The sequence below is a fragment of the Theobroma cacao genome, chromosome 6 (assembly GCF_053813885.1).
Source record: "Theobroma cacao isolate CCN51 chromosome 6, ASM5381388v1, whole genome shotgun sequence".
NCBI lineage: Eukaryota > Viridiplantae > Streptophyta > Magnoliopsida > Malvales > Malvaceae > Theobroma > Theobroma cacao.
The window spans coordinates 9,228,423-9,300,511 of record NC_142644.1 but is presented as its reverse complement, the minus strand read 5'-3'; positions in this window follow the sequence as shown (position 1 = coordinate 9,300,511).

The window sequence follows — 72,089 nt, the reverse complement described above, 5'->3', positions numbered from 1 at the left end:
CTAGAAGTATGCTTTCAAACATTATTAAGGCTTAAGTAAGTCTAAGAAATAAATGAATGGTGAAAATAAGGATAAAATGACGAAGGAAATAGAAATAATTATGATTTCCAAGGTAGGGGCAAAATGGTCATTTTTTATCTCAAGTCAAAATTTTTAAGTTTTCGTGAACTTGAGTATTTCTAGACTATTATGGACTTTGTCTCAATGTTAAAAGAGTAAAAAGATTACACAAAGGATTGGAGGAAGACAAAGCCTACTTGTTAAGGGCATTTTCGTAATTTAAGTGAAGTTTGGGTAAACTTTAGCTATAAATATCATTTTTAAGCAACTTCTTCTCATTTTCCAGCAGCTTCTTATTCTTCTTCCTCCCATCTCACGTTTTTTTCATACTCCATGGAAGCTTCTTTTGAAACCTCCATAACTTCTCTCAAGTTAACTCTAATTTTCATGCTTTTGTGCACTTTTTCATGGAACCTTTTGTGCTCTTTCACTCTCTTACTTTAAAACCCTTAAAAAGTCTTACTTCCATACTTCCTCTCACTAGCTAGGTGTTTTATAGAGAGAAAGAGGGAGCTTTTATAATAGCTTGAAAATTTTTGGAAAGGACTTCAATTCCAAAGCTACCAAGGTGAGTAGTGAATTAGAGTTTACTTTTAAGTTGTTGAAAATGGCTAGTGGATAAATTTGTGAATGTTTTGTAGTTGAGGATTATTTATTCATCTTTAGTGTGAGTAGAATAGTGAAAGTAAATAGCTACTTAATGGCAATTGGAAGCTAATTAGGAATGACTAGTAGAACATGATTTAGGAGATAGCTTTTGGAATTATGCTTATGTGAATGGAGTTGATTTGTGATGCTATTGTGTGTGATAGGTCCAACGAGACCCCACATCTCCATTTGGAGCATTAGTGGAAATTGGAATCGATCTAAGATTTAACAACTACTGGTGAGTGAACTTGCATTTCAAAATGCTTTGGGAAGTGCCTATATGCTTAAATAAATCATTTGAAAGTTTCATTTGTTTTTGCTTTAAAAAAAATATACTTGGGGAATAAGCCTTTGATGAAATGTTTCTATCTTGTGAAATGTGCAATATGAACAATTCATGCGTTATCACATTATATTGATATGTATATTATGGTTTGGATGCTCCTTTTGTGTGGGAGTGCACATGAGTTGATGATGACCTAGCTATGAGCGGTGTGAGAGTGCACATGATCTGATGATGACCTGGCTATGTGCGAGTAGGGAGTGCACATGAGCTGAGTGTGGAGGGATGGTATGCATGATGATGTATGTATATACATATATATATGTATATATGTGATAGAAAGTTTATGAAAATAATTGTGATTGAGTTGTATGTTGGCATTGTTAATTGCTCCCAAATTGCTTTTCATTTCCCCAAGAAAATGGCTTTTTGATGTAACAATACCCCTTTTAACTAAATTGCTCTGTTTCTCACTGCAGCAAGATTCATTCTCGCTACAGCGAGAAACTCAAGGGTTAAGGGCGGTTACACTGGCCTGGTTCTCGCTGCAACGAGAAATTTCCTGAAGCTTCTCGCTATGGCGAGAAACTCTCGAGTGGTTCCAAAATTCTGGTGCAGTGCTTTAACTTTGACATAGATTTTGACCACCTTTCAATCAGAACTAGGCAAAATGGTAAACATCAAAGTTGTAGCCCAGCCTCTTAGCTTTCTAATGACCAAAAATCATGTCAATTGGACTTTTTTCGTGGGAGATATACTTGAAAAACCAAAGCATATGTAAACTAGGAATGCCTTTTCGCTATAGCGAGAAAACCCTCTGTTTGTTTGTCATGCTTAGTCATTGCTGAAATTTTCATTCTATTCAACTTTATGGTTCATCATGGATCTTGTAACATTAAGGGATTAAACATTCAAAGTTTGAAATGAGGGGTTTTAACCAAAAAATTAGACTAAATTGCATTGTTTATCGTAAGTGCATCATGTTTTCTAAAACATTCATTGTCGTTGCTTGTTGACTTCTTATGTCCACTCACTGAGTTTATACTCACTCTTTTAGATTGCATGTTTTCAGATCCGTAGATAGTTGAGACTGAGACAAGGCATCCACTTGCATTCACTCTTGGTAGGTATCATGGCACTTGATAGCCGTACCCTCGCCAAAGTCACTCCACTAGTCATCAGAAGTCTTTTATATGAGTACATGTACATTAAATGTAAATTGCTAGGAATCACTTTGCTAATGATGCATGTATAGTTTGGAATGATGGTGCCATTATGAGATGGCTCTGAATAAACTTATTTTGATATGATACATATGTAAATTTTTGGTATCTGTGTTGTATTATGAAAATATGTCTAGTTGCAAATTACAAATAGTGGTCTAGTAATGGTGATGAAAAATTGATGGGATAGTGAACGGGATTACGTAAAGAGGCTTGCTTGGGCTTAGTGGGCTACATTCACTGGGCCCATGCACACATCATGGCTTAGAATTTGGGTCATGACAGAAGACCTCCTAATGTATTGTGAAAATTGGAATTCGAAAATGCATAAGGCATGCATGATTCAAATGAGCCTAAGTCTTAAGTGATTAATTAATATTGAAATGCAATAAGGATATAATATATATGTTGAAGGTATGAAAGATAATTGAGAAATGAAGATGACTTTTAGGAATTGTGGTATTGCATGAGATGCAATGATCAAGTGAAGATGAATTTTGAAGGATTAATGAGATAATAAAGCATACACAGATACCGGATTTTAATTTGATGAAAATGATAATTGGCAATTAGAAAGTGATTATGACATTGTGATGCAAGGATACATGGTATAATGAAAATTATTCATATGATTAGAGATGATAAAATGGAGTATGAGCAATAAATGAAGCGAAGATATGCATAGGCATAATGTGAATCCGTATGGATTACATAAGAGATAATTTTGAGACCTTGACCTTTATAGACTCGTAAAGGAAAGTATACGCGATATCCCTGATCAGGGATAATTTCATCATTTCTTTAGTAAGCCCATAAAAGTAAGATTTTTAAACAATATTATGGTCTAAGTAGGCCTAAGGCATAAATGGATGGTGAAATTAGGGGTAAAATGGAAAGGAAACCAAAATTTTGATGATTTTCACTGTAGGGGCAAAATAGTCATTTTTCACCTCGGATTAAAATTTTAAGTTTTTATGAACCCGAGTATGTCTAGACCATTATGGATCTTGTCCCAATGTCAAAGGAGTAAAAAGATTTCATAAAAGGTTGGAGGAGAGTAAGTTAATTGGTGGAGGGGCAATTTGGTAATTTTAAGGGAATGGATAAGATTGGCTATAAATACCTTTCTTCTAGAAGATTCTTCTCCCATTTTTCAGCAGCTTGTCTTTTTCTTCTTCTTCTCTTTCATGTTGCTTCCAACCTCCATGGAAGCTTGATATGGAGCTTGCATGATTTTCTCTCTCTAGTTCTAGTTTTCATACCTTTGAGCCCTTTTGACTAGAACCCTTATATTCTTCCACTCTCACTCCTTAAAACCCTTGAAAAAATCTTATTTCTATACTTTCTCTCACCAGTTGGGCATTCTAGAGAGAGAAATAGAGAATTACCCCATTTGTGTGGAAGCTATTGGAAGAGAATTCAACTACAAAGGAACCTTAGGGTGAGTAATGAACCAAGCTTGATTTTTAGCTGTCAATAATGGCTAGTAATTTAGATTAAGAGCTGTTTTATTGTTGAGTATGTTCATTACTTTTTTTGTGATTAAGATAGTGAACATAGATAGCCATTTAATGTGGCAATTGAAAGCTAGCTAAGAGATAGCTTTTAGGGTTCATAGTGTGTGAATTGACCTATTGCTTATGCTAATGTGATCCTAGGTTCTAATGAAGTCCCATCCTTCTAATTGGATCATTAGGGGAATTAGAGTCAGCTAAAGGCTCTACAATCAACCGGTGAGTGGACTGCCTATCAAAACTATTTTGGAAATATGACTGTTTTGTACAAAGTGTTTGAATGATTTTATACAACTTTTCTTAAAAATGAGTGCCTTGGGAACAAGCTCTTGAGAAAAGGTTTATGTTGTGACATGTGACTATTATTGATACATGCACTACCACATTGTGTTGATATATATATATATATATGAATATATTGTTGTGTAATGACATTGACTCGGCTATGTGCAAGTAAGGAGTGTGCATAAGCCGAGGATGACATGGTTATGTGCGAGTAGGGAGTGCGCATAACCCGGTGATGACCCAGCCATGTGCGAGTAGGGAGTGCACATGAGCTGGTGATGATGATGATGGGATGGTGTGCATGATGATGATGGGTATACGTATACATATATATACATATGTAAATATGTGTGATATAGGAAATAAATGAGTAATGGTATCTAGTTGTAATGCATGTGAAACTTGACATGTTAAACTATGAAAAATTGTTATGCGTTCCATGTTGGTTTAGACATTTCAGCAGGGTGGTATTTCTTTGGGAAGAAGGGCAAATTTTTCATTGGTGCCCTGTTTCTCACTACAACGAGAATCATTTTTGCTGTTGCGAGAAACTCTCTGGTTTGGAGGGGTAGACTGGCGGGAAACTCACTGTGATGATAATTCATTTTTGCTGCAGCGAGAATGACACTATAGCTTCTCGCTGCAGTGAAATTCATTTTCGCTGCAGTGAGAAACTTTCTGTTTTTGGGTTACAATTTTGCTGTAGCGAGAAACTTTCTGTTTCTGGGTTACAATTTGCTGCAGCGAGATTGAATATCGCTGCAATGAAAAACTTTATGTTTTGTCTCCTATCTTGTCCAATTGCTGCCCTATTTTTCACTTCTTTGCTATCATATCTGAGCATGGACTTTCAACATTAAGGATTAAATGAGTTAAGTTTAAAATGAGGAGGTTTAGTGAGAAACCCTTAGCCAGTTGAGAAACCCTCGTTCGACTAATAACTAAATCACAACGTCGCTGCAACGGAAAGGCATTCTCAGTGTCGTATTTGACTTGCTTACGTATCATTGAAGCTTTCATTCTTCAAATGGTTCATTATGTATGGGTTTATGATTTTCAAATGATTAATCATTTAAGGGCTCGATGAGAGGTTTTTAATATGAATGGAACTAAATTGCATTGTTTTGAAATAAGTGCATCATGATTTTAAATTCTCCCTTGTTGTTGCTTGTTCCCTTCCTTGTTCACTCACTGGGTTTATACTCACCGTTTTCAACTTCATGTTTTCAGATCACGAGGCAGTCGGTAACTAAGACGAGGTGTCCTTGTAGACTTGTATCCATCTTTTGGTAGGTGTCTCGGCATTCAGTAGCTGTCCATTCATCCAAGTCCCTCCGCTGGAAGTCGAGTATTCTTTTGTTGTGTATAGACAAACCTAATGTAAATTATTAAGATACATGTTGTAGATAATGTATATACACTTGTTCAGTATGCCAGTATGAAGTGGCAATGTTTACCATTATTTTGATTCTAAGTTATGAAATATGACTTAGCAGTTTATGATGGAATAATGAACATGTCAAATTAATAGGCTTGCTTGGGCTTAATGGACTATGTCTATTAGGCCTTTATGCTGGTCATGGCCCAAAATTTGGGTCGTGACAATAACTTATGTTAGATGTAAGTTGATAGGTAAATTAAACATCCCAAGGGGTAATCTGAAATTGATTATACCCCAATGTTCATAGATTAAATATGTTTTATGGGAATGAAATGGACAGGTAAATTAGAAATGTCGAAATTGAGAAAGTAAAAAGGAAAACATGAACTATGAGAATATGATATTGAATCTTGGTTATGGATTAGAACGAATAAAGGGAAATTTAGTCCAAACGCATTTGACACAAGGATTCCTACACATAGTGATGAATGTTGACATTTAAATGTGTGTGTACATACGTATATGTATGTGACCAACTAAAGTGAAGAATTATTCTTAATGGTTTGAGATTTGAACTCAATATGTTTGATGAGTTGTATTGATGATACAATGACAAGAGATCCCATCAGAAATTGAGTTATGTTAATATAAGAAACTTTAGAGCAATAGTTAAAGGAAGGATATCAAGGAAATGTAATCTATAGCATGGTTAAGGCATACAAAATGGATTCATATGATTAAGAAGATTTAAATTGCATAAATACAAGATAAACATGAAGTATAAGGGAATAATTGAAAGATTGTAATACCTCGTAATTTGATAAGGTGGCTAATAAAGCTTATCAGAGGCCAATTGAGGTTAATTAGAATGTTTAAAAGTGATGAAAGGTAAGAGGAATAGTTTGGAGAAAAGTATTCTGCACGTGAAGAAATAACAATTGAATAATAATATTTTTATTGAGGATGAATTAACGAGATAAAAGGTTATTCGAAAGTGAATTGAGGCATAATAAGACATTTTGGGTGCCAAGAAGACGCAAAAAAATTTTTAGGATAAAATAATATTAAAACATTAATATTTTATTCAGTGTCTAAAATTTCTATGAAGAATGAGTGTATGGTCAATCTAAGTGGGGGAGAAGAAGAACAAGGAAATTTCGAAGAAAAATAACGTTAATGGGGCTCGTGTGTCTTTATTAAATAAAGCTAGCGCGGGTAAGTAAATATTTAGATATTATGGTGATACCGCGTTGAACTATAAACTTGATATTTTGTTGGCACAAGTGTTAAGGAAGCAAAATAGGAAGACATTGGAATCAAAAGATTGTGGGAGGATTTAATTAAAAATGGTGAAAACCTTAAAGGGTAAAACAATAATTTTTCATAAAGCTTGGTCAAAGCTTCCAAAGGAAGCTTTGACTCTCCATCCTTATCCCATGGTTGGCCATTGTGTCCAAGGCTTCACCTTCCTCCTTCATCTCCTCCCAACGCCATTTTTGTTCCTTCACCATAAAAATCAAGATTTTTCATTTTCTTTTCCTTGTTTTCTTTTCTTTTCTTTTCTTACTTCCTCCTTCTCCAAACTTCTTGTGCACGAAACTTGAAACTTCTAACTTCATTTTTCAGCACATCTAAACCCTAAGAGAGAGAAAACAAATCTCTCTTTCTTTCCTTTATTTTTTATTTTTACTCCACTTTAAATAACACTTGAATTTATGGCTTCAAATCTTCATTTTTGAAGCTAATAGGTAAATATTTTCAACTCTTGAAATTTATGAATTTATGGGTTATATTTTCAGGTTTTATTTCTTAATTTCTTTAAATTTTTTTTCTTGGAAATATTAGGTTCTTTTTTTTATCTTCATGCCTCCAAGCTCTCCAAGGTAAAGAATCTTTAAATTTGGAATAGTTGATATGATGGGTTTGAGAATTAGACTAAAATTCTAAGTTAAGTGTTAGGTTAAAGTGTAGATTGTATAGTATACATTTACTAAAATTCTTAGATTCAGATTATGACTCAATTGAGGTTGTTATGGTTTATTGGTAAATATATGTTTTAATGGTATTTTGGGACTACCTAGATTAAGATCTTGTGGGCGCTAGTTTCGTTAGGTAGCATTGCTAAGGTGAGTGAACTTGGATTAAAATGTTTTGGAATAAATGATTATATGCTTGATTTCACCACTTGAAATATTTTATTGGCCTTTCTTTAAAATTTGCTTGGGAACAAGCCCTTGATGAAACATATTTATGGCCCTTGATGAAACATTTTTATGTTGTGAAATATGAATGTGATGAACTCATGTGTTTCTACATTATGTTGATTTGTATGTCATGCATTGAATGGCACTATTGAGTGACAATTGTAAACGTGTGTGTGCGGTGTGGAAGTACACATGACGATGATAATGGTGTGCTGTGTGAGTGCACACACTGATGATATATGTTGTGTGCGGTGCGGGAGTGCACATGATGGTGATAATGGTGTGCTGTGTGAGTGCACACACTGATGATATATGCCATGTGCGGTATGAGAGTGTACATGACAATGATAGTGGTGTGCTATGTGAGTGCACATGACAATGATAGTGGTGTGCTGTGTGAGTGCACACACTGATGATATATTGCCTTGAGCGGTGTGGGAGTGCACAAGATGATTCTAGCGATGTGCGATGTGGAAGTGCGCATGAGCTGGTGAGATGGGAGTTGTATACATGTATACACATACCATAGGGAGGTTAGGGAAAATATTATGTGTTTGCATTGAATATTGAATGCTAAAATTTGACAAATGCTTTCCAATTGATTTTCACTTTTATAAAAATGGATTTTCATTGTGACAAGAATTCTCTTAATTTCATTGCCTTGTTTCTTGCTGTAGCGAAATTCATTCTAGCTGCGGCGAGAAACTCTCAAGTGTTGGAGGCTTGACTAGCCCAGATTTTTGCTGCAGCGAAAATGTATTCTCGCTACAGCGAGAAACTCCCATGTGGTTGGTTAAAAATTTTACCCTGAATTCATTCTCACTGTAGTGAGATTCACTCTGCCATGCTTGCCCTGCTTGGACTCTACTATAGTTTTCACTCTTTAACTTCACTGTTGATCATGGATCTTTCAATACTAAGGCATTAAATAATCAAGGGTTGAATTGAGCGATTTTAAGAAGAAATTAAACCAAATTGCATTATTTTCAATATAAGTGCATCATGTTTTCTAAAACTTTCCTTATCGTTTGCTTATTCCCTTCATATATTCACTCACTAGGTTTATACTCATTCTTTTCAAATTCATGTTTTTGTTTTCAAGTTCGAAGATAGTTGGATCTTAGGTAGAGGCACTTCCTCCTATTAATCTTACAGTAGGTTTACCAGAACACCCCATGATAATATCCACGCTAGAGTCACTCCGCTGATAGTCAAGGTCTGTTGTATGTTTATATGGCTATTTAAATGTAATTCATGAGATTGGTTATAAACATTGCATGTTTGGCTTGAATAGTAATATCGCCACAAGTTGGCAAATGGTAATATTATTTTGTGAACAGTATATGTTCGGTTGCCCTGATTTATCCTTGAGAATAAATTATTTTGATAATTATGAATTAAGAACCTTAAAGGTAAATGAAGGACAAATGGTCTAATGAACAAGTTTTCATAGAAAGGCTTGCTTGGGCCCGATGGGCTATCCCTATTAGGTCCATGCACCGATCATGGCCCGGGATTGGGTTGTGACAAAGATTCAACTTCCCTAATGTTGGAAATATGTATAGGAATGAATAAGGCATGTTTTTAATGCCATAAGTTATGTAATAGTGTTTGGGGATAAGATGAATGGATGTCGAGAAGTTTGACAAGAATCGAAATAAAGATATGTTTAAGGTTAGTAATGGAGTTAAAGGCATACTCGGGATCTTAATGATAAGAGAGAACAATTGTGAAGGGTACCGTTGTTTTGATTCAAAGATGATAATAGATATAAGTTACGTACCCTAATCTTGTAAAGTGTTCTAGTCGAACTAAAAGTAAACAAGGTGGATAAATCAAATTCCCTATGAATAAGGAAATGAAATAAAATCATAGAGTGAGATTAATAACATGATGCTGACATGAATTCGGGGACAAATTTTATTTAAATGGGAAAGATTGTAACACCCCGTATCCTCGTATAGGAGTTAATAAGACCTTATCGACAGGACGAAGGGTTAATTGATGTAAATTTAATTGCCAAAGAGTGGTGACAGGAGAAAGGAATATTGTGGAATAAAATATTTCACATGAGAGAAAATAATAATTAAATAATAATATTTTTATCGAAAATGAATTAGCAAGTTAAAAGGTGATTTGGAAGTGAATCGGGACAAAATAAGACACTTTACGGCCCGAGAAAACAAGTGGAGAATTTTGGAATAAAATAACATTTTATTAATAAAATAATATTAAAATATTAATATTTTATCTTTGTTGAAATTAGTCTTGAAGGAGGACTACATGGCTAATATAAGTGGGGGGGAAGAAGAAAGAAAGAATTTTGAAGAAAAAAAACGTAAGTGGGGCTCACATGCCTTCATTAAATAAAGCAAAAGAATGTAAGTATATATTTAAATATTGCGGTGATACCTTGGTGAAGTGTCAATTGGATATTTTATTTGTACAACTGCAATGGAAGAAAAATAGAAAGAAATTGGAATTAAAGGAATAATGGGGGGACCTAATTGAAAAGAATAAGAAGTTAAGGGGTGGAATTGCAAATAACGAAAAGTAAAGGGGTGAAGCTATAATTATGAACAAGTTGAAGGATCAAATTGTAGTTTATGAAATGTTTGAAGGACGAAATTGTAAAGGATGAAAAGTTTTGGAGGGTCAAATGGTAAATAAGGAAAAGTTTAAGGATTTATGTGTAATTTCAACATTTGAAATTAAATGGAAATTAACTAACCAAGGAAAACTAGATTATGTGGGAGGATGGAATATGCATGTAAACAAATACTATTACATGCAAAGATATGCATGCAAGGATGTACTAGTAGTGGGGAACATGTGGCACCTCCACTGCTTTTGTGGAAAGCATGAGCTGGTAGAAACCATAGGCAATTATGGATGCAAATTGATTTGGAAGTTGTTTGCGTAGAATATATATATATATATACATATGTATATATATATACATATGTATATATATATACATATATGTAAAGTGCTTTAAAAACAGGAAAACAAGCCTTTTTGCAATGTTTTGCATCAAAACCGTGCCTTGAATCTTTGTGAAGTGTGCATAGTTGATTGCACTTGATAAATGGCTTAAATTTGATTTCTTGTGAGCCGGTTTAATCTAAGCTATATGAAAATGTTTACACCATGCATTTTAAAGTGAAAAGCAATTTTTGAAAGGTTATCAAACCTTGTTTTCAAATGATTTAAGGGAAACTCTTGGGAACCTTGATTTGGTTTTGAAAATGGCTTTGACAAACAAAGAGCATCGAGAGTAGGCCAAATGTCACATCAGGATAGTGTGACCTTTATGCACAAGTGAGCTTTAGCTACAGAACCTTTTGGGACACCGACGGGCTGTTAGACTTGGCTAGGCCACGATCTGTGATTATACATGGCAAGGCCATGAGTTGTTATAGGTGACAAGGCCACGAGTTGATATACATGGTTGCGACCACATGATTTCTCCGATGTTGGCCAACATTGTCGAGACTGCCATGGCTATGGGAATCCGGTGGAAGGGGGCCTCCCATATTGTTATTATGTGGAAAAAGATCCACGGGTTGATCATCTATGATTACCCACTCGAGAGCCTTGAGAGTTTTTAGACTCGTACTCTTTTGCATGGTGAAGAGATATTGCTTTTTCGCAACTCCCCTGTTTAATTGAAATTTATTTTACTACGCTTCGTTTTCTGCATGGTTTGCCAAGGAAAGTATTGCACTATGATTTTTACGGAATTATTTTTACAAGGCATAAACACCTTATTTGTTATTTGGTTTAATAAGGTTATCATTTTATACTCTGATTTTATACTCCAAATTATCTACTCTAAGCTTGTTTCCCATCTTCATCTTGCTCACGAAGCTGATGATCACTAAGTCTATGAGATTCACCCCCTTATCTCCCTTTTTGTAGATAAGTGATCAGCCTAGCGTGCATTCATCGGCACTTATTGTCTACTGCAGATAGGTAAAGGCATCTCATTGAACTTCATTTTGAGTCAATCTGTTACTAGAGGTCAAGTCGTCATAGTGTATTTTGTTATGAAAATAGACATTAGTGTTAATACGAATGTACATTTGGAGATTATAAACTTTGATGTATTTTTACAATTATGCGAAATAAAGTTTAAGTCGATTTATTACTACTTTTGGATTAAATCATATTACAAAGAGTTATACGGTTCAAAGTGATTATATGAATAGGTGGAATGAATATAATGTATTAACAATGGTTTCTAATACGGTATGTTTGGGACTTGGTGGGTTCTTCTGCAAGACTCGAACGTCGGTAACGATCGAGGAACGGGTTGTTACAAATTTCTTGAGAAATTGAAATGCTAAAATGCTTTGTCTAGAATCAATTTTTGGAATATACTTTATTATTGTCCTTAATTGATTGTGTCAAAATTGATTTCTTGGTTATGCATATGAAATTGATTATGATGAACACAATTAAACTTTCTGAAAAACATTTTTAGCTCATCTATAATTTTGGTGAAGTCACATGGTTACATGATATCTCATCTTGCTTGACCTTAAGATTTGATGTCTATAACTGTAACGACTGCTCTTCGATCGCTATCGGTGTCTGAGACCTCCAGAAAAAACCCGCCAAGCCCTAAGCAAGCCTTATTAGAAATTCCCATTAATTCACTATACTCGTTTACCAATCCATGATATGACTTCATATTCATGCCATCAACCTGTGAAATTACCTTGAACCATATAACTCTTGTAATAAGATTTGGACATAAATCATAATAAGCCATCATAACCTTTATTCACCATAATCGTAAGGATACGTTAAAGTCTATAATATTCAACTGCACATTTACATTGACACTATCTATAATTAACTTATGCTATGACCGACTCGACCTTTAGTAGTGGAGCGACTCCAAATAAAGTGCTATGAGATGCCTTTACCTATCCGCGGTGGACCAGAAGTGCCAATGATTACACTCTAGGTCGATCACTATTTTTAAAAGGGAAAAAAGGGGGTGAATCTCATAGACTTAGTGATCATCGGCTCCGTGAGTATGGTGTAGATGAGAAACAAGCTTAAGTAGATCTTTTGAATAGTAAAATCGAAATAAAAAATGATAATATTAGAAAAATCAAATCACAAGTAGGGTGTTTGTGCCTCGTAAAAATAATGCCTTAAATTCATAATGCAATATTTCACTTGGCAAAAGATGCCAAAAACAAACGTATCAAAATTAGATTTCAAACATTAAAAGCATCACTTTCCATCACAATACGAATAACAGTATAAAAGTATGCATGCTCCCAAAATGTGTGGTACGTAAAGTAATCTCTACTTTGGGAGGAACCTCTCAAGCTTTCTTTCCTTTCTTTTCTTCTTTAAATGGCTAGCCCTCAAGTCTCACCAAAGTCCTCTTCACTTCTCTCTTTCACTCTTGCAACTTAGTATTTATATGGCCGCCTATTGGAACCAATCGCAATATATGCACCAATCTTCCTTTATTTTCATTTGACCACTTTGCCAACCAATGGTCCTTCATGCATTCTCCCATCTTATTTCTCATTTGGCCACCTAATGCACCAATGTCCTTACATACAAATAGATTTAAGCTTACTTTTCTTTTTACTTCACATGGTGGGGTCCCACATGTTCCCCATTAACTTTCTCCTTGCATGCATATTTTTGCATGTAATAGTGAATTTACATGCATATTCCATCCTCCCACACAATCTAATTTTTCCTTGGTTAGTTAATTTCCATTTAGCTTCAAATATTGTAATTGCACATAAGTCCTCAACTTTGCTTTATTTACCATTCGACCCTCCATACTTTTCATCCTTTACAATTTGGTACTTCAATCATTTCTTTTAATTCCAATTTTCTTCTATCTTTCTTCCTTTACATGTGTAGAAATAAAATATCAAATTTTCGCTTCACCAAGGTGTCACCATAATATTTAAATATATACTTACCCGCTCTAGCTTTATTTAATAAAGACATGCAGGCTCCACCAATGTCGTTTTCTTCAAAATTCTTCCTTACTTCCACTCCCCCACTTAGACAAATTGTACAAATTGCACATTCTTCATGTAATATAACCAATTTGACATCGGTATTATTTTAATATTATTTTATTCAAAAATTATTATTTTGTTTTAAATTTTCCACTTGTCTCCTCGAGACCCAAAATGTCTCACTTTGTCCCGGTTCTCTTCCGAATCACCTTTTTAACTCGTTAATTCATTCTTTATAAAATATTACTACTTAATTACTATTTTCTCACGTGCAGAATATTTTATTTAAAAATATTCCTATCACAGCCCAATTCTCGAGCTATGACCGGCGTAAGGGCCTAATTAGCATCGCCCACTAGGCCCAAGCAAGCCTCTCTTTCTTTAAGATCTAATACTCGTAATTTCTAATGAATGTTCTTTTGAAATTAGACTGTGAGAACCAAGTGTATATATATATATAACGTTCCCAAAATAGGATTATCATTCGTCAACCCTAAACGACATGGTTAATCAATCAACATACAAAGTGAACAACAATCTCATAATTTATATTTAAGTAACTATATACTCATGCAAAAGACCTTGACTATCAGCAGAGTGACTCTGGATGTGGGTGCCTCTACAGAATGCCATGGTACCTACCAAATGGTGAATACAAATGGACACTTCAATCTAGGTCCCAACTACCTCTGAATTTGAAAACATGAAGTTAAAAAGAGTGAGATAAATCCAGTGAGTGAACATAGGAAACGAACAAGCAAACGATACGGAGAGTTTTTCGAAAACATGATGCACTCATTTAAAAGCAATGCAAATTTGTATATTATGAGCAAAACTCGATGTTGTGCTGTTCTTAAACTCATTTTAAAACATTTAGGAAGTTCAACTTTCAACATTCAATGCAATCAAATAATATTTTCGCTAACATTTCTATGGTATGTGTAAACATGTATACAACCATCGGTCATCAGCTCATGTGCACTCCCACACTGCACATACTTGGAATCATCACCCGTCGGTCATCAGCTCATGTGCACTCCCGCACCGCACATAGCTGGAATTACTCATCATCACCAGCATGTGCACTCTCACGTCGCACACGTGTGGTTACAATTCTCATTCAACATTACATTTCAATGCATGGCACATGTAACAAGTATCTTTGCATAACAATACATCACATGCCACAAATCAATTGTCAATTCAACATAATATTTCAAATATGTAATTTATCACATTATTCGTATTGCATAATTTAGGAACACATGAGTTAATTACATTGCACAATTTCACAAAATAAAGACATTTCATCAAGGGCTTGTTCCCAAGCACATTTTAAAGCAAAGGCAAATAAAGTTTTCAAATGATTCATTCAAACACATGTGTATTTATCCTAAAACAGTTTTAAATGCAAGTTCACTCACCTAACGATGCCACCTAACAAAATCTTAATCCAGGTAGTCCCGAAATACCATTAAAACCTATAATTGCCAATAAACGATAATAGCTTCAAATATATCATAAATTTAAACTTAATAATTCTAATAATCATACGCTTGATAAACTACATTTTATCCTAATTTTTAACCTAAAATTCTAGTCTAATTCTCAAACCCATCATATCAACTATTCCAATTTAAAAGTTCTTTACCTTGGTGAGCTTAGAGGCATAAAGATCAACAAAAGCCTAATATTTCCAAGAAAAGGAATTTGAAGAAATTAGGAAATAAAATATGAAAATATAACCCATAAATTCATAAATTTCAAGAGTTGAAAATATATACCTTTTAGCCTTAAAAATGGAGATTTGAAGTTGAAAATTCAAGTGTTGGCGATGATGGTGGAGTAGAAATAGAAAATAAAGGAAAGAAAGAGAGATTTTTCCTTCTCCTTCCTAAGGTTTAGTTGTGCTGAAAAATGGAGTTAGAAGCTGCACGTTTGGTGCCCAAGAAGTTAGGAGAAGAAAGAAGTAAGAAAAGAAAAGAAATGAAAAGAAAGGAAGCAAAAGAAAATGGAAAAAAAGCTTGATTTTTATGGTGGAGGATGAAAATGGCATTCGAAGGAGAACAAGAAGGAAGATAATGCCTTGGACATGATGGCCGGCCATGAGATAAGGATGACTAATGCAAAATTACCATTTTACCCTTCAAGGATTTCACCATTTTTAATTCAGTCCTCCCACAATCTTTTAATTCCAATTTCTTCCTATTTTTCTTCCTTAACACTTGTACCAATAAAATATCAAGTTTATAGCTTAACGCGGTATCACCATAATATTTAAATATTTACTTACTTGCGCTAGTTTTATTTAATAAAAACACGCGAGCCCCATTAACGTCATTTTCCTTTGAAATTTCCTCGTTCTTCTTCTTCCCCACTTAGATTGATCATCTACTCATTCTTCATGGAAAATTTTGACATTGAATAAAATAATAATATTTTAATATTATTTTATTAATAAATTATTATTTTATTCTAAAATTTTTCATGTGTCTTCTTGGCACCCAAAATGTCTTATCATGCCCCGATTCACTTCTAAATCACTTTTTATCTCACTAATTCATCCTCAATAAAAATATTATTATTCAATTATTATTTGTTCGCGTGCGAAATATTTTTCTCCAAATTATTTCTTTCACCTTTCATCACTTTTAAATATTATAATTAACCTTAATTGGCATCCGATAAGCTTTATTAGCCACCATATCAAAGTACAAGGTATTAAATTCCTTTATCCTTTAACTATTTTTCGACACTTAGATTTAAGTCAATCGACCCTTCATCTTGTCGATAAGGTCATATTGGCTTCCATACAAGGGTACGGGATGTTACAGTCTCCCCCACTTAAAAAGAATTCATCCCTGAATTCACATCAGAGTTGGGTCATTAATCTCACTCTCTGATCTTATTCCATTTCCTTCTTCATAGGGAATTTGATTTAGTCACTTCGTTTACTTTCAATTCAACTAGAACACTTTACAAGATTAGGTACGTAAGTTACACCTTTTATCACCTTGAGACAAAACAACGGTACCCTTCAACATTTGTTTTCTCTTACAACTAAGATTTCAAGTATGCCTTTAACTCTATTACAAACCTTAAACACATCTCAATCAAAATCATACCGATTTTGATCACAAATCATGCTTACTTATGTATACCTAATTACCACATCTTTATTTCAATTCTTGTTAAACTTTTCAAAATTCATTCATCTTATCCCTATTCACTGCTACATAACTTTATGGCATTATAAATATGCCCTATTCCTTCCTATATAAATTTTTGACATTAAGGGAAGTTGAATCTTTCAATTGTTCTCTCATACTTCATGCTTATCTTGCATTTATGCGACTCCAATCTTCTTAATTTTTCCATTAATTGCACGTTCAAAGGTTTACTCTTCTGCATCATTCTTAATTCGATGCAATTTATATCATGTGGAAAGGTAACTCTCTTGCAAATCTTTAACTTTAATTGTAAGCCCTTTCATTCACCACCAAATTTTCTTCATAAACTCTAGTTCTTCATGTCTCAAAATATATTATCATTATTGTGACTTAGAACTTTTTGATCATCATTGACAAAATTGAATTTTATCTTCCTTAATCAATTTCTCCAAATACTCACATTATAGTACCATCACCATTTATTCTCCATCCATTGCACTATTGCCTTATGGAGAGTCCAATACAACTATGTCTTAGAATTTCATCAATTGTTACATCTCAACCATATTAACCCATCTTGAATGGCTTAACCACACTATAGATTCCATTTCTTGATATTCCTTCCTTGACTATTGCTTCAGAATTCTTCCATATCACCATAACTCAATTTCTGAAAGTGTCCTCTATCATTGTATCATCTATACATCTCATCAAACATATTGGGTTCAAATCTCAAATCACTAAGAATAATTCTTCACTTTAGTTGGTCACATAATCATCTCCACATATATGTATGTACAAACACATTTAAGTGTCGACATCTATCACTATACGTAGGAACCCTCGTCAACTGCGTTCGAACTAAATTCCCTTTATTCATTGTAATCCATAACCAAAGTTCAAAATCATATTCTCGTAGTCCATGTTTCCCTTTTTACTTTTCCATTTCATTCCTATGAGTTAAATTTAATCCATGAATATTAGGGCATAATCAATTCCAGATTACCCTTTTGGATGTTTAAGTTACCATTTAACTTACATCCTACCATAAGTTATCTCTTGTGTAATCCATACGGATTCTCATTGTGCCTATGCATAACTTCACATAATTTACATGTTTATGCTCTTTTTTGTTATCATTTCCAATCATATGTATAAGTCTCAGTGTACTATATATATCCTTTTGCATCATAATGTCATTAATCACATCTTATTTGCTAAACATCCTTTTCATTAAGTTGCAATCCAATATTTGTATATGCTTTATAATCTCATTAACCCTTCAAGATTCATCATTACTTGATCATGGCATCTTATGCAATACCACAATTCCCAAAAGTCATCCTCATTTCTTAATTATCTTTCATACCTCTAACATATACATTATATCTTTATTGCTTTTTAATATTAATTAGTCACTTAAGACTTAGACTTATTTGAGCCATGCATAACTCATACGTTTTCAAATTTCAATTTCCATAATACATTTGGAGGTTTTCATTAACCGACTTCATTAGCATGGTTACCTTCAATCATCTTTTGTACTATTCTTTTATACTAATGTAACATCATTCCTCTTTATCCATCATACGATTAGTACTCATAATTATAAAACTCGAATCAGGATTTTACTTAAATGCTTCTCAATTTTATTAAAAGTGTTCATTTTCAAACTTATAACTTTTTTTTTGTAACTACACAATTCATTGCTTGTTTTCACAAGATTCATAGTAGATTCCTCTTGAGTATTTTCTTGCGAATGCCCACTTAAAGTTTATGTCTCACAACATGTAACTACCTAACTCATGGTTTAACTATTAGGCTCCTTAGCAATTTCCAAATACCACATTACATCATTGTGCATATAACATATTCCAAAATAATACCAACAATCATTCTTGCCACATGTAGTTTGGTACATCCTTTTTAAAACTTCGATGTATTTTTGAAACACTTAATTACCTATTTGTTCATTAGCATTTCGAGCATACCACTCCAACAAGCATACACTTATTCTCCAAGATGTCTGAATGCATAATCATCTATTCATACCTCAATTTATGCTCATGGGTTTCTAGCATGACACATGATTGACAACATGTTGTTACTACTCCTTTTCTTTCCACTATGTCAAAATAAGATTTGTAAATCCTCAAAGCAATCTTTTAGTTATATTAGCTCATTTGCTACGCCAACTTTATAATCCTTCATTCACAATTCCCTCACTTGGTATTGGCATTCCTTTATCAATGTTTCATACTTTCATCTAAACTTTCACCCACTCTTTCCTTAGCCTTTGACAAGGCTTACTCTCTTGTCTTCTTTATTCTTAGGATTTGACTTTAGTCAACATAGTGTTCATTTTAATACTTCACATTATATCTTATCTCAATGTAGCCATCTCAAGAACTTTCAACTTTTCTTTTAATTACATGCCCGCTATAATGCCCTGTACCCTTGTTCGGAAGCCAATAAGGCCTTATCGATAACATGAAATGTCATTTGACGTATAATTTAAGTGCCAAAGAGCGGTGACAAGCAAAAAGAATATTTTAGAATGAAATAATATTTTATGAATAAAATAATATTAAAATATTAATATTTTATTTATTATTGAAGTTAGTTAGAAAGAAGAGTTATATGACTAATCCAAGTGAAGGAGAAGAAGTAGAAAGGATTTTGAAGGAAAAATGATGTTAGTGGGGCCCACTTGTTTTTACTAAATTGAGCTAGCGCGGGTAAGTATATATTTAAATATTATGGTGATACCGTGTTGGAATGCAAACGTTATATTTTGTTTGTACACATGTTTAGGAAGGAAAATAGAAGGAAATTGGAGTTTAAAATGTCAAGCCTGACTCTACAATATGTTTATTATGCTATTCTTATATAAGAATGCATGTTTGATTACTTGAGTACCTTAAAAATCGTTAAAGGACGATAATGTACCAAATGATACAATTAAGTTGAATCAAGCCTCAAACTAGTACAAATAGAGATTTTAAGATGAAATTGTGAATTTTAAAACCCCATAATCACTTAAAATGGTGATTCGGAGTTCGAGGACCAATATAGAGTTAAATTGGAATTTTGATGACCTAGGAGCAAAGTGGTCATTTTGCCACCTGAGGTTAAAATTGGAATGTTGGAAGAAGTTTTTGATCAAGATTGACTATTTAGAACATAATTTGAGTTTAAGAAGTGAAAAATTTTAATTTCGACATTTTTTAAAGCATAGGGGTAAAATAGTCATTTTGTCGCCCAAGGGCAAAATCGAAATTCTACACCACTCGACACTTGTCCAGCACATGGATTTTACCCAATATTATCATGGATAATTGAGGAAATTTAAGTGGTAGAGAGAGATTGCTTAATGGGTAAGTATGACACATGGACCAATGAAATGGTGACACATGGCAAATTTTTGTCCATTCAATATTTTCCTTTATAAAGCCAATTTGAACACTTCCACATTCATTCTTATGGCCGGCCAAAGCACGAACAAAGGAAGAAAAGAAAGAACAAAAACCCTAGAGTGAAAAGTCAAGAGAAAATTGGTGGATTTCAAGTATCAAGTAATCAAAGGTAAAATTTCTTGATTTTGACTTGTGATCTACCTTTCCCATACATTTTTTTGCATTTTCCATGGTTGAATCACATGATTTCATGATGGGTATTTTGCTGGCCGAACACTTAGAGAGAGATTTTGATGATTGTTTTGGTTAGATTTTAAGATATTCTAGTGTTTTTAGTTGATTGGTGATGTGTAGCATGAAAATCAAGCAAGAAAAATTCATGTTCTTCCATAACCCTCATTGGCCGAATTCTCCATGTGGAATATTGATGATGATTTTGATTTTATTTCAAGTGAATTGGTTAGGAAATGATGAATTACGGTGAGAAAATCAAGTAGGAAAAATCATAGTATTGATGCACCCACCATGGCCGAAAATCCCAAGAGAAAATGTGAAGATGATTTTTGCTAAATTTTATGCTATTTGACTTATGTTTGATGATTTGGAGTATTGGGAGAAAAATGAAATTATTTGGAGTTGAATTGGACGTATTGGCCAATTAATCGGGTGATAGATCGAATTAGGCCGATACCATTTTAGTTAGGTACACAATTGAACTTATATTGAACACCGTATTTAGATGGTTACCCGAGCGTTTCACATCCCATTTCATGCATTAGTAAAGAGCCTGAAATAGATTAATAATGGTATGACACAATATATTGAATTATGTGTCGTGTATTGTATATAGGTGGTGAGCTCTCTAACAAGGGTCAAGAAGTTGTGTCAGAGGACTGAGAATAGAAGTATTTCAAACTCCTGATACAGTGAGTAACCTTATCATCATCTTGATTATCTGAAGTGAATTTTAATTCATTTTTGTGATTTTATGGAAAATGAGTTTAAATGGTAAATCTTTATGTTTTATAAGCAAAAATGTGATTAAATGAAATGATTTTATAAAATTGTCTTGAAATTGAAAGATGGTTTTGAAAATGAAGTAATTGGAGACTAATTGTTGTGTTATAAATCATGGTTTGAATTGAATGGCTTATGATAATATTGACATGAATGGTTGAATTGGTAAATGTGCTGAAAATGTATGAACTATTGATTTTCCTTGAGAGGCTGTAAAATAAAATAATTTCTATGTCATGCTATTGCAAATTTTATTGTATGGTGGGTTTAGCTTGTTGCAGTGGGCGGGTTTTGTGGACCAACCTTTTTGAGGGGCACGTAATCCTATTATATTCTTACCTCGATTGGGGAGGTGCGTAGGGTAACTCCCGAGGTACAACCTTTAGAGTTCACTTCACTCCAAACCACCACATGAGGGTGAACTCAGCCAACGTCAAGGAATGGCTATGTTTTCAAAATAAAAACATGATTCATGCGTACATACTTTTTAACAGCCTTGGGGGACTCTGTTAGGATAGCCTTAGGCCAAGGTATCCCTGATAATTGAGTATGAGAATGATTTTGGGACCAGCCAAGCTTTTCAGGAAATCATAAGCCTTGTTGTTTATTTGGATGAAATGAATCTATTTTATCTTATTAAAATGAGTTCGAAATGCTGTGAATCATTTTTATGCTAATCTATTTTATCTGTCTCCATTAACTTGGCTTTAGATATTTTAGATGATATTTGTTTACTCACTGGGATTATATAATCTCACCACCCTCATTTCCACCCCTTTCAGACTTAGGATAGTCGGTAGATAGCTCATTTCGTTGAGGGCTACAGTTGGACTTGCATCCTCAAAAACTGTAGGTTTATCGCTTTTGATACTTTTGGTCGTTCGTCGGCCCACGTGTCACTGTAAATTAAATCTTATGCTTTGGTTATCTGTATTACAGTATGTATGAATTTATTTAGCTTTTACGCTACAAAAATTATTTACCGGTAACTCTATAAATATTGTTTTATAAGAAAATAGAATATTTTATTAAATATTTTTATTATATTCAAATAAGTATAGTTTCACTTTAAATGTATGTTTTAGACATCTAAACTTATTTTTTATTATGAAATATGTGTTTTCCACTCGCATACTACATTTTTAGCTAGTTTCGAGATTTTTGAGAAAAAATGACCAAAATGCTCGTCAGAAAAAAAAATTATTTTTCTATTGTTTTGATTTGGAAATAGTTTATAATCTCTCAAAACATGATACTTAACAGCTGTTGCTCACAGGGGAGGTGCGAAAACTGATATTAAAGCCTTGCGAGGTTTTGGTTGGCATTTTGGGCAATGAATGTATATCAGGAAGCCGCGACGGTTGTCACGAGCTCGAGGGGAGTATCGGGTCATGACATAAGAAATGTTGGAAGGGCACAATTATAAAGGATGAAAGTTGGAGGGGTCGCATGGTAAATAAGAAAAAGTTTGAGGACTCATTTGTAATTTCAATATTTAGAGTTAAAAAGGGGAATTTGCTAACCAAGGAAGGTTAGACTAAGTGGAAAATGTGATGTACATGTAAAAGTTAGTATTACATGCAACCATAGCATGCAAAAAGGAAAAGTTAGTGGGGGACATGTGGGACCCCTACCATCTAAAGTAAAAGAAAGAATAAGATTAAAAATTGGTTTGCATGAAAGGTGATTGGTTCAATGGTGGTCAAATGAGGGAAGAAGAAAGTGGGGTGAATGAGGTTTGGATGGGACAATAAATGATTAAATAAGATATAAAGTAAAAATGGTATAAGAAACAAAGAAATGAAAAATGATGAAAACTAAAGAATGAAATGTGAGTGGTGGGTGGAAGGTGGCAATGCCTTTTGCCATGTGATTTTATACCATAAAATAAGTGGGAAAGAAGTCAAAAAGCTATGGAACATTAGGCAATCTGCCCATGGTAAGAAAACAAAGAAAGAAGAAAAGAAAAATAAGGAAAAAGGCAAACATTGGGCAATCCGCCCATATGAGTGCAAAAATAAACAAGGAAAGCCAAACATTTTCAAGGCTCAACTTGAAAGAATCCGCCCATAGCCAAAGAGGAAAGAGAAAGGGGAAGAAAGAAAGAAGAAAAGAGAAAAGAAAGGAAAGAAAGAAAGAAAGAAAAAGAGAGAAATGAGGGAAGGTTTGGGTGGAAGACTTAGAGAAAAATCAAGAGCTTTTTCCTCCGACCCATATGCCATTGTTGAGAATCAAGGAGAGCTTGGAGGTTTGGCATAAAGATTTCAAGGTAAGGAAGGTAGAAATTGTTAGTTTGATAGAATATTTGCTTTTTAAACCGATTATAACATGTGAAAATGTTTGTGACAGTAAGAGGAAACCATGCATGTTTGTGAACCACAAGGAATGTGAGATTTCTTGATTTTAAGCTCGAGTTGAATTATTGAGTAAAGGTAAGGCAAGTTGTGGCCAAATCTTTGGTTGTTTATGTTATATGGTTATAGATTAGGAGGAATGCTTGTATTGGTGGTGACATTGATGTTGTAAGGATGCAATGTGGAAGAAAATAAGGATAAGAATTGTGCATGTTAAGATTTAAGAATTTATTTGTTGATTTGCTGTCATGCACAAGTACATAAGAGAATTGTGTTTGAATGGTTGCTAGGAAATGTATAAATAGAGGAAGTGAGCTGTGGTGGTGTGCTGGCCGAGGTAAGGAGTGATCGGCAAATAGGATTAGTTATATACACACATGAATCAATAACGATGTAGCATCCCGCTATTGCGAGGTAAGTAAGGGGTGTCCATTTTAAAAATTCTCGTAACTATATATATATATATATACTTATTGATTTACTTTAAACCCAAATTTGTGGATAGCATGAGCTAGTAAAATCCTAGGAACTTTGTGAATGTTTAGAAGGTTGGAAATGTTTGATATTATATATATAAGCTAGATAAGTAAAGTGCTTTTTAAATGGGAAACAAGCCTTTACACCATGATTTTCTATCAATTGTGCCTTGATGTTTGTGCGGTGTGCATTCATGAAATAAACATATGTTCACCATACGGATTTATACATTAACTTCATGCAATGATTTTATATTACAAAACTTATAAAGGTTTTGAAATGAGCTTTTGAAAACGTAACTCGATTTTTAAATGGTTTAACTAAATCGGGAGATTCGAGAGTATACCGGTTGTCACTTCGGTTAAGTGTGACCCTTGTGCACAAGTGAACTTTAGCTAAAGAAACCTTGGGTCGCCGACGGGTTGTTAGACATGGTTGGGGCCATGGTCTATGATATATATGTGGCTAGGCCATCAGTGATATTCAGGGTTGTGATCGCTTGATTTCTCTTAGGTCAACCAACATCGTTGAGACTGCCATGGCATGTAAGATCCGATAGAGTGGGGCTCCCAAATGTTAATACATGGAAATGGGTCCACGGGTTTTATTTTATTTTCTACTCGAGAGTAAAGTCACTTTGGGTTTTCGAACTCATATTCCTACACATGGTGAGAGCAATAAGATTTTCGACAGTTTCCTTGTTTATACAATGATGTGGTTTTAACTCCTCATGCATGAGGTGATTTGTGAACTTGCTTATAAGTTTTCCAAGAGTTTAGCTTGACACGAGCATGCATGTGTATACTAAATGGTTTTGATACGTATATAATGATGATTTGGATTAATTATCTTGCATTAAATTTCTTGGTTTACCTGTAAGGCACACATCCCTTTTTAAGTTAAGCTGTTTATGTATTCTTCATTTTTAACATTCAAATTCTCTACTTTTAGCTTATTTCCCATCTACACCCTACTCACGGAGTTGATGATCACTGAGTAAGTGAGACTCAGCCCCTTCACCTTCTTTTGCAGACAAGTGATCATTGTAAGCATGTTGTCTAACATATCTTGTTTTGCTATGATGTAGGTAGTGGCATCTTATAGCCCTCCACTCCCAGTCATTCCACTACCTAGGGTCGTGTCACGTAGAACCGCTAGATGTTATAAAGTATTGTTAACCTTATGGATCTGTATTTGTTAAAGACTTGTGATTGTGTAATGAATATTAAGTGTGACGTTAATTTTGTATGGAGTTTAATGACATTTGATCATGTTAATTGTTAACGATAGTATCATTATTGCTAGTCAATGTATTCTTGAAGGTATATTTGATGGAATTAATAGGAGGGTCGACTTAGGCTTGTTCAAGATTTGGCGAGTTTACTTGCAAATCTCGGATGCCGGTAACAATCAGGTTAGAGGTCGTTACGCCCGCATACAAGGCAATAAAGAAACTTTTCAATTCATTCATATGAACATTCTCCAAAACACTTATAACTCCAATTAACAAAGCTTAACATCAAGTCCGGGACCATAATTTCACTTGTAAGCTCATCATCATGCCACTCACATCTTGCTCATGCGTCCTAGACATGAGGTGTTCTTAGCGCTACGGTGCTGGACAGTCAACGTTGAGGCATTATAGCTATTGGAAATTAGGTGGCTTAAACGCTGCAGCGCTGAAGAGTCAATGTTGTGTCGCTATGGCTGTTGGAATTTACTTTATCAAAGCAATTCTTCTACCCGTAAGGCTGCTACATTAATCATTCTCAATCATATGGCTTTCTTCTAAGCCTATACCATAATTTGCAGCACTTGCTTTCTATCACAAGTACACAATCAAAACATTAATTCCAACATATCTATTCCACATTTTGCGATATGCCAAAAATCATCCTTTGGGCATATGTCACCACTAGCAATCATATACCCTTATCATAACATTTAGTGTAAACTTGGTTAAGCAATGGTCTCCAAATAACTTTTAGGTACATATATATCAAATTGTACACTCTTTAATGTTGAGATCTTGTCTTTACTCATCAATCCTTAACCAATTACATTTGTAAGGTGGACACTTCACTTAATTATTGCATCTCGCCCTTGCGGTCATAAGATCAAAATTTCCTGAACTTAGGATGCAAAAGCTCCTTCTTAGAGCTTATCCAAAAATCAGCATTTTCTAAGTCCTTTACCTTTGGAGAAATCACATTTAAGACTAATCATTTATATCATAGGTGGCATACCTAACCAAACAGATTTTTAAATTGATCTTTAAAGCAATTTATGTACCAAGCTCAAATATAGAGCTCCATATGGTGTTTAGACCAGAATTAATAATTCTATGTTATTTGACTTCAAGCTACCAAATCTACATCTAGTCTTTTAATTCATTGGCTCCATGCACATTCTAGCAAAATTTAAGCTCATCCTTAGAGCAAATCTATTTACTAGCCTTTTACTTCATGATCACACATCAATTATAACTAACACTAAGAGTGGCCTTGGGCTGCTATAAACCATAATAGGTCAAATCAAATCTTGGGAATTCATAGCCACCTAATTGAAATCAAAATCAGCTCCAATGTCATCCAATTGTTTCCCATTGACAGTCACGGGCTCAAGTTATAGCTTCACCAAATGTATAAGTTATTACGGACCTATTAGTCGTGCTTCACCTTCCTCGATCCTTAATCGGAGGGATATATCATTACATTAACCTTTCATTAGAAGCATTTTGCTTTAAGATTTTTCCAACAACGGCTCATGTCTTGGGTGGCATCTCAAACCCGGACAATAGCACAACTTATTACTTTTATCTTACGTTAGTAAAAAGGTACGTTACTAGGAACAGGAGTTTATATAGCCTCTTGTCTATGACTTCTGCTGCATCACAATCATAAACAAGACTCTACATTGACCCCGACAACTTCGCTGACTAACATAAGAATTCCTAGGGCGCGACTAAACCTAGGCTCTGATACCAAGTCTGTAACGACCACTCTTCAATCGCTACAGGGGTCTGAGACCTCTAGAAAAACCCACCAAGCCCTAAACAAGCCTTATTAGAAATTCTTGTTAATTCACTATACTCGTTCACCAATCCATGTTATGACTTCATATTCATGCCATCAATCTGTGAAATTACCTTGAACCGTATAACTTTTGTAATAAGATTTGGACATAAATCATAATAAACCATCTTAACCTTTATTCACCATAATCGTAAGGATACATTAAAGTCTACAATATTCAACTGCACATTTACATTAACACTGTCACGACCCAAATTTTTAGGGCATGACCGGTGCAAGGGCCCAATAAACGTAGTCTATTAAGCCCAAGCAAGCCTATCGATATATCTTACTCATCATTCCATCAAATATCGCTAAGTCACAAATTATAACTTTAAATCAAAATAGTAATAGACATTGCCAACTCATATTGGCATTTCTCATTTATTATATACATACATTGTCTACAACATGTATTCCAATAATGTACATTAGGTTCGCCTATACATCTCAAAAAGAAGACTTGAGATGTCACGCTAACGAGAATGCCTTTCCGCTGCAGCGACATTGGAATTTAGTTATTGACCGAACGAGGGTTTCTCACTAAACCTCCTCATTTTAAACTTAACTCTTTTAATCCTTAATGTTGGAAGTCCATGCTCCCATATGGTAGCAAAGAAGTGAAAGATAGGGCAGCAATTGGACAAGATAAGAGACCAAAACATAAAGTTTTTCGTTGCAGCGAGATTGAATCTCGCTGCAGCAAAATTTTTACCCAGAAACAGAATGTTTCTTGCTGCAGCGAAATTGCAACCCAGAAAATAGAAAGTTTCTAGCTGTAGCGAGAATGCATTTCACTGCAGCGAGAAGCTATAGTGTCATTCTCGTTGCAGCGAAAATGCATCCTCATTGCAGCGAGTTTTCGGCCAGTGTACCCCTCCAAATTCGAGAGTTTCTCGCTACAGTGAAATACAATGCATCAATGCAAAATTTACCTTTCTCCCAAAGGAAAAACCACCTTGCCAAAAGGTCCAAACCAACATGAAAACACATAACAATTTCTCAAGGTTTAACATGTCAAGTTTCACATACATTACAACCATAACCCATTATCCATCAATTTCCTATAACACACATATTTACATATATATATATATACCCATCATCATCATCACACCATCCCATCATCATCATTACCAGCTCATGCGCACTCCCTACTCGCACATGGCTGGTCATCACTGGGTTATGCGCACTCCTTACTCGCACATAGCCGAGTCAATATAATTACACAACATTATACTTAAGCATATATGTATATCAACATAATGCAGCCACATAGAAATCCATAATAATCACATTTCATAACATAGACCTTTTCTCAAAAGCTTGTTCCCAAGGCATTCATTTTCATGAAAAATTATATAAAATCATTCAAACACTTTGTCAAATCCATCATATTCCCAAAATCAGTTTTGAAGGTAGTCCACTCACCAATTGATTGTAGAACTTTTAATTGACTCAAATTCCCTTAATGATCCAATTGGAATGATGGTGCTTCCTTAAAAACCTAGGATCACATTAACATAAACAATATATTAATTTACACACTATGAACTCTAAAAGCTATCTCTAGCTAGTTTTCAATTGCCACTTTAAATGGCTATTTATGATCACTATCTTAATCACTAAAAAGTAATGAACATACTAAACAATAAAACAGCTCATAAATCACAATTACTAGCCATTTTCTGCAGCTAAAAATCAAACATGGTGCATCACTCACCCTAGGGTTCCTTTGTAGTTGGATTCTCTTCTAATAGCTTCCAAATCAATGGAGTGATTCTCTCTTTCTCTCTCTAGAATGCCCAACTAGTGAGAGAAAGCATGAAAACAAGATATTTCAAGGTTTTTGAAGTGAGAAAATGAAATAGCACAAGGGTTTATGGAAGGGTGCACCAAAAGCATGAAAATTAGAGCTAGAGAGAGAAAGTTATGGAAGTTTGAAAATCAAGCTTCCATGGAGTTTGAAGAAACGTGAGAGAGGAGAAGGGAAGAAGAAGACCAGCTGCTAGAAAATTCAAGAAGTTGCTGGAAATTCAAGGTATTTATAGGCAATCTTATCCTTTCCTTTAAAATTACGAAAATGCCCCTTCACCAATTAACTTACTCTCCTCCAATCTTTTATGCAATCTTTTTGCTCTTTTAACACTGGGACAATATCCATAATGGTCTAAACATGCTCGGGTTCATAAAAACATAAAATTTGAACTCGAGGTGAAAAATGACCATTTTACCCTTGTTATGAAAATTATTGAAACTTCTAGTTTTCTTCGTGTTTTCATTAGCACACATCATTTATGTAGTCTTATACCCATTTAAGCCTTAAAATATCATAAAACTTTCTTCTGGGAGTTTATTACAGAAAATGACGAAACTACCCCTGGCTCGTATTATTACATCTGTGCTTATCTACAAGCCTATAGAGGTTGGGGTCTCACAAACACTATCTACAATTAACTTATGCTATGACCAACTTGACCTTTAACAACAGAACGACTCGAAATAAAGTGCTATGAGATGCCTTTACCTATTTACGGTGGACCATAAGTGCTGATAATTTCATGTTAGGCCAATCACTATCTGCAAAAGGAAAAAAGAGGGGTGAGTCTCATAGACTCAGTGATCATCAGCTGTCATGACCAAATTTTCAAGCCATGACCGGCGCATGGGCCTAATGGACGTAGCTCACTAAGCCCAAGCAAGCCTATTTATATTACCTATTTATCAATCCATCAAAAGTTGCTAAAGTCACATTTCATAATTCCAATTCAAAATAATGCTAACCATTACCAATTCATAGCGGCATTACCAATCAAAATATACATGTATCGTCTAAAACATACATCTTAATAATTTACATCGGGTTTGTCTATACACAACAAAAAGGATACCCGACTTCCAACAGAGAGACTCGGGCGAAAGTACAACTATTGAATGTTGAGATACCTACCAAGGAGATAAATCTACGAGGACACCTCGATCTAGTTACCGACTGCCTCCTGATCTAAAAACATGAAGTTGAAAATAGTGAGTATAAACCCAGTGAGTGAACAAAGGAAGGGAACAAGCAAACGATAAGAAAAGTTTAAGAAATCATGATGCACTTATTTTCAAAAACAATGCAATTTATTTAATTCTTATTTAAACCCCTTATTAAACCCTTAATTGGTTAATCACTTGATGATGAAAGATCCATACATAACCAAGAATTTGAAGAGTGAAAACTTTAGTAGCATTCAAGCAAGTCAAGCGAAATGATGGGTTTTCGCTGCAGAGGAAAGGCATTCTCACTAAAACCCCTCATTACAAACTTAATCAATTAATTCCTTGATGTTGGAAGTCCATGATCAATTATGGTGCTAAAGAAGTGAAAAATAGGTTCGTAACCAAACAAGGTAGCAAGCACAACATAAGGTTTCTCTCAGCAGTGAGAATGAATTCTCGCTGCAACGAAATTTCCCGTAGGCATCTCGTTGTAGTGAGAATGTATTCTTGCTGCAGTGAGTTACAGGGCTACAGCCAGCCTCCCAACCCGAGAGTTTATCACTCAGCGAGAAACAGGACACCAAGAAAAAGCTTTCATTATATCAAGAAAAGGCCATTTTGCTGCAATGACAAAATCAACTTCAAAATACTTAGCAATTCCCAAGGTTCAACATATAAGATTTCACATACATTACAACCATATACTATATTCATGAACTTTCTATTGCATAAATATATATATACATACATAACCACCAATACCACCATCTTCTCACCCAACTCATGTGCAACCCCCACATCGTACACATAGCTGGAGTCATCGTGTGCATCCCCCACATCATGCACAACTAATACCGCCGTGTGCATCTCTCACATCGCGCACAAGCAATATCATCATCCACACTCCCACACCCAGCATGTGCTCCCCCATATTGCGCACATGCTCGGTTATAGGTACAAACAATATTGTTATCAATACATATCATATATATTTAGATATATATATATCAACATAACACATGGCACACGGTGCAACGACCTCTCCCCGGTTGTTACCAGCGTCCAAGACTTCCAAAAAAGACCGCCAAGTCTCGAACAAGCTTGTCTAAAATTTGCTCGTTAATCCACTACATTCAATAACTATATAATATTGATACTTTCATATACTAAATTGAACCATAAATATAAAAATCAATACAAACTTTTTCCTTTTATTCGTAAGTATATGCATTTAAATCTATAATCTTTAAATTAATGCTTATATAAAAATTTAGAATTCGTTTACAACTTAATAAATAAAATGCTACGACTTGACCTCTAACAGTGGAGCGACTCAGAATAAAATGCTAGGAGATGCCTTTACCTATTCACTGTGGACCGAATGCGTCACTGACTACACGCTAGGCGGATCCCTATCTGCAAAAGGGGAAATAAAGGGGTGTGAGTCTCATAAACTCAGTGACAATCATCGACTCAGCTAGTAGGGCGTAGATGGGAAACAAGCAAATGGCAGATCAGTTGAATATAATAATGTAAGAGTATAAAAGTAACTCGTTTCAAACGAGGGTTTGTGCCTTATATAAAAATCGAAAATTTCTTATAAAGTATAAATAATCGAGGTAATAAAATTTTTTGCATCAAAATATATTAATAATCATTTTCGAATCAAATCAATAAAATTTAGTGAGCTCCCGCGAAACCAAATAATATTTAAAATCATGCACAAATCATAACTCGCCCTATATGCGAGGAATTACAGATTCATTTCATAGATAAACAAATAGGGAAGCCGCGAAAAGCTGTTTAATTTCATTTTCACCATGCAGAGAAATATAATTCATAATATTAAAACTTATTTCAACTCAGATAAAACCCTTACATTTTTTTCAAAAACAAACAACATGGCTTATGACTTTCTTAGAAACCTGGCTTGTGTCAAAATCATTCTCATACTCAATTATCAGGGATACCTTGGCCTGAGGCTATCCTAACCGAGTCCGCCAAGGCTGTTAAAAAGTCATGTACGCATAAATCATATTTTTATTTTGAAAACATAGCCGTTCCTTGGCGTTGGCTGAGTTCACCTTCACGTGGTAGTTTGGCGTGAAGTGAACTCTAAAGTTGTACCTCGAGAGTTACCCTACACGCCTCTCCAACCGAGGTAAGAATATACCCGAATTCTGTGTCCCTCAAAAAAGCTGGTCCACAAAACCCGCCCACTGCAGCAAGCTAAACCCACCAATTCAATAAAAATTCAACAGCATGACATGGCAATTTTATCATTATCCAGCCTATCAAGGCAAACAACAGTTTATACATTTTCAATACAAATACCAATCCAGCCATTCATTCCCACATTATCATAAGCCATCAATTCAAAATACAATTTATAACACAACAAGTAGTAGTCTCTAATTACTCTTGAATTTCTTGGTTAAAATGAAATCACCTTTTAAAAGAATTCAAATTTGATCTTCAAGGGGATATTTTAAATCTTTCTCAAAATATCGATCCCCAGATCACGTTAAAACTCTCTTTTCGTAAAATGTTCATTGTAAATATTATCATGATATTTTGTATCAAAATAGCATGGTGAATATGTAATAAATTTCATGAATGCACACCACACAAACAATAAGGCACAATTTCCTTTGATGTAAATCTTTTCGAAAAGCTTGTTTCCCGATTTAAAACACTTTACGTCTAATACATATATATATATTTCAAATGATTTCTAAAAATAACTTACACCCACAATTCCTTAAAATTCTATCAACGTATGCTTTCCATAAATTTTGCACTTCACATAAAATATACGTACATGTATGTATATGAAATTTTTAAAATTGACACCCCTTACTCACCTCATAATAGTGGGATATTACTTCACTATTGATTCGTACGCGTATATAATTATTCCTATTTGTCGATCACATACTTCGTTCGGCACTCCTCCATGACAAACTTTCCTAGCAACAATTTAAACTCAGTATGCTTAATCACACATTTGTATGAGTAGCAACTTAATTAAAAATTCCTTAAGCAACTTGCATATTTTTCATCCAAAATATGCACAATATTAAACTACCAATAAACCTTAAAATATAACATTAACTTACCATTGGGCCTTTTTCATTTCTTTATGACCTTTGCCCCCCCCCCCCCCCCTTCATGGGCTTTTCTAATTTTTCCTATTTGGGCAAAGCCCGTTTATCTCCTATTGGGCCATCCCTATTTTTATTTTCTATTTCTTTTCTTTTCTTTTTCTTTCTTTTTCTCTTTTCCATGTTTCTTCTTCTTTTTTTTTTGCAACCCATAACTCCCTTCACCACCGTGGTTTCCTCTCTTCCTTGCCTCTCAAAATTGATCACCAAAAGCCTCATTTTCTCACCTTTTTTGCTGCCATTTTTTGCTCTAAAATCAGTAGCTTTTCAGCTCAAATTTCCAGCAACAAAACTTCTCAATTTTGGTAGCACAAAGCTGTCCAATTTTCCGGCACAAACTACCAGCAAACAGCTCTAATTTTTCTGCACAAATTGACAGCAAACAACTCAAATTTTAAGCACCCAAAGTTGTCCTTCAATGGCAGCAAAAACCTCCAAAAATTTCTAACAACATAACCTCAAAATTTAGCAGCAAAAACCTTGAATTTTCAGCTCCAAAATCCCTCTAAAAAGCATCGAATTTTCTCTCTCAAAGTGCAGCAAAAATCAGCTTCTTACCTCATAAATTTTTAGCTTTCTTCTTCCTCCAAAAATTACAACAAAAGCTCTCTTTTTCCTTCCTCAAAGTGCAGGAAAACTGTTCTCTTTTTTCTTCCTCTCCCACCGTTCTTTCTTTCCTTTATTTCTTTTCTCCCACTCTCAACCGACTTCCTCTCCTTTTTCTCTTTTATCTCTTTTCATTTCTTTCATCTCACATGGCTGGCCCCACCATCATTTCTACATTCTTCTCTTTTGTTTTCTTTGTTTATTTTATGTCTTTCTTCTTTTCTTTTGCTTTTATTTTTATCTTGCTTATTTTTACTCACATGGGATTGAAATTGAAAGTCAAAAAAACTTGTGCACCTTTTCCATCCGCCACACACTTTTCTTTCTTTTGTTTTTGTCCTCATTCCATTCTTGACTCATGTGGCCACTCATGTACATATAATAATATTGTTTGACTTTTCAACACCTTTTCTTCATTATTTTATCATCCATTTTATTTTCATTTTATTTTTATTTCTTCAAAATAATAAAATTCACATATTATGCCTTAACTTCATTTTATTTAATACACCTCCCTTAATTTTTCATATTTTAAAATTAATTCTTTCGACACGTGTAAAAATTCTAATTTCCTTCTATCTTCCTTTTCTTACACGTGTATAATCAAAATATCGAGATCGCATTTCAACGCGGTGTCACCATAATATTTAAATATTTACTTACCCACGTTAGCTCGATTTAATAAAATCACACTTATCATCGTTTTCCTTCAAAATTCTTCTTTACTTCTTCTCCCCCACTTAAATTAGTCATATTTCATTTTTCATGACTAATTCCAACAACATATAAAATATTAATATTTTAATATTATTTTATTGAATAAAATAATATTTTTTTTCAAAAAATTTCACTTGCCTTATTTGGTCTTGAAAAACATCATTACATCTTGATTTACTTCTGAATCATCCTTTAGCTTACTATTTCCTCTCCAACAAAAATATTATTATTTAATTATTGTTTCTGCACGCGCAAAGCATTTTATTCTTGAACGTTCCTTTCATCCTTTGTCACTCTTTAGCACGCCAGTTCGCATCAAACGATTATTCATTTTATCAATAAGGTCTAATTTGTGTCCAATGAGGGTGCGAGATTTAGAGAAAAACACACATGGATTCATCACAGTCGCATTCCATAATGCAAAACGTTTCATTAAAAGCTTGTTCCCATGCATATTTTTAGAGAAAAATAGATAAACTATTTCAATGGATTTAATCAAACACATATGCCCTAATCCCAAAACATTTTAATGCAAGTTCATTCACCGGTATTTGTTAAATCTTTACCTAACTCCAACTTCCTCTAAAGGTCCAAATGGGGTGGTGGGGCTTCATTGGAACTTATCATCACATTAGCATCACAATTCACATAACTATAAATTTTAAAAGCTATCTCCTAACTAGCTTCCAATTGCCATTAAGTGGCTATCTATTTTCACTATCCTAATCACTCTAAAATGAATAAACAGCCTCAACTACAAAACACTCACAAGTCTAATCACTAGCCATTCTCAACATTTAAAAATCAACTCTAATTCACTACTCACCTTGGTAGCTTTGTAATTGAATTTCTTTCCAAAAATTTTCAAGCTAATATAGAAGCTCCCTCTTTCTCTATCTAAAACACCTAGCTAGTGAGAGGAAGTATGGAAGTAAGACTTTTCAAGCGTTTTAAAGTGAGAGAGTGAAAGAGCACAAAAGGTTCTATGAAAAGGTGCACAAAAGCATGAAAATTGGAGCTAGCTTGAGATAAGTTATGGGGGTTTCAAAACAAGCTTCCATGGAGGATTAAAGAAATGTAAGATGAAAGGAAGAAGAAGAAGCAGTTGGAAAAATGATATTTATAGCTAAAGCTTATCCAAACTCTACTTAAATTATGAAAATGCCCTTAACAAGTTGGCTTTGTCTTCCTCCAATCCTTTGTGCAATCATTTTACTTTTTTGACACTGAGACAAAGTCCACAATAATCTAGAAATACTTAGGTTCACGAAAACTTAAAAATTTTGACTTGAGATGACAAATGACCAGTTTGCCCCTACCTTGGAAATCATTATTATTTCTATTTCTTTCATCATTTTATCCTTATTTTCATCATTCATTTATGCCTTAGGCCTACTTAGGCCTTAATAATGTTTGAAAGCATTCTTCTAGGGCCTCGTTAAGGAAATGACGAAATTACTCCCAGTTAGTGATATTGCGTCTACTTTTAGCTATGAGTCTATAAAGATCAACGTCTCACATTGGCTCCGTGAGTAGGGCAGAGATGGGAAACTAGCTTAAGTACATCTTTTGAATAGTAAAACTAGAATAAAAAGTGATAATCTTAGAAAAATCAAATCGCAAGCAGGGTGTTTGCGCCTCGTAAAAACATGCCATAAAATCATAATGCAATATTTCACTTGGCAAAAGATGTTGAAAACATATGTATCAAAATTAGATTTCAAACATCGAAAGCATCACTTTCCATCAAAATACAAATAACAGTATAAAAGTATGCACGCTCCCAAAATGCGTTGCATGTAAAGAAATTAATGTGTACGGCCACATAAACTAACTCATGATCATCAAGGAAGCACTGAAAGCTTTTATTCAAACAAGGGGAGTTTTAAAGAAACCTTAACTCTCCACCATGCAAAAGAGTACATATCGAAAAACTCACAGGCCTCTCGAGTAGGTAATCATACATAATCAATCCGTGGACCTTCTTACACATAATAATAATCCAAGAGCTCCACTCCACCGGGTTCCCACAACCATGGTAGTCTCGACAATGTTGGTCGATGTTAGAGAAATCAGGCGATCGCAACCGAATATATCAACTTGTGGCCTAGCCGTATATAACAACCTGTGGCCTTGCCACGTATAATGACAAGCCATGGTCCCAACCACGTCTAACAGCTCGTTGGTGACCCAAAGGTTCTCTAGCTAGAGCTCACTTGTGCACAAGGGTCAAACTATCCCGATATGACATTCGACCTACTCTCGACGCTCTCGGTTTGTCAAAACTGTTTTCCAAACCAAATCCATGTTTTTTGAGACTTTTGTTTAAATCACTTGAAAATAAGGTTCGATAACTATTCAAATTGATTTTCGCATTAAAAAGGAATGGTGTAAATACTTGAATAAAGAACAGACTAAAACTGGCTCTCAAAAACTTACAAATAAATCATTTAGCAAATGCATTTAACTAAACATATTACACAAAAATACAAGGCATAGATTTTTTATGCAAACAGTACAAAAGGCTTGTTTCTCGGTTTCTAAAATACTTGACATATATAGCTTACCTATATATATATATCCAAAACAATTTAAAATATCATGGCATCCACAAATTTGCCTAACATTTCTACCAACCCATGTTTTCCACAATAGCAATATATAAATCATTGTAAATCCATTTTAAAATTGCCTATCAAGGCTAACAACTCATGCTATCCACAATTGTAATTAAGAAACCAACAACGTTTATTAATGTAAATCTATATATATAGTGCAGAGATTTTGAAATAGACACCCCTTACTCACCTTACAATGGCAGGATATCACTTCGCCACTCATCCGATTATGTTTCCACGGTATTCTTTTCCACTTGCACACTTCCTAGCAATAAACCAAGCTTAATATACTTAGTGCATGCATTTCGTGGAACAAATTGAAATCACGATTGGTGAAGATAACCAAAATTCTTTTTGTAATCATACTTGTGCTTGCTTGATAGTAATATTCTCTTACATCATTGCAGTAAGTGCTAAATGTCTTGGCAATGCTTCGTTGATATTGATAAACTGTCTTGGTGAGAAAATTTCTCCTTGAAATAATAGTCTTATACATATTTGGAGAACACTTATTGAAACGCTTGTGTGAAAATATTGTTAAAAAGAGATTACCGAAAAGGGTTTAATGATGATATTTCATGATGATATGCCATTGTTGAGGAAATTCTCTCATAAATTGTCATTCTTTTTATAATTTAGAGAATTTCTTTAAAGTGCTTGATTGATATGAAGCGTTTTGTTGTTAAAATTCTCTACCAATGCAAGTATACATATCGAAAAGATAATATAATCGTAAACAAAGTATCAATCCCATAGGGAATTGATCTACAATTTCACTAATTACTAAAATTAATAGAATTTAATCTTATTCAAACACTTAAATGTTGATTACTAATTAAACTAAAAATTAATTAACAAAAGAAAGAAACTAATGAACAATAATTAAGAATCAAAGCATGAATTTAATTGAATAAAAATTAAATTAAACAAGCCTAGGATTACAATATCCCCCACACTTAATCTAAATATTACCTTTCTCCCTTAACTTTTTTCAATGGATTAAATAGCTAGCCTTGAGTCCTTAATTATTTATAAGGCTCTCCTGAAAGTCCTATAAAAATATATACTTTAATCAAAAAATGGTATTCCTATTTAAATTGAAATTAAAACCAATTCATTAAGTTCAAGCTCTAGTACTAGTTACATATGGCATATAGGTATATTCTTATCCTATGCAGAAACCAATTTATTCAACCAAGCAAATAAATTTATTTATATGCTATTCCAATTTTAGTTTACACTAAACTCCCTTTCCCAAGTTATGTTTAGATTTCTGGATCAATTTAATTGGTGATCAAGAAATTAAAAGCATTAAGAACAAATTGGAATAAAACAATTAAATTCAATTGAAAATAATCTATAAAGAGATTAAAAATTTAGACTACATATGAGTTTAGTTGCAATCCTAGAAAAAGGAATTTAGTTACTATAATTGCAATGATAAATAAAAACATAACAAGTTTAGCCATCAAGAGTAACAAGAATAATAAAAGCTAAGGAAGAAGAAAATAAACTAATTTTGCAACCTTGTGTTGGATTTGGATCTTAGTGGAATGATGTGATTGTGTAAAGCATGGATTTGAAAAAAATTTTATTATAAAGGAAGAAAGCAATCCAATTACATGAGCGAAAACATACATCATTCTTATTGCAACATAATCACATCCTAAGAAGATAAAAGCTATTAAGTAAGAAAAAAACATACCTTTTATTTTGAGATTCTTATTTTTGGACACCACCACACCAATGTATGATTTCTCGACCAAATAAGTTTACCACTTATTCTTCAAGAATGCTTTCAACTTGAACTTTGAGTGGACAAGGTGTGGAATGCAAGACTATAAAATGGCAACTGATTTTGTCTCTCTTTTCTTCCTAAAACTTAGTGGCTATTTTCTTTCAAAAAAATTCAACCAAGAATGGGAGAGAGGAAGAAAGATATGGCAAAGTTTTTTTAGAGGAGGAGAAAAGAAGTGACGGTTAAAACATTTTCAAGAAAAAGCACGTACATTTTTTTTCCAATCTCTTCTCTTTTTATTAAAACTCTTACCTCAAAGGTTTAATCAAAATCAAACACCTTTGAATCAATCTTGCCCATCCATTTAGAGTTATGGAAGCATCAAACATGCTCCATAATTATCAAAATTAAATTTAAAGAATAAATAATTTAATTCTTTAATTATCATTTAGAGTTCTTAATAAAATAAAACTCCTTATTGAATAATAACTCTTATTTTATTATTATCCATCTTTATTTAAAAAGAATTAATAATAAATAAAAGAGTGATAGTCAAACATAGAGTCTTCTTATATCAACATGGATATCTAGATTCATTTTGCAAGAATCCTCCTAGCATTATCTTAATTTAAGACAACTCTTGTCTTTAATTAAGACAAAAATATTTTATCTTGTCCAAATTGAGACAAATATGCTTTATTGTCTACATAATGACAAAAAATATTTTTCTTATCTTAAATTAAAACAAACATATTTCTTAAATTAAGACCAAACATGTTTTCTTGTCTAAGTTATGACAAACATGTTAAAGTTGCCATTTTTGTACACATTTTAATTAATCAAATTAAAACATGCATTCCATCTTAAACAAGTTGAATTTCACAAAGCTAAGTGGGAAAACTATTTGGACATAGATATTACAAGCTTCAATAAACTTAGAATTATTCTTTATCTCATTAAAAATAATTCAAGCTTATTAATCATGAAATCACTCCATCATAGATTCATGGTTGCACTCTTCGATTAACTATAATTACAAGAAACAATTCAATACTTGATATTAATTATTAGTTGTCCAATTGCAAACCTTATATTGTAAACCTCATAACCATCCAATGACAAAAGATGAAATTATTGTTTTACCTTTTATGCCAATTTTGTCCCCAAATCTCAAATTTCATCCTATTACTGATTCCATACACTAGATCTAATCTTCTGAGTATCTATATGTGATGAGTAGTTAATTCATCAGTACTCTGGGCCCAGATTAATCACCAGTCTTCCTAAAATCATAAGAAGTGATGTTAATGTTATGAACTTCATTATTTGGATATATGTTCCTAGATGTTCATCTCGATTATAATCCCAAAATATGGAGTCTAAATCAACACTTTATGATGATCATGATCATGGTAAATCAAAGATTATAAGGAGATTAAACACGAGTCCACTATCCATCAAGATTTCGGTTCTATTATAAGCAAATGCATAAGTGTGAGATCAAGATTTAATTAATGATTAAACTTAAATTTGATTCTCACATGATTCCAACGCATGTTATAGTGTCATTAGTTGAAGTCAACCATTTCGATAATTTAAGACTCATCTTTCCCTTGAGATGAATTATATTCATTTCGTTGGAAGTAATTTGACACTACAACCTTAAACCAATAAAGTGACTAGCTTTATTATATGACTATGAACAATTTTTAGATTCAATTACAATATGTCACCTATGTATGACTCTTCATAAAAATATATTTTAATATCTCAATAGAATCATGGTACCTTACTAACTAGATAATGGATGCTTACTTAAAACAAACTCTTCATCTTATTTTCAAAAGTACTTTCATTACAAATTTAATGAAATTAAGCATGAGAATATACTTGCTTTCCAAGGCACCATATTCTAAACATTCTTAACACCTTGATCTTCAATCTTCAACCTCAACTTTTAACCTTTTGAATCTTTCTTAGGATTTTCTTCATGCCTCTAAGTTCTCCTTAAGCTATTTAGTTATACTCAGAACTTAACCTAAATTTTCCTAAACTAAACAACTTTAGCCTAAGGACTCTTAATTTGACCTTAAAATAAGTGTAGAGCCCATAGGACTTAAATTAGCTCACATCCATTTCTTTCCCATAGTGATATATTAAAATTTTTCTCTTTGACACTATGGCACCCCTTATCTAAGCTGCGACAGGCCCTTGGCTTTAGACCTTCTCTTGTTGACTGCTACCCTCCCTCAAATTCCAATATGATTTTCTCCATCTTTAAAGTCAAACAGAGCAAAGTGATTTGCATGAAAGTTGTAGCTCTATCTCTTTGCTTTCCAATGGTCTAAGAATCACCTCATTTGGACTTATGGATTGGAAGTTATACTCAAAATATTGCAATATGTATGAATAGGACTTAGGTTCTTTAAGCACCTTTCTTCACCAAATTGAGTCTTATTCCTTTAAAGTCTTACACAAACATAAAAACTAAACTAAGGCAAATAAACATAAAATTAGCATAAAACAAAATAACTTAATAAAAATAAACTAATTAGAAAAAAACTAAAAATAACTAAATCTTAACCTAATCTCAAGAACTTAGCTAACTTTTAAGAACAATTTGAAATAAAAATAATTCTATTTTATAGAATTATCACACTCCCAAACTTAAGATTTTGCTAGTCCTTGAGCAAAATAAAAGAAAACAAAGAAACCAAAGAAAATTAATGAAAAGACTTTTCATGAGATAAAATTCACCAAGTCATGATTTCCAAGCTTTCCACAAAAATTATTCCACAATTTCAACTTAAGGTAAAATACAAATAATCTTCAAATTCATACATCAATTAAAATGAAGGCTCACTGTCACATCCCATTTCCAAGAGGGATTGTGACCAGCGTATGGACCCAAACGAGCATAAACTGTTAGGCCCAAGCAAGCTTCCTATATAACATCATCAAGCATTCATCATCTCATGTGGAAGCATCATATCACATCCATTAACATACATAATCATAATACAAACATTCTTAAAACTTATTACACAATAAAGAAACTTTTCAACTTAATTGTGTACGCTCAACTTAATATATCTATATGTGTATTAACAAGTGCCACTATCATAATGCATAATAATATAAACATTAAACATCATCATCACCCTCAAGTGTCCATATAGGCTATCGAGCAATCATCATGATCTTATACATAACATTATTCATATAAGGTGCCCAAACATTGGTGATGTCAACATAAACATGTTCATAGTCTATAAACATAACATAAAGTAAAGACCAACTAGTCAGCAGAATGTGATCGACCCTCTAGGCATCAAATGGCTGCTAGACACCTACCAAGGAATGAAAACCAAACATTGGTATCCACGACACTAGCTGCTATTAGATGCTATCACTAATCTACAACAAAATAAATGGAAAAAATAATGTATGAGTCACAAAGACTCTGTGAGTGGATAGGGAAGGGGACAAGCTAGGGGATAAGAGTATTTCGTAACCATACATTTATAACTCATACCATTCCTAACTTCTGAATCATAAAATGCATTATACATGTCATTTGAACTCATTTAAATACCTTTTGTTTGAAAACAACTTATATAAACCTTTAGAAATCTTTACCTTTAAAATCTTGATCAAATTCACTCAAACATCCTTTTCTGTACCATATCTATCGATGCATTATTGAATGTGTCGATACTTTCAAGCATCTATCAATACATTGGTAAAATGTATCGATACATTTCACACAAAAAGCCTCCTATGGAATTTGTTTAGAATGTATCGATACGTGCTCCATATGTATTGAAATGCCCTATACTCTGATATGGTGATAAATAAAGTTGGTCGGATGCGAATTGAGGCATAATAAGGAACTTTGGGAACCAAAGAGACAAGATAAAATTTTTAGAATAAAATAATATTTTATTAATGAAATAATATTAAAATATTAATATTTAGCCGAATGTCGAAATCAGTCATGAAAAAGAATCATATGGTTGATCCAAGTAGGGGAGAAGACGTCAAGCCTGACTCTATAAAATACTTGTCATGACATACATTTGATGGATAGCATGTTAGGAGAGTCCCGAAAAATTTACAAAAGTCGATATTGTACCTAGAGGTACAACAAAGTTGATTTAAGCCTTGAACTAGATCAAATAGAGAATTTCAGATGAAATTAAGAATATTAAAGTCCCAGAATAGTTTAATATGGTGATTTGGAGTTCGAGGATCAATTTGGAGTCAAACCGAAAATTTCACTATCTAGGGGTAAAATGGTAATTTTGCCACTTGAGGATAAAATTGGAATATTGGAAGAAGTTTTTGATCAAGATTGATCACATTTGACTCATTGGAGTATAATTTGAGGTTGATAAGTGAAAAAGTTATAATTTTGGTATTTTTGGAGCATAAGGGCAAAATGGTAATTTTACCACCCTAGGGGCAAAACAGTAATTTTCCACCACCAGGACATTTTTCCAGCACATGGTCTTCCCTTATCCTCATTTTGACCTTTGACTAATCATGTGGCGGAGATTAAAGGTTTAAAATTTTTAAAGTTTTAAAAATAGACCAATGGAAACATGCCACGTGTCAAGTAAGAATATTTTATTATTTTCCATTAAAATCAGCCAATATTTATCCCATCCTTCTTCTCCATATTTGGCCAAGACAAAAGGAAAGAAAGGAAAAACAAGAACAAAATCTAGGTGGAGGATTTCAAGAGAAAAAGTGTGAAAAATCAAGGAAAACAAGTGAAAAAGGTAGGCTTTTTCAATTTAAACTTGAAATTTATTTTCCTTAAGCATTACTCCTTATTTTCCATGGTTAAATTACATGTTTTCATGATGAATTCATGGCTAGTCAAAATGGGTATGGAGAGAGAAAGATGTTGGATTGATTTGATTTTAAGTTATGTTAGTGTTTTTAGTTAGTTTAGCATATTTAGAAACAAAACAATAAGAAAAGAATTTCTTTTCCCCGATCACCATCATTGGCCAAATTTTCTAGGGAGGATATTGTGGCTGAAATTGATGATATTTCATGATATTTGGGTGATATTTGATGTTTGGTGAGGCTAGAAATTAAATGGGAAATTTTGGTGTGAAAATATGAATTTTTACCTAATGTATAGACATGTGTGATTATTGACCCGAGACTGATAAATTGAATCTCATTCACAGTCACTAAGGTAATTTAGGTACAATTGGAGTGTAGAAAGTGAGAAGAATTGATTTGAAGTTAAATCAGAGATTTTAGCTGATTAGGCCGAGTATAGTGCGACTTAGGTTGAATATCACATTTAAGTGATTAATCAAACATTTTGCATCCCATCACATGCATTCATTTAGATTTAGAGAGCCTGAAATAGTTTATGATAAATTGACACAATTTATTGAAATTCGTGTCACGTATGATGTATAGGTGGTGAACCCTCTAACAAGGGTAAAGAGATTGTGCCCGAAGATTGGGAATAGAGTATATCGAACTCCTAGTACAGTGAGTAACCTTACCATCATTTTAATTATCTAAAGTATGTTTTTAATCGGTTTTGATGAAATTTTATGAAAATGAGTTTAAATGGTAAATTTTTGTGTTTTACAAGCAGAATGTGTTGACATGAAAAGATTTTATAAATTATATTGAAATTGAATAACGATTTTGAAAATAGAGTAATTGGAGACCATCCGTATGTTATAAATTTATGATTGGAAATTGATGGCTTATGTTATATTGTTATTGTGTTGGCATGACTGGCTGGGCTGTGTTTTATGAATTGTATGAATTGTTTTATTTTACCCTTGCAGGCTGGGTAGTAAAATATTAGCCCAGTCATGCTGTCAAAATGTATGGTGGGTTTAGCTTGCTGCAGTAGGCGGATTCTGTGGACCAGCCTATTAGAGGGGCACGGAATCTGAATATATATATGTACCTCGATCGGAGAGGTGTGTAGGGTATCTCCTGAGGCATGGACAAAGTTCACGTCACGCCGAACCACCTCGTGATGACAAACTCAACTAACGCCAAGGAATGGCTGTGTTTTTCAAACTAAAAAAAAATATGTTTTACGTGTATACGAAATTTTAATAGCCTTGGCTGGCTCGAGTGTACACCTCTGATCAAGGTGTCGTCCAGTACTATTTGATGGCATGAGCTAAATTTTTATGAAAGTCATAAGCCTTAATGAGAAATTAAATGAAATACAACCGTTTGCATGGGTTGAGATAAATTTTCAAATTGTGAAATACTTAAAATGATGGGATATTTTAATTCTCTCCTTTTACTCGGCTTTAGCTTATTTAAATGATGTTTGTTTACTCACTGGGATTTTATAATCTCACCACCCTCATTTCCACCCATTTCAGGCTTAGAGTAGGCTGTAGATAGTTGATTCCATCGAGGACTTCCATTGGATTTGCTTTTTCCAAACTGTAGGTTCACAACTTCTTTAATTTTGGTTATTGTGGGCCCACTTGATATTTTAAATTTAAATTAATTTAAATACTCTAGTTTATTGTGTTACAGTATGAATGAATTTATTTTGTTTTTACGTTACAAAAAGTATTTACGCATAACTCTAAAATTACTGTTTATAAGAAAATAAAATATTTTATTGAATATTTTGTTTTATCTTTTTATTATATTCAAATAATTATAATTTCATTTTAAATAAAGGTTTTAGATGCCTAAACTTATTTTTAATTGTGAATTATGTGATTAGTACTTGTTTACTACATTTTTAATTGGTTTTGAAATTTTCAGTGGAAAATGACCAAAATGCCCCTATGAGACAAAAATTTTTAATTTATCTATTTTAAGTTGGAAATAACTCAAAATCCTTTAGAACATAATATTTGGCAACAATTACTCACCGGGGGAAATGAGAAACTGATATTAAGCCTTAAGAGGTTCCGGTTGGCATTCCGGGAGATGAGTGCCCATCTGGGCACCGCGGCGGTTGTCACGAGCTCGAGGGGAGTTTCGGGTCATGACATGTATTGATACTTTGAACACAGAGACTAAGTTTCTGAACAATTTTAGCATTTTTGCCATTCCTTAAGTCCTTTTACATCTCGAGAACTATCTTTAGGGCTTAATTCTTCTTACTAAGCACATTCTCATGCCATCATAAGGTATAAACCATAAACATTACTCAAATGAACACAACATACAACATACCATAAACATAACAATGATAATCATTTCATTAACATTAAAACTCATACATTGTGATGGTTTGACCCCCATTAACCTTTGGCTAGCAATGTACAACCTCATGGCACCTTGGGTTGGCAACGTATGTCCCCATTGCCCTTGGGTATTTTATGATGCATCATAGGAGTGAAGTCGTCACTTGCACACCGTGAGAGTGGTATCAATCGCACTTTTTGAGTTCTCATACTTGTAACATGTGGTATGTGGAATGTCTTTCACATACATGCTCACTCATCTCATAAGGTATATGGAATTTACATCATATACATAATCTCATGACATTTATGCTTGCTCAATCCGCTCATGTAGTATATGAAATATACATCATATACATATTCTCATTACATTAATCATGCATACTTAATCGTCTCATGTAGTATGTGGAATATAAATCATATCCATATTCTCATGGCATTAATCATGCATACTTAATCACCTCATATGGTATATGGAATTTATAACATATACACCATCCTATAGTATACATCATGCATACTTGATCATCTCATATGGTGTATGAAATTTACATCATATACATAATCTTATGGCATTCATCATACCAACATGTATATTATAGCATCTATAAATAAGCATACAATATCTCATACTCACACTAGTTCGAAGATTGTTGTAATCGAGTAAACTTCAAATATAAGGTGCTTGTTCCCCCTTGTTGAAAACTAATACATAGTAGGTCAATAAACATTTAAAAAAACATCTATTGAGTAAATCACATCACAATCCTTATCAATTTATTTTCTTAGAAAATCATTTTCATTTTAAAATCTCAACTCCTTTGATAACCAAATTTAGAGATATAATTTCAACATGCATAAATAATCTTTTTTGTTGAAATTGTCACAGCCCAATTTCAGGGCCATGAACTGCGCAAGGGCCCAATGGGCTTAGCCCACTAAGCCCAAGCAACCCTATTTAGAGAATCTTATACATTAATCTGTATTCCTTAAAAATTCGAATCAATAGCATTCAATATAGTTTCTTTGGAAAAATTCATAAATCCCAACTAAGTATTCAGAATAACATCATCAACCATAATATACATATATATATATATATATATATATTAACAAATGAATCTCAGCATTTCACAACAAGTATTCATATACACGTAATCAGAACTTGACCGTCAGCAGAGTGACTCTGGGCACGATTGCTAATATTTAATTTCATGGTAAACCTACCGGGCAATGGATAGGGAGGAACACCTCGTCCTAGGATCCAATCACCTTTGACTCTAACAACCTAAAACATGAAGTTTAAAAAGTGAGTATAAACTCAGTGAGTGAACATAGGAAGGGAACGAGCAATGTTAAGGAAGGTTTAGAAATCATGATGCACTTAAGTTCAAAACAATGCAATTTAGTTTATTTCTATTTGAAAACCCCTCATTCAAACCCTTGGTCGTTTAGTCACTTGATGACGAAAGACTCATGAACAACAAAGAAGTTGAGAAGTGGAAACTTTAGTAGAATTCAAGCAAGTCAAGCATAATAGATTGACTCTCACCGCAGTCAAAAGGCATTCTCATTGCAACAAAATTCTGGCTAGATAAAATCTAAGGGAACTTTCACTACCACCGATAAAATCCACTCATGCCACATTGGACATTAAATTGAACACATTGACAATACTCAAGTTTTCAACAGTCAATGCAATCACATATTAAATCCAAACATCTCTATATAGTAAATATGTATATATATAAGCACATACACCACCATCTCACCCAGCTCATGTGCATCCCCTCACATCGTGCACATAACCGAACACCCCTTCTCACCCAGCTCATGTGCATCCCCCCACATTGTGCACATAGCCGGACACCCCGTCTCACCCAGCTCATGTGCATCCGCCTACATCATGCACATAGCCGGAGTCATCGTTTGCATCCCCCCACATCGTGCACAGCTAATGCCATCGTGTGCATCCCCTCACATCGTGCACACAAGCAATATCACCATCCATCTCCCTCACCACAGTCATCACCGACAGGTGCACACTCACCCCGCACATGCACGGTTGCATTTTGTCACACAATGTACCATTTATGACATACTATATAAATATCAATATTATACAGAAACAGATGGATTCATCACACTATCCATTTCATAACATAAAAACATTTCATAAAGGCTTGTTCCCGTGCGAGTTTTTTAAGAAAAACCAATAAAACGTTTTAGGGAATTCAATCAAATATATATGTGTATATCCCAAAACATTTTAATGCAAGTTCACTCACCTTGTAACAGTGAGATATTAAATCTCTATTTGTTTGGAGGTGTCTTTAACTATCTTTACTTGCTAGTAGCTCGTTCTTTCTTTCAGCACGCCACTATAGTGTACTATATTTACTTGGCACTTCCTAGCAAGAATTCAAACTCAATATATTTAATTATACACGTGTGCGGCAGCACTTCAATCAATTAATCCTTAATCTAATTCACATTTTTCATCTTCACCATTCACTTATTATTATTATTATTATTTTAAAACTAACTAAATTTATTACTGATTTTCTTACTATTGACATTTACCTTTGTATTGTACTTGCACGAATTTTCATATTTTAAATATTATCTAACAATTCTAAAACATTTATACCAAATAATTCAACTTATTTTATGTCATTTTATCACACATTCAACCCAATGAACATTTATACCAAATAATTCAACTTATTTTATGTCATTATATCACACATTCAACCCAATGAGTTGGACTAAACCCAAACAACATACTTTATAATGGATCCATAAAGAAAAGGGCTTGATTTTAACTTTTACCTCACTTGGGCTCAAATGTTAACCCAAATAAAATATTGCAACCCACCGGACCTTCTTTGCCAAAGGTACTGTTGAAGGCCCAAAGGAATAATTATTTTCATTTTTATTTTTATCTTTTTTATCTTTTTTCTCTTTTTCTCGTTTCTTTCTCTCTTTCTTCTTCTCCTCTTTCTCACCGGTCGGTAGCTTCTTTCTTCTCTCTTTTTTTTTTTTTTCTTTTCCTTCCTTCTCCCTCATTTCACTCACAAACCAGCAGCTCAAGCCTTTGTTTACTCCCCCACAAACCCAACAACAGCAGCCCTTGTTTTCTCTCTCAAACTTTGTAGCAAAACTCTATCTTTTTCCTCTCAAAATTTTGCAGCACAAACCCTCTCTCTTTACTCCTCTAAGCGGCTGCAACTGCCATTTTTTTGCTCTCTCTTCCAGCCTACTCTTTCTCCCTTGGCCTATGGCTTTCCCCTTTGCTATCTCACACTGACTTTTCCCTTTCTTCTTCGGCTTTCCCTTTGCTCTCTCACACCAACTTCTCTCTTTCCTTTTATCTTCTTCAAATAGCCAACTTTTCCCTCACAGCTGACTTTGACTTTTCTTTTCTCTTCTTTCTTGTCTTTTCTCTTCTTTCATTTTTCATTCATTTTTTTTATCTCACTTTACTTATCAATTTGGTCGGCCCCTACCACTATAAAAAAAAATTATTGACTCTTTAATTGACCACATGGGCGGCTACCCATGTTGGCCTTTCTCTTTCTTTTTTTTATTATTATTATATATATACTTTTATTATTATTCTATTATTTGTTTATTTATTTCTCCCATTTAATTTTACTACATAATCTTTCAACTTTTATATTTAAAATTCAATCCTTTCAACAAGTTTAAAAATTCCAATTTTCATCTATCTTTCTTCCTTTGCACGTGTACCACAAACATATTGAAATTGCACTTCAACGCGGTATCACCATAATATTTAAATATTTACTTATCCGCGTTGGCTCGACTTAACAAAAAAACACGTATCTCACTTACGTCATTTATCTCCAAAATTCATTTGTACTTATTCTCTCCCACTTGGATCAACCATATGATCCTTCTTCATGACTAATTTCAACATCCAGTTAAATATTAATATTTTAATATTATTTAATTAATAAATTTTTATTTTATTAATAAAATATTATTTTATTTAAAAAATTTCACTTGTCTCCTTGGTACCCAAAATACCTTATTATGCCTCAATTGGCATCCGATAAGCTTTATTATTCACCATATCAAAGTACGGGGTATTACAAAAATCATGCTAGCTTTAAGTATCAAAATAATTTGAAAGTGGGGTATCCACTCACCTAATTAGAGAGTCGATTCCTAGCTCCAATCACAACTCCTTTTTGACGTTATCCGTGGAGTTTTCAAGTGTTTCTATCATACAACAATCATCACAACCATTCCTAGAATAAGAATTTCGTAATAATCATTTTATGTACTTTCAAAAGTACTCGACTTTGGCTAAACTAATTTTCTAGCTAAAACCCATGCTTAGAAACCCATAAATCCTTCATCTTTACCTTAAGTGAGCTTAGATGCTTTAGCAAATCACAAAACTTTTAAACTTAAATCAATAACAGAAAGTTTGGGCAATAACGCAACTGTTTAAGTTATGAAAATCTAAAGCCAAAAGATTTAAAGGCTAAAAGTGTCATTTTTTTCCATAAAACCCAAATCTAAGCTTTAGAATCATAAAAATGGAATTTTGGATTAAAAATGTGTTGCAAGAGTTTAAGAATAGGTGTTTTACCTTGCAAATGTGGCTGAAGGTTGCCAAACCTCAAAAAATGTGATATATTTATAAGTTAGGGTGTGAAAATACATTTTTACCCTTTTTATTTTTCTAAAATCGACGAAATGTATCAATAAATTAGCCCATGTATCAATACATTTGAGACCGAATGCAGTTTTCATAGACAAATTACCTAATAAACCTGCCAAGCTTATTTACATTAAATACCATCCAAGTAAATGTCCTCTTTACTTTTTACTTTCCGTTTACTTAAGATATTTAATGTAAATAAGCAAACAACCCTCCTTTTGGATTCAATAAAAATATACAAAAAATCAAAATCTAAAAGAATCAAAATCTAAATTTTGCTTTCAAGAACAAAATCAAAAATGTTTGACTGAAATTGAATTTGTTGTTCCTATTTACCCTAGCAAACATGCCCTAAAAATTAAGGAAAAATCATTTTTGATCATCTAAAAACCATAGGAATCATTAAAGCCATTTTTTATTTCAAAAAGATTGTTCTAAAAAAATCATATATTTTGACCCTTTCCAAACATAGAAAATTTTCTTCTTTAAAAGGGATAGACAACAACAAGTGTCAATAATTCTTTTGAAAGGTCAATCTAAGTTTGTTGTTCGAAACATGTAATCTATATGCTCACCTATGGATTTCCTAACTTATCATCTTACTTAAGGTTGGATTTCACACCAAATAATTGACATAAACACTAACAAAATCATTTTTGTTGGAAAACGTCTAAAGAACATGTATGTTATGCATCTAGATGACTTATCCTGTCAAAATGTATGTTTCATGGTAAAGAAAAATGAGGATAGTTGGATATGGCATAGAAGACTAGGACATGTTAGCATGCATACTATTGCTAAACTATCTCATCATGATCTAGTTGTTAGATTGCCCAAAATTACATTTGAAAATGATAGATTATGTGATGCATGTGCTAAAGGTAAACATAAGAGAAGTATGGCTTTTCAAACAATTTTAGCTAAAAAGAAAAGCAAGGAAGAAAAAATCAATTTTACAAAGAGAAAAAGTTGGTTTTTGAAGCTCCAAAAGTATTGCTTAGAAACTTGGTGACCAAGAAAGGCGTGGCAAACTAGACAAAAGTAGAGTGGTAAAATTCAAGCTTGAATTCAAATTTTGGCACCAATCCATATTGAAGAACCAACACCTTGAGGAAAAGGAATCAATTCTTTAAGATTGCAAAGGTGTCACTTTTTCACCCAATTGTAAAAGAACAGATAGCTTGAAAAAGAATAATCGGTTTTTCATAGATAGAAAGCTATAGATTTTATGAAGAACTGACAACTTAACTACAAAGAAAAGATTCTACAAAAGCAACAAACTTTTACAACTTTGTTGGAACGTACAAGAAATGATTCAAAACTTACTTTAATAGGTAGAAAATCTCAAAGACTATAAATATCCATCTTAAGGATGTTAAAACAAGAAGAAAAGTGGATTTTGAAAATGTTTGAATCATCCTTGAAAAGGAAAAGAATGGAAAAACAAGAAAAATAGCTAGAAGCAGAAAGTTCGCACCTTTAAGCAAGCAAAGAACCTAAAGCTCATATCGTTATCCTTCAGCTATCTTTCTTGAGCTTAAACCTTCCTTGATCATTCTTATTTTTATGAAAGCTCACACCTTTCTGAACCTAAACTTCGTTATCAACCTTTTTAGATGCTTTTAGATTATGGTTCACTAGAATCCACTATTGCATTAGTTATACTTCTACACAAAAGGTAGAAGGGTTTCGCCTGATCCTTTAAAAGGCATTTTCTTATGTAAAGGTTGTGTTTAACCTAAAAAAAGCATTGCCTTGGTAGAGGTTATGCTTGATCTTGCAAAAGGCAAGTCGTGAACATTACGCTTGATCTTTCAAAAGCCATGTTCTAAAAGTTACTCCTGATCTTGTTGAAAAGGCAAGCTGATAGTGGATTCAAACTCCTTGTGCTATCAAGGGAGAAGACGTAGGCATTGGAAGGCTAAACCTTTATAAAATCCTATTGAGTCCTTTTTTACTTTGCTACTCTTTACTCATTAAGTTCATACTCTGTTTTATTGTTTTTTTCTTTCACAATTGAACTAATTTTTGAAAAAAAGGGAATTTTTACTTAACAGCCAATGCACACCCCCTCTTGGTAGTTTTACTTTAAGCTTATCGTTTCTAACAAAATTGTTAGCCTTGAGTTAAATCACGTTTTGATTTGACAAAAATTGCATGGTATCTTGAGTTTAATGTCAAGCATTTGAAATTGTCTCGGTCAAATTTTTCATCCCCTAAAGTCACAAAATTGTTTAGAAAGCCATGCATCATTAGAAAACATCATGAAAGCTTTCAAACAATGAATATTCAACTAAGTAAACAAGTAGCACACATGCATTGAATTATTATTTGATTATATTAACAAAGCAAGGAAGAAATAACTAAAGAGAGGTGCCAAAAAGTCAAGGAATCCTCAAGACAAAAGTCAAGAGTTGACCCTAGGCAAGTTAAAGTTGATCCAAAGGTAGAATGAGTAAAACGCTTGAAGAATATAAAGCCATAGTCAACCTTGGTGTGTGTATAGTCTACCTTGAAGCAAACAACTCATAAAATTGAAGAATTACATAAACATAGTCGACCTTGGCTCTTTTATAGTCAACCCTGGTAGGTTTGATGTGTTAAAAAGAGGGAAAATGAAAGCCATAGTCAACCCTGATTTCACCATAGTAGACTATTTACGCTCAAATGTGAAAAATACACCCTCTTAGGAATTGGATCGAGTAGAGGAAGGTTATACTCAACAATGGAACCCTAATTTGAGAAATTAGAATAACATAGTCGACCCTCAAACTTCAATAATAGCTAGATTTAATTCAAACTTGTGTCTAACGGCTCCAAACTTTACTCTAGGTATAAAATGCCACTCTTGAGTCATTTTGAAGACATGAGAAGACCAACACTCACTTAGATAACCCTAAAGAGCAATCTCAAAGCTTGTTTTCCCTCTTTAGCATTCATTTTATTCTTCCATCCAACTTTAAATATTCATTCACTTGAAAATCCTTGAGAATATATTTCTTCTCTTTGTACCCAAGGTTAAACTTCGTACCAGCTAGCCTTTATAAAGGCATTCTTACTATACTTTGCACTCATCTTAACAAGGTTCTAGCTTAACCTTGAAAAGCTATTTCAGGATTTGTGGTTCAGCCTATTAGAAACTATGAAACCTCAGCATCCATAGATGCATAACTAGAGGTAGACTGATGAGTACATCAAATTCACATATTTAATAGGTGATTAAATACCTAATTAGTCGAAGGTGGACTAGATTTAGGATCGAATTTGTGTATTTTTATTTATTTTATTAGTTTAGTCTAATATGTGTTTAAATGTTTATTTTAAGTTAATAATGTTAGTGTTATGTTGTTTATATTTATTTCATGTTTTTATACAAGTAGAATCAAAAATTAATTTCAATTGGTGAAGAAAGGTGCATAATGGACTGTTGCTCTATTTGCATGTATTTCAGTTTTTCAGCATATCTTCTACTACAAAAGTCTAAATAACATGATTTTTAAACCATTAGAAAGCTAAGAGGTAGGGCTATAATTTTTATGTTTACTACTTTGCCCAGTTCTGATCAGAAAGTGGTCAAAACCCTTGTTAAAGTGAAAGCATTGCATCAAAAAAACTAAAAAAGGCATTATTGTAAATTATGTGAAACTTTGACTAACTTCAGAGATAAATATCTAAAGTTTCAGCACTTTCTCCTCACTTCCAGTAGCTTTTCTTCTTCTTCATGCTTCCAACACCATTTTCACTTCACCATGAAAAATCAAATTTTCTTAATTTTCTTTTCCTTTCCTTTCTTTTTTTTACTCCTTCCTTCTCCTAACTTCTTGGGCACCAAACCTATAGCTTCAACTCCATTTTCCAGCACAACTAAACCTACGAGAGAGAAGGAAAAATCTCTCTTTCTTTCCTTTATTTTTCTATTTCTACTCCACCATCACCAACACTTGAATTTTCACTTCAAATCTCCATTTCTAAGGCTAAAAGGTATATATTTTCAACTCTTGAAATTTATGAATTTATGGGTTATATTTTCAGATTTTATTCCCTAATTTCTTCAAATTCTTTTTCTTGGAAATATTAGGTTTTTGTTGATCTTTATGCCTCCAAACTCACCAAGGTAAGGAACTTTTAAATTGGAATAGTTGATATGATGGGTTTGAGAATTAGACTAGAATTCTAGGTTAAAAATTAGGCTAGAATGTAGTTTATCAAGCATATGCTTATTAGAATTATTAAGTTCAAATTTATGATGTATTTGAGGCTATTATTGATTATTGGCAAATATAGGTTTTAATGGCACTTCAAGACTTAACTTGGAGTAAAGTTTTATTGGTGTCAATTTTGTAAGGTGGCATTACCAAGGTGAGTGAACTTGCATTTTAAAAAAATGTTTTGAAATAATTGCACATGTGTTTGAATGGATCATTTGAAAACTTTATTTGTCTTTGCTTTAAAAATGTGCCTGGGAACAAGCCCTTGATGAAATGTCTTTATGTTGTGAAATTGTGCAATGTGATTAACTCATGTGTTCCTATATTATGCGATATGCATAATCTGATGAATTACGTATTTGAAATATTATGTTGAATTGCCAATTGATTTGTGGCATGTGATGTATTGTTATGCAAAGATTCTTGTTACATGTGCCATGCATTGAAATATAATGTTGAGTGATAATTGTAACCACGCATGTGCGGTGTGGGAAGGCACATGCCGATGATGACGGGTGATTCTAGCTATGTGCGGTGTGGGAGTGCATATGAGCTGATAACTGGTGGGTGATGATTCCAGCTCTGTGCAGTGTGGGAGTGCACATGAGCTGATGATCGGAGGATGATGATGCTAGCTATGTGCGGTGTGGAAGTGCACATGAGCTGATGATCGGTGGTTCTATACATGTTTACACATACCATAAAAATGTTAAAGAAAATATTATGTGATTGCATTGAATGTTGAAAGTTGAACTTCCTAAATGTTTTAAATCGAGTTAACTATCAACATGGCATCGAGTAGTTTATGATATACAAATTGCATTGTTTTAAAATGGGTGCATCATGTTTTCGAAAACTCTCCGTATCGTATGCTTGTTCCCTTCCTATGTTCACTCACTGGGTTTATACTCACTCTTTTTAACTTCATGTTTTTAGATCCGGAAGTAGTTGGGACATATATTGAGGGGTCCACTAGTGTTCACCCTTGGTATGTATCATGGCATTCAATAGCCGCATCCCCCATCCAAAGTCACTCTGCTAGTCATTAGGAGTCTTTTGCATGTGCATATGTACATTAGATGTGAAGCGCTAAGATCATTTTGCAAACGATATATGTATATTCTGATTGATAATGCCATTATGAGATGGCAATGAATGATAATACTTTACGATATTACAAATATAAATATTTGGTTACTATGTTATATTACCGAAATACGTATAGTTGAGAATTGTGGTTTAGAAATGGTGATGTATGATTGATGAAATGATGAACTCGATTATATAAAGAGGCTTGCTTGGGCTTAGTGGGCTATGCCCATTGAGCCCATGCGTTGGTCATGGCCCGAGTTTTGAGTTGTGACAAAAACAATTATTGAAGTGTTTCACTTTCTCCCCTTAAAAAATGTTTTTAAAGGTTCTACATGCGATGGTGAAAAAGTATTGTAAGGGTTCCACTTGTTACCGTGAACAAGTATGTTGAAGGTTTTGCTTGGTCCCATGAAAAAACATTGTAAAGGTTTAATGCTTGATCACATAAAAAGCACATTTCATAGAGTGGATTTGAAATTACTTAGTTTCCAAGGGAATGGATGAAGGCACTAAAGAAAGTCGAACCATTATCAAATCTTTACGTCTTGATTTTAATTTTTCGCATTGTGATTTATTGCTTGCATTAGCCTTAGGAAAATCTATTACTATGTTTTGACAAAAAAAGAATTTTGATTGTAAAAAGATTGATTTTTACACTTGGTTTAAAAGGATTTTTTTAAATACCAATTTACCCCTCTCTTGGTATATATTACTTTAAGCTTATACTGCTAAAAATTGGTATCAAAGCTAGGGCTCAAATTTTGTAGGTGCAACAGTTTGAGTGATTCGTAGTAAATGCTTAAATCATCAAAATAGAGGTTAAGACAATTGTGCTTGGTGAAGGGCAATCAATCTAAAGGCCACATCTCTTTGTAGGTACTAACTACCCTTATTAGAAGAAACATATAGAAATGTTTATACAATTTATGGACCTAAATTGTGGAATGTTATATTAGATGGTCCTCATGTTCCATATAAGGAAGTAAAAGGAAAATTAATGGTTAAGTCTAGGAATAAGTGGAGTGATAAAGATAAGAAATTAATTCAAACAAATTGTAAAGCATATAACACCCTCCTTTGTGCCTTAAGTGTTAGTGAGTTCAACAAAGTTTCTATGTGTTAAAGTGCTAAACAAATATGGGACACCTTAGAGACCACTTATGAGGGCACTAACCTAGTTAAGGAATCCAAGATTGGATTGCTTACTCATGACTATGAGCATTTTAGGATGGAAGAGAGTAAATTAATTAATGAGATGCTTGAGAGATTCACCAATATTGTAGAAGATCTAAAAGTCACTGTTATGGAAGAGGCTAAAAACCTAAATGATTTTAAGCACGGTGGCTTATCAATTAGCACTGCTGCCAGATCTTGCTAGTGTTGATCCCATGTTTCTTGTTTTGGTATTATAAAAGTACCAATCGGATCCATCACATGTGGTTTAGCATAAGCTCCTATAGCTGAGAGATGGTTTGATCTAAAGGAGGTGCCGATAGCCATTTTAGACAGGCAAGTGAAGAAATTACTCTCCAAGGATGTAGCATTTGTAAAGGTGCAATGAAAAAACCACTCCAGCGAAGAGGTGACTTGGGAATCGAGAGTGACATGCAGACTAGGTACGCACACTTATTTAGCAAAGGTTAGTATGCTACTTAAATTTGAGGACAAATTTTCAAAAAAGGGAAAAATATGGAATTCCATTTTAAGTAAGAGAATAAGTTAAGAAAAATCCTTAGGTGAGCAGGCATGTTCCATGTTTCCAACATTTAAGAGGAGTTTGGTACGTGGAGAGTGGATCACTTTACAAGGATTTTAATTAGTGGGAAGGACTTCGCATCGCTTGGTATGCCAAGTTGCTGGGAATGTAACTTGTCATGACCCAATACTCCCCTCGAGCTCGTGACAACTGTCGCGGTGTCCCGATAGACACTCATTACCCGGAATGCCAACCAGAACCCCGTAAGACTTTAATATCAGTTTCTCATTTTCCCCTGTGAGTAATCATTGCCAAATATCACGTTCTAAAAGATTTTAAACTATTTCCCAACTTAAAACAATAAAAAATAATTTTCGTCTCACAGGGGTATTTTGGTCATTTTTCTTCAAAATTTCGATACCAGCTAATAATGTAGTATATAAGTGCAGAACACATATTTCAAAATCAAAAATAAATTTAGATGTCTAAACATTCATTTAAAGTGAAATTATGACTGCTAGAATAAAATAAAAATATTAAACAAAATATTCTATTTTCTTATAAACAATATTTTTAAAACACTGCGTAAATAATTTTTATAGCGTAAAAGCAAAATAAATTCCTACATACAGTAGTACAAATAACTAAAGTATGTAATTTAATTTACAGTGACATGTGGACCCCTAAATAACAAAAATAAACGAAGGTTGCAAACCTACAGTTTTTTGAGGAAGTAAAGCCAACTGTAACCTTCGACGATATCAGCTATCTATAGCTTATACTAAGCTTGAAATGGGTGGAAAGGAGGGTGGTGAGATTATAAAATCTCAATGAGTAAACAAACATCATTCAAAATATCTAAAGTCGAGTAAAAGGAAACGATTAAAATATTCCATCTAAATATGTATTTCATAACATAAACATTCATTTCATTTAAATAGTCAACATGGCTTATGAGTATCTTAAAAGGTTGGCTCCTGTCAAAATCATTCTTGGGAATACCTTGGTCAAGGCATTTAACCGAGTCCGTCAAGGCTGTTAAAAATTTCGTACACACAAACATATTTTTTAGTTTGAAAAACACAGTCGTTCCTTGGCGTTAGCGGAGTTCATTAGCACGAGGTGGTTCGACGTGACATGAACTCTAACCATACCTCAGGAGATACCCTACGCGCCTCTTTGACCGAGGTACATATATAACTGGATTCCGTGCCCCTCTAATAGGCTGGTCCACAGAACCCGCCCACTGCAGCAAGCTAAACCCACCATACAATAAAATTTTGACAGCATGACATGACTAATATTATACTACCCAGCCTGTAAATGTAAAACAGAACAATTCATACAGTTCACAAGCCACAATTCCAGCCAATCATGCCAACACATTATCATAAGCCATCAATTAGAACCATAAATTACAACACATCAAGTGGTCTCCAGTTACTCTATTTTCAAAGCCATCATTCAATTTCAAGACAATTTATAAAATCTTTTCATTTAAACACATTTTGTCTATAAAACCTAAAAATTAACCATTTAAACTCATTTTCCATAAAATTCACAAAATTGGATAAAAAGACCACTTTAGATAATTAAAATGATGATAAGGTTACTCACTATTTCGGGAGTCAAATTTTTAGAGTACTCTAACTACCGATCCTCGGGTACAACTTCTTTGCCCTTAACGGAGGATTCACCACCTGGACATGATGCAAAATCTAGAAACTTACTACATTGGTACTAAATCGAAATTAAACAAATTTAGACTACTAATGCATGATATGGAATGCAAAATGCACGGGTAACCATCTAAACCTGGTATTGGCCTAATTCGTTTTATCACCCGATTAATTGGCCAATGCGTCCAATTTAGCTCCAAATTGCTCCATTTCTTTTCCAATACCTTAATTCACCAAACATAAGTCAAATAACCTAATATTTGGGAAAACCATCTTCACTTTTCTTCTTAGAATTTTTGGTCAATAATGGTGCATTAACACCATAATTTTTCCTACTACTTTCCACACCATAATTCATCATTTTCTAACCAATTCTCCTAAAATAAAAATCAAATTCATCCTCACTCAATGCAAGGTAGGTTCGGCCATTGATGGGTGATGGGGAAAATGAATTCTTTTCTTGTTGTTTTGCTTCTAGACATGGTAAACTAACTAAAAACACTAACATAACTTGAAATCAAATCATTCCAACATCATTTTCTCTCCGTACCCATTCGGTTAGCCATGAATTCACCATGAAAACATGAAATTTAACCATGGAAAATAAGGAGAAATGCTTAAGGAAAATAGATTTCAAGTTTAAATTGAGAAATCCTACCTTTTTCACTTGTTTTCCTTGATTTTTCACACTTTTTCTTTGAATTTTTCCACCTAAGGTTCTTGTTCTTTCTTTTCTTCCTTTGTTCTTCTTTGGTTTTTGTTTTGGCCGGCCATATGAATGAGACATAGGCTGAATTTATGTTAATTTAAAGCTAAATAATAAATGGATATAAACTTGACACATGTCACCATTCCATTGGTCCATGTGTCATACTTACCCATTAAGCAATCTCTCTCCACCACTTAAATTTTCTCAATTATCCATGATAATATTGGGTAAAATCCATGTGCTGGACAAGTGTTGGGTGGTGTAAAATTACAATTTTGTCCTTAGGGTGGCAAAATGATTATTTTGCCCTTATGGTCGAAAAAACACCGAAATTAAAATTCTTCATTTCTCAAACTCAAATTATACTTCAAATGATCAATCTTAGTGAAAAATTTCATCCAACACTCACATCTTAACCTTAGGTGGCAAAATCACCATTTTGCCCCTAGATCATGAAAATTTCAATTTGACTCCAAATCGGTCCTTGAACTCCTAATCACCATTTTAAGTCATTCTGGGACTTTAAAATTTTCAATTTCATCTTAAAATCTCTTTTTGATCTATTTCGAGGCTTAATTCAACTTAGTTGCACCACTAGGTACACTACTAACTTTTTATGATTTTTCAGGGCTTTCCTAGTATGCAAGCATATTGTCAATCACATGAATGACATGGCAAGTATTATATAGAGTCAGGCTTGACAGCACTACCCCCCTTAAAATAAAATTTTGACCTCAAAATTTCACTTACCGAATTCGAAGAAAAAATGTGGATATTGGTTTCTCATCTAACCTTCGACTTCCCATGTCATCTCCTCTATTTGAGCATTCTTCCATAGCACTTTAACCATTGGAATGCTCTTGTTCCTCAACACTCGATCCTTTCGATCTAGAATGCGTACAGGTTGCACTTCGAACTTCAAATCTTCATGCAACTCAATGGAAGGTGTCTCTAGAATGTGAGAGGGATCGAGAACATACTTTTTAAGCATCGAGACGTGGAAAACATTGTGAATCCGATTTAATTTCGAGGGTAATTCAAGTCTGTAAGCCACTGGCCCAATCCTTTCAATGATAGAAAAGGGTCCAATGTATCTCGGATTGAGCTTTCCTCGCTTCGCGAATCGAATCACGCCTTTCATTATCCAATAAATACCACAAATTATCACAATATTATAATCAAATAAGATTTAATACTTGAAATTTTCAAATTATTACCTTTCCAAGGAGAAATCTTAAGAAAAACTTTATCGTCGACTTCAAACTCCAAATCTTTCCTTCATTTATCAGAATAACTCTTTTGCCTATCTTAAGCTATCTTTAATCGCTCTTGGATAACCTTGATCTTGTCATTCGTCAGATCAATTAATTCCACATTAAACAATTTCCTCTCACCCACTTCATCCCAACAGAATGGAGTCCGGCACTTCCTTCCATACAAAGCCTCGTATGGTGCCATCCCAATGCTAGACTAAAAACTGTTATTATACGCGAACTCCACTAATGGCAACTGTCTGTCCCAACTCTCAGTAAAGTCAATGACACAATCCCGTAACATATCCTCTAAGGTCTGAATAGTCCTTTCAGATTGACCATCAATCTGCGGATGAAAGGCAGTACTAAATCTCAATTTCGTTCCGAGAGCTTCTTGAAATTTTGGCCAAAATCGAGAAGTAAATCGGGGGTCTCGATCTGAAACAATAGAAACTGGAACTCCATGTAATCTCAGAATCTCATCTATATAAAGTTTCGCCAATTTCTCAATAGAATACGTGCTATGGATAGCCAAGAAATGGGCGGACTTAGTCAATTTATCCACAATCACCTAAATAGCATCCTTCCCACTCTGTGTTCGCGGCAAACCCAATACAAAATCCATAGTCATGTGTTCCCACTTCCATTCTGGAATAAGTAAAAGCTGAAGAGTGCCTGATGGTTTTTTATGCTCTGCCTTGATATGTTGGCATGTGAGACATTTCGCTACAAACTCTACTATGTCTCGTTTCATACCCGGCCACAAATAACTTTCCTTGATAGTCCGATACATCTTGGTGCTTTCGGGATGTAAAGCGTAGGCGAAAGAATGAGCTTCCTCCAAAATAGCTCGTCTCAACTAATCATCCTTAGGGACACAAATTCGGTCTCTAAGCATCAAAGTACCATCATCACTGAGTCTAAACTCTTTAGTTTCTCCATCTTGCAGCTTTTGAACTTCCTGTTTCAACCAATCATCGAATTTCTGCAATTCTCTAATTTGATTCAACAATGAAGGTCTCACAATGAAACTAGCAAGTAGGGTTCCATCCTCACCATTATTCAACTGGACCCCTAGAGACTTCATCTCAAGTAACATCGAAAAATAAGAGCTCCGAAGCGTTGCTAACGACAATGAGGATTTATGACTTAAGGCATCCGCTACAATATTTGCCTTTCTAGAGTGATAATCAATCACTAAGTCATAATCCTTGATCAACTCTAGCCACCGTCTTTGTCTCAAATTAAGTTCTTTTTGGGTGAGCAAATATTTCAAACTTTTATGATCAGTAAAAATCTGACAACGCTCACCATATAAATAATGCCTCCAAATCTTCAATGCGAAAACTACTGCTGCTAACTCCAAATCATCGGTAGGGTAATTCATCTCATGCTTCTTCAACTGTTGGGAAGCATAAGCTATCACTTTCTCATCTCGCATCAACACACACCCTAGTCCCAATTTAGAGGCATCACTGTATACCACAAATTCTTTCCCACCAACTGAAAGTGTTAGAATGAGAGCAGAGGTTAACCGGTTCTTTAGCTCCTGAAATTGACTCTCACAAACATCATCCCACTCAAACTTAACTCCTTTACGAGTCAATGAGTCAAAGGAGCCGCTATCAGTGAAAATCCCTAAACAAATCTCCGATAATAACCGACTAAGCCAAGAAAACTGTGAATCTCAGTTACCGTTCTCAGTTGCTCCCATTGTAAGATTGCCTCAATCTTCTTGGGATCAACATAAATTCCAGCTCCGGACACCACATGTCCCAAGAAAACCATTTCCTTTCACATTTAAAACACTTGGCATAGAGTTGTCTCTCGCGCAAAGTTTGCAACACAATGCGCAAATGGGCAGCATGTTCATCATCATTCTTCGAATAAACCAGGATGTCATCTATGAATACTATCACGAATTTATCCAAGTATGGATGGAACACCCTGTTCATAAGATCCATAAAAGCTGCCGAGGCATTAGTCAAACCAAACGGCATCACCAGAAACTCATAATGCCCATAACGCGTCCTAAAAGCAGCCTTGGGTACATCCTACTCCTTAATCTTCAACTAATAATAACCAGACCTAAAATCAATCTTAGAAAATACCATAGCCCCTTGTAATTCATCAAAAAGATCATCGATCCGTGGTAGAGGGTATTTATTCTTGATGGTCACTCGGTTCAGCTGACGGTAATCAATACATAATCAAAGAGTGCCATCCTTCTTCTTTACAAATAGGACTGGTGCTCCCTAAGGAAAAGTGCTAGGGTGAATAAAATCCTTATCCACCAAATCTTGCAGTTGGACTTTTAGTTCCTTCAACTCCGCTAGTGCCATTCGATATGGAGGGATAGAAATAAGTGCGGTACCCAGAAGTAAATCAATAGGGAACTCAAGCTCTCGCTCAAGAGGTAGTCTCGGTAATTCGTCAAGAAATACATCAGGAAACTCACTAACTATTGGGACATCCTCTAATTGAGGTTCCCCTTTTGAAGTATCGATCACATGTGCTAAATATGTCGGATACCTTTTCTGCACTAATTTCAAAGCTTTGATGGCCGAGATTACACAAGACGGTAATACTCGACGTTCCCCTGCAAATATAATCCTTGCTCCCTCCAAATTCTGAAGAATAACTTCTTTCCTAATATAATCCACATTCGCCCGATGTTCAGTTAACCAGTCCATACTCAATATCAAATCGAAATCTTGGATCTCTAAAGGAATCAAGTCACCCCTAAATTCTTCCTCACTAACCATTACCCCACAATCTCTATAACAACTGTTTCTAACTAGCTTCTCTCCTAAAAGGGTGTGAACTACAATTTCTTTCTCTAATGGTGACAGGTTTTTATCAGTAATTGATGGAAATGCCATACTCACATATGACCTAACTGAGCCAAAATCTATCAGAACATAAACATCTTTATCAAATAAAGACATAGCACCTATCACGGCTCTAGGTCAGACTCGTGCCTCATCTTCCGTCACAGCGAAAACTCTTGTCGAAGTACGAGTCTGTGGTCTCGAAGGTGGATATGCCAGGGTGTTACTCTCTACACCAGACTGTATAGCTACTCCCTGTCTCGATGGTAACCCAGAAGGATCTCTCCTTTGCATATCAGTATGAACTGGTGAAGATAGAGCTATTACAATAGCCCGTCCTAGCTGTGGGTAATCACTCCTAATGTGACCTGACTGACCACAATGATAACATCGTACTAATCCCCTACACTGCCCAACATGATTCTTCCCACATTTCTTGCATCTATCAGAACCTCCAGAACTCTTCCCAGAATAAGTCATCGCAGATCTGCTGAATCTTGGAGGCCTCTACTGTGTTTGTGAAAATAGAGGTCAAGGAGATGTCACTAAAACTGAGGTAGTACTCCTCGAAGCAGATGAGTCTCTGCCCCTTTTTGGTGGTTGACTAAAAGATACACTCGAATTTCTCCCTTTTGCAAACTCAGCTCGCATTCTCCTATTTTCATTTGCAAGCTTCTCGGCCCTTAAAGCCATCTGTACCACCTCCTTATGTGGTTCCCTACTAGTCACTATCATCCATTCACTAATCTCATTACGGTGCCCTTCCTCGAAATAATTGGCCTGATCTTGCTTAGATTTCACCAGATCCGGCACATATAACATCAGCTCGTTAAAACGAGCCTCGTACTCCTCTACCGTTAAATTCCCCTGTTTCAAACTCAAAAATTCTCTTTTCTTTTCTTTCTAATGGAAATAAGTAAAATATTGACCATCAAACTCTCTTAGGAAGTCTGCCCAGATCAGAGGAGTAATGGAATAAGATTTTACTGAATTCCACCATGTACAGGCTCTCTTCTCTAGTAATCTTGTGGCCACCATTAGCTTCATGTCATCATCCAACCTCATATCAGACAGTGTCTCTAAAACCTGATTAATCCAATCTTTGGCTACGGTTGCATCCAAATCACTCGTAAAAGAAACGCAACCTAGTTGTCTAGCTTCCTTCCACTTCTTAGCAATAAATACATCTTGTACTAGCGGTGGAACTGGAGGTAGGGGTGGTGGTACTGAAGGAGCAACTAGTGGTACTATAGGAGGAGCTTGGCCAGCAATAGCCGTAAAGAAGGCTGCCAATGCTTGGACTGCCTCAAGAGACATGGCAAGAGTACCAGTAGGTGGCGGAGGATGTGAAGAATGTGGAGAATGTGGAGGATATGGAGGATGTGAAGGAGTCTCGACCTGCTCAGTAGTAGGTGCTGCCCGAATGGTGGATGTAGCTGATTCCCCCTCTACTGCATTTAGCTGACAACGTTGGGAACGACCTCTTCCCCTCCCAGCCAATCTAGTGAGAGGTGGGTGCTCACGTCGAGGAGGCATGATAATCTATAAGAGGAAAACAGCAAGTTTAGGCAACCTCAAGCTCTATATGCTGATGTATGTATTCTATTCAACCTAACCTAACTTAACTTAACTTAACTAGGGGCCACATTGACACTGTAAATTCTAAAACAACTTTAAAACTAAAAACTCTAATATTTAAAACCAAAAGCTCTGATACCAATCGAATTGTCACGACCCAGTACCCCCCTCGAGGCCGTGACAACTGCTGCAGTGTCTCGATGACACTTATTACCCGGAATGCCAACTGGAAACCCGCAAGGCTTTAATATCAGTTTCTCATTTTTTCCTGTGAGTAATCATTGCCAAATATCACGTTCTAAAAGATTTTAAACTATTTCCAATCTAAAACAATAAAAAATAACTTTCATCTCACCCGGGTATTTTGGTCATTTTTCTTCAAAATTTGGATACCAGCTAATAATGTAGTATATAAGTGCAGAACACATATTTCAAAATCAAAAATAAATTTAGATGTTTAAACATTCATTTAAAGTGAAATTATGACTGCTAGAATAAAATAAAAATATTAAACAAAATATTTTATTTTCTTATAAACAATATTTTTAGAACACTGCGTAAATAATTTTTACAGCGTAAAAGCAAAATAAATTCCTACATACAGTAGTACAAATAACTAGAGTATGTAATTTAATTTACAGTGACATGTGGACCCCCAAATGACAAAAATAAACGAAGGCTGCAAACCTACAGTTTTTGAGGAAATAAAGCCAACTGTAGCCTTTGACGATATCAGCTATCTACAGCCTATACTGAGCTTGAAATGGGTGGAAAGGAGGGTGTGGTGAGATTATAAAATCCCAATAAGTAAACAAACATCATTCAAAATATATAAAGTCGAATAAAAGCAGACGATTAAAATATTCCATCTAAATATGTATTTCATAACATAAACATTCATTTCATTTAAACAGTCAACATGGCTTATGAGTATCTTAAAAGCTTGGCTCCTGCCAAAATCATTCTCAAGAATACCTTGACCGAGGCATTTAATCGAGTCCGCCAAGGCTGTTAAAAATTTCGTATACACATAAACATATTTTTTAGTTTGAAAAACACAGTCGCTCCTTGGCGTTAGCGAAGTTCATCATCACAAGGTGGCTCGACATGACGTGAACTCTAACCATACCTCAGGAGATACCCTACACGCCTCTCTGACCGAGGTACATATATAACCGGATTCCATCCCCCTCTAATAGACTAGTCCACAAAACCTGCCCACTGCAACAAGCTAAACCCACCATACAATAAAATTTTGACAGCATGGCATGACTAATATTACACTACCCAGTCTGTAAATGCAAAACACAATAATTCATACAGTTCACAAACCACAATTTCAACCAGTCATGCCAACACATTATCATAAGCCATCAATTAGAACCATAAATTACAACACATCAAGTGGTCTCCAGTTACTCTATTTTCAAAGCCATCATTCAATTTCAAGATAATTTATAAAATCTTTTCATTTAAACACATTTTGTTTATAAAACCTAAAAATTAACTATTTAAACTCATTTCCATAAAATTCACAAAATCGGATAAAAAGACCACTTTAGATAATTAAAATGATGATAAGGTTACACACTATTTTGGGAGTCGAATTTCTAGAGTACTCTGACTACCGATCCTCGAGTACAATTTCTTTGCCCTTAGCAAAGGATTCACCACCTAGACATGATGCAAAATCGAGAAACTTACTACATTGGTACTAAATCGAAATTAAACAAATTTAGACTACTAATGCATGATATAGAATGCAAAATGCACGGGTAACCATCTAAACCCGGTATTGGCCTAATTCATCTTATCACCCGATTAATTGGCCAACGCGTCCAATTTAGCTCCAAATTACTCCATTTCTTTTCTAATACCTTAATTCACCAAACATAAGTCAAATAACCTAAAATTTGGCAAAACCATCTTCACTTTTCTTCTTAGAATTTTCAATCAATAATGGTGCATTAACACCGTGATTTTTCCTACTACTTTTTCACACCATAATTGATCATTTTCTAACCATTCTCCTAAAATAAAAATCAAATTCATCCTCACTCAATGCAAGGTAGGTTCGACCATTGATGGATGATGGGAAAAATGAATTCTTTTCTTATTGTTTTGCTTCTAGACATGGTAAACTAACTAAAAACACTAACATAACTTGAGATCAAATCATTCCAACATCATTCTCTCTCCATACCCATTCGGTTAGCCATGAATTCACCATGAAAACATGAAATTTAACCATGGAAAATAAGGAGAAATGCTTAAGGAAAATAGATTTCAAGTTTAAATTGAGAAATCCTACATTTTTAACTTGTTTTCCTTGATTTTTCACACTTTTTCTTTGAATTTTTCCACCTAGGGTTCTTGTTCTTTCTTTTCTTCCTTTGTTCTTCTTTGGTTTTTGTTTAGGTTGACCATATGATTGAGACATAGGCTGAATTTATGTTAATTTAAAGCTAAATAATAAATGGATATAAACTCGACACATGTCACCATTCCATTGGTCCATGTGTAATACTTACCCATTAAGCAATCTCTCTCCACCACTTAAATTTCCTCAATTATCCATAATAATATTGGGTAAAATCCATGTGCTGAACAAGTGTTGGGTGGTATAAAATTACAATTTTACCCCTGGGGTGGTAAAATGACTATTTTGCTCTTATGCTGGTAAAAAACACCGAAATTAAAATTCTTCACTTCTCAAACTCAAATTATACTCCAAATGATCAATCTTAGACAAAAATTTCATCCAACACTCACATCTTAACCTCAGGTGGTAAAATGACCATTTTGCCCCTTGATCATGAAAATTCCAATTTGACTCCAAATCGGTCCTCGAACTCCTAATCACCATTTTAAGTCATTCTGGGACTTTAAAATTTTCAATTTCATCTTAAAATCTCTCTTTGATCTAGTTCAAGGCTTAATTCAACTTAGTTGCACCATTAGGTACACTACTGACTTTTTATGATTTTTCGAAGTTTTTCTAGTTTGCAAGCATATTGTTAATCACATGAATGACATGGCAAGTATTTTATAAAGTCAAGCTTGACATAACTTTACATGGGTATCAGATTGCAACTGTGGGAAGGAAGTTGATGTGAGACCTTAATCTTTATAGACTCGTAGCTAGGTGTAGACGCGATAACACGGTGTAGGGGTAATTTCGTCATTTCCCTAATAAGCCCCTAGAAGTAGACTTTCAAATGATATTGAGGTCTAAGTAGGCCTAAGGCATAGATGAATGATGAAAATATGAGTAAAATGATGAAGGAAATAAAAATAATGATGATTTCCAAGGTAAGGGCAAAATGGTCATTTTTCATCTCGAGTTAAAGTTTTAAGTTTTTGTAAACTCGAGTATTTTTAGACCATTGTGGACCTGGTCTCAATGTCAAAAGAGTGAAAAGATTCAACAAAGGATTGGGGAAGAATAAGCTTACTTGTTAAGGGTATTTTCATAATTTAAGTGGAGTTGGATAAGCTTGAGCTATAAATATCATCTTCCAGCAGCTTCTTATCCTATTTCCAACAGTTTCTTTTTCTTCTTCTTCCTTTCATCTCATGTTGCTTTCATCCTCCATGGAAGCTTGTTATGAAACCTCCATAACCTCCTTCAAAATAGCTACAATTTTCAAGCTTTTATGCACTTTTGCATAAAACCTTTGTGCTCTTTCACTCTCTCACTTTAAAACTCTTGAAAGGTCTTACTTCCATACTTTTTCTCACTAGCTAGGTGTTTTAGAGAGAGAAAAAAGGAACTTCTACAATAGCTTGGAAGAATTTTGAGAAGGCATTTCATTATAATCCACCATGGTGAGTGATGAATTAGAAGTGGTTTTAAGTTGTTGATAATGGTTAGTAATTGAAGTAATGAGTTATGTTATTGCTAAAGTTGTTTATCTATTTCTAGTGTTACTAGAGAAGAGAAACTAAATAGCCAATCAAATGGTAATTAAAAGGTAAATAGGAAGGGCTATTGAAGCTTAATTTGGGAAATAGCTTATGGTGCTATATTAATGTAAATTGGATTGGCTGTGATGTTTTTGGTGTGTGATAGGTTCTAACGAGGCCCCTCAACCCCAATTAGACCATTAGGGGAGTTAGAGTCGACTAAAGGTTCAACAAATACAAGTGAGTGAACTTGCATCAAAGTGTTTTTGGGAAATACATATGTGTTAGGATGAAGCATTTTAATGATTTTACTTGGCGTTTCATCAAATTATGCATAGGAACAAGCCCTTGATAAATTGTCTCTATGTTGTGATATGGGGTTGTTATGGATTCATGTACTACTACATTATGTTAGTATATATATATGTTGTCAATTGATAGTTGACATTGTGTGATAATCATAACCGTGCGTGTGCACAAAGTGGGGGGATGCACTTGTCAGTGATGACGGTGGTTAGGGAGATGGATGGTGATATTGCCTGTGTGCACATGTGGGGGGATGTACATGATGGCATTAACTGTGCATGATGTGGGGGAATGCACGCGATGACTCCAGATATGTGCACGATATGGGGGGATGCACATAAGCTGGGTGAGATGGGATGGTATACAAATTGATATATGTTTAGGTATATGTATAGGCAATAGAAAGACCATGATTGTAATATGTGATTGTATGACATGATGAATCTTGAAAATTTCCCATTTACTTGCAAATTGATTTTATTGCAGCATTAAATGAATGTTTAGTACAAATGAGGACTCTCATTATTTAAGTGCCTTGCTTCTCGCTGTAGCAAGAAACTTTCTGTTTTAGCTGCCTGCAACTCGCTGCAGCGAGAATGAGTTCTCGCTGCAGGGAAAAACTTTCTATTTGCTGCTTGAATTTCGCTGTAGTGAGAATGGATTCTCGCTGCATCGAGAAACTTTATGTTTTATCTTTTGAATCTCGCTGCAACGAGAAACTTTCTATCCAGCATGCTACCTTGTTGGTTTTTGCCACATTTTTCATTTCTTTAACATCATGGTTGAGCATGGACTTCCAACATCAAGGAATTATTTAATTAAGTTTGAAATAAGGGGGTTTGGTGAGAAACCCTTGGCTAGTTGACAATTTGAGCCAAATTTCACGACAATGAAAATTCATTCTCACTGCAGCTACACAGCAACAAGAATGCCTTTCCACCGCAGCAAAGACCCGTCATTTTTGACTTGACTTACTTGAATACTGTTAAAGTTTTCACTCTTTGAATCCTTTGTTGTGCATGGACCCTTTTTAGTCAAGTGATTAACTCATTAAGGGTTTAATGAGGGGTTTTAATAAGAACTAAACTAAATTGCATTGTTTTGAAAATAAATGCATCATGATTTCTTTAAACTTTCCTCATCGTTCGCTTGTTCCCTTCTTATGTTCACTCACTGGGTTTATACTCATCGTTTTCAACTTCATGTTTTTAGATCAGGAGGCAGCCGGTAACTAGGTCAAGGTGTCTTTTTAATTTCTTATCCTTGGTAGGTACCTTGGCATTCTGTAGCCGCATGTTCACCTTGGTCACTCCGTTGGAAGCCTAGAGTCATTTTGTTTGTTAATATGTACATGTGATGTAAAGTACTAAGATGTATGCCTTAAACCATATATGTATATTTTAATTGGTAAAGCCACCATGAGTGGTAATGATTAATGTTATTTTGGGCTAATATAAATGCAGTTTTTGATTGTTATAACTTACTATTTAAGTACCTAAGGGTCGAGATTATGAGATGTAAATGTAGGAATAGTGACGGGATGATTAGCAAGAATATATAAATAGGCTTGCTTGGGCTTAGTGGACTATGTCTATTGAATCCATGCATCGATCATGGCTCGAAAATCGGGTCATGACAGTTGATTCCCTACTAGATTGGAGGGAATGTTACTTTCCCATGACTGAGGGAAAGTAAAGTAGACCAAAATTGCAAACTGCCCCTCAAGCTAAACTCTCTGGGAAGCAAAAAGGGGCATCATTTGAATTTGGTGATGGGAACGAGGAAAGAGAGAAAAAGAGAAAGAAAAGAAAAGAAAAAGAACCCTCAGCCCATCAAGAACAACGGTGGTTGCAGGAAGAAATAAGCAAAAAAATTAAAGAAAAAGAAATAATGTGTTGGATTGTGTGGCAACTTAGATATCCAAATATAACTTGAAAAAAAGGTCACCATGCTACAGTTCCAATCTTAATCGATTAACTGTT